We start from the raw sequence: 63,214 nt of genomic DNA on the forward strand, positions 1-63,214 counted from the left end.
AAACAATGCACATGAACACCCAGAAAATAAAATGTCCATTTCATTTTTAATAATTGGTGTGTCAGTGATTCACAGCCCACAGTGAATTGAGATGTATTTATTTAATGGGTTAATAATTTTAATGATTAATTTCACTTTAGATTAGAAATTCAATTCAATGTCTGTGTCACACTTCAGACTTAGAAGAAACTGGTTGCAAGGTTTTGCTCTCACACTTGACAGGTCAGAGCCCCAAAATGTTTCTATAAGTGTCTCTGTTGAGGCAGATGGGACTGCTGAAAATAGGAGAAACAAGGCTTGGTACAATTATTTAAAAGGTACAGAGTTGCTTAATGGATTGATAGGCTATGTCTAAACTGTATAATGGGGAGCTGGAGTCTACTCTGCCTGGACCCCACATTGGGATGAAATCCAGGTGTGCAACTTTCTGTCTCGGTCTGAACAGCACCCTGGAGCCTGTTGGAAGAGAATTTGGAAACTGGGGTGTTTTCTGACAGTTACCCACCATAAAGCACTCAGCATGTGGCAGAAAAATGCACAATCTTGCAGGTTTTGTTGAGATGCAGACTGAGCTTTTGTGTTGAGTCTCAATTCGTGATCATGTGGTAATAATTAAGTGGCTTTCATTTGAAATCTGAATGCGTAAAAGTGATCAGAGTTAAAATTCATCTTCTCTCAGATGGGCTTGTCTCTGTAACACATTCATACACAAACAAGTCACTGCAGCAGTAGTGACTGAGAAGACAAGCAAGAATTTAATTAATTATGAGTATTAGTTTTTCCCATAGATGTGCCCTGTTTGATCTGAAGAAGGCTTGGAGTGCGGGAGGGGAGAAATTAAAGAAAAGTTTGGGCTACTTGTGGGTTGTATGGTTAAAGAAAACATTTTAGTATTCAGAACTCTTGGGCTGCCAGGCTCCTTAAACACTATGTGAAAAAGGAAAGTTTTTTACTTTTTAGGGTTTGTTTTTAAGAAAAATAAAAGCCAGTAAATTTCAGGGCAAGAACTGATCCATAATCAGCAGGATCTTTCAGTTGAACTAAATGTCTATCAGCATAAGTCAAAACAAGGGATCATAGTGATCATAATGTGAAGATTCCCAAACCTGGAGTTCATCCAGCACCTGCAAATGGAGTTCTGAATTTCCAGATTCCCTCTTCCTTTAGTATCCATCCAGTATCCCATCTTACAAAAGAGCTTCTTCTCTAAGCACCCATGTTGAGGCAGAGGAAAATGCAACTGATATTAAACCCTCATATTCAGGGGAATGGACAGCTTATTCCTGTGCAACTAGTCTGGAAGCTTTCATGCTGAACTACTGTTTATGAACTCTAAAGGAACTTATTTCAGCTGGATAATGGTTAATTTACAGCCAGAGCTTAAAAGGGCAGAAAAAGATAGCAGCACAATTGGGTTCAGTGCATGATGGGGAAAAATAAATATCTCACAGAAAGAGATATCTGAAATTCAGATCACATTGAGATGCAAAGAAAGCTGTGAAAAGCAGTAGGAGGGTGATTGTATTCCAATTAGATTTCTTCTGCTCATATAAAACAGGCTTGGACTGAAAGTTAATCATCTGATTTATGGATCTTGGGAGGAGCGAAGCCCTACAAACTCCTGAACAATGAGAGGCAAATGAGATGGAGGGGAAGAAAAATGGAATATTTCTGAGACTGTGCTTCTGGGGAAAAACAAGGACAACAAAGTCTAAACATGCTCTTGGTTTAAAAATTTACCTTAGGGCTCTTCTCTTACACTCATGCTTGTGCTATACAAAAACACTGCCTTTTTGAGCAAAGCAGTGAAAAGCAACTCATAATTTCACATGCCACAATCTTTTGGGCACATGATAAATATATTTCTACAAGGTTCCTGCAGGACCTTCCAGAGTTATGTTGCTGTGGTGGATTAGTTCATTTATATGACGGGTCATAAGCAATCTGACACCTGATCTGACCTTGTGTCTCATGTAAAAGTGTGTCCATTCCTCAGCTGAATCCCTTAAAAGCATTCCATGGGCAAGTTGTATGAAAATTGCTGCCAGCCAAAGGGGAACAGCAGGATTTGTGTAACAGCCATGCTTGGGGACAGGGCTTGGAGCACTCTCAGGTCAGTGACAGGAGGACTGCCTGGCACCAGCTAATATCCACTTCTATGCTCTTGTTTTTCCTTCATTTAATCCATCAGTAACTGGTGCTCAGAAATATAATACCAGGGGCATTTGTGAGATGACCAAGAGATGTGATGATGTGCCACAGATGCCATTTCTTTCTGCCATTCTTGAGTGTAGGGCTCCTGCCCAGACCTGCTGCTGGGTCTGATATGCAGCAAAACTCAGCCCAAGCAGGACAAAGATGGTAATGGTAAACAGAGGGCAGTACTCTCAAAACTTTTCAGCATTTTCCCTTCAGATGAAGACATAGCTGTGACCAGTAAATCACATCCATGGTTAGGTCACTTTTGTAGCATTTTCCACCAAGAAAGGTAAAATACTTTTCTTCATCAGGTTTTACTAATGCTTCTAGTTCAACCCTAAGCCTGTAATCTGGAGTTCCCTTTTCCACTGCAATGCACTCCAAGTCCAGCCTGAACTTTCAATCTTTAGCTTGATTATAATGCAGGGTGAATGTCTGGCCCAGACACCCAGGTAGAACCTCAAAGTTTGCAAGCTGACATCTGGGCATCAGTTATTAGCACCTTTTACACCTTTAGTGAGCATGTTCCAACATGAAGCTCTTTACAGCCTCCAGGTGGTGGGGAATGCTCTCTCTTAACCAATAAAGGACCTTTCCCCTGGTTTCTGTGGTAGTTTGCACAGAGTGCTGACACAAGGTCAAAATTTGGATCCTGATTTTCATTTCCTTGTCTGCATACCAAATACATAAACCTTTTCCAGAGAGCTCTTGATAATCTTCAGTCTTAACCTACAGACCCAGAACAGCTTCCCACCTTTCAGTGGGAAAGGCTCGATATCTCTTTCCCAGCAAGCAACAAACACTGACATAACATTTTTCTGCTGCTGCTCTGCTCCTGTGCAACAGGAAGCAGAGCTTATTCCCTAATTGATTATTTCTATAATCTTAATAAGGACTATTTATAGTCTGAAATTGTCTTTAGCAGCCATCTGTTCCTTATGCTGCTCCATGCATGCCCTCATTCCGGACCTGAAGTAACCATCCTTTCTTCAAGCAAGGGAGATTTAAATATTCATGTTGGCTAGGTCTTGAAGAAACTCTTAATTGGTATCACAATCTCCCACACAGAGGTGGTTTATTCCTCCTTTAGACTCTCAGCATTTGAAATATTTACTGTAGTCAATGAGGACATGTCTTGCCTCACAGGAGATAAAATCTATTTCTTGAAAAAAAATCCATGTGTTCAGGCTTGCATTTCTGAAGAGCACTGAAACTTCCACCACTTGAAATGCAAAATGAGACATACCCAGGACAGCATGTTAGGCTAATTATGTGTTTTTCTGTAACTGTGACCGTGTTGCCACCGGGGTCACATTAGGGAAGGTGCAGAAATCCTGGTGATGGGAAAGCTGCATTCACTCCTGTTTTGAATTCCTGAGGTTTCTCAGTCATCCATTCTTTCTGGTGACTGCGAACTGAGGACTTGAGCCAGCACCTTGTGCACTGGTATCCTGTACTATCTGAGATACCCTAAGGTGGGTGTCCAGCCTGGGATTAAGGTGCCAATCCACAAAACCCCCATTCCTCAGCCAGATCCGCCAGCTTTGCAGGATGCTCCCAAACAACCCACACTGAACTGAGCTGTGAACCCTGAACCCTCTTCCTCCAGCTGCACCACTTCATCTCCTGCTCTTCAAATGGAACAACAGACACAAAGAGCTAAAATGTTGGTGCAATTCATGAGCTTCCTCCTTCAAAAGAAATTGTACACCCCACCACCTAGTCATAGCAATCTGCTGAACAAGCACCTAGTGTAGGCCAATAAATGAAAGGAAACTCAGGGGTCAGTGCAGGTCATTATTTTCACATACCTTTGAATAATGAGGGCATCACATGTCAGCCAGAGGAGAACAAAATGTCACATTCTCTAGCTAGAGGTCATCATCGGTCATAGGTCATGGAAGGGAGGCCAGGAAATAACCTATGGGGTTAGGATGAGTGCACAAAGAAAGGGCAACAAATGTCAATGAAAGCATGCAGCTGTTGTGAGATGAAACAACTGAGGCACCCTTTTGTGCTGACACAGGCTTAAAAAATGTCTTTGCTGACATTTTTTTTTTTTAGCTGGCACTTTTATAGGACATTGACATTAATGTACCCAGCCCTGAATTAGCCTTTTCTGAAAGCAACAGTTTGGAAGTTAAGTGCAGCATTTTCCAAAGAATCATAAGCATGGCATTTTTATTTCATGTGATTGATGTTACAGTGGACTTCCAGCACCAAATTTTAGTTTGATTCTCAATCATTGCATCTGTGCAGTATGATAGCAATCAGAAACAAATGGAGGTGGCAGTCTGCATTGCAGAAAGGTCTTCTGGAAATTCTTTCTGCCTTTACCAACAGTCAGATGTGTCATTTCATGTTTAATCCATTGCATTGCATTTATTTGATTGTTTTAATTAATGGATTTCAAAAAGGTTGATTTCAGGTTTGCCCCTGCAGTGGTGACAAGCACTTGCAGGGTAATCATACAGGAAAATAATAATGAGCAGTTCAGGAATGTGTGGAAATATGTCCAAACTGAGACATAATTTCTGATGAATGAGCTGCACACTTGACTCATCTGTCTTTTGCTTTCTCTTCTGCTGAACAGCAGCACAATACCATTTTCTCTTGTCATTGTGGGTATAAACCTGACAGTCTTCATGAAATAACATGATGGTGCCAGGAATGCATGTCAGTTGAAGGATTTCTGCATCTCCCATGCTATCTTCTTGGAGAGCACATGGAAAGAGACTGTCAGAAAACCCACACCAAATCAGGAATATTTTGCATTGATATCTTCAGTGTGGCTGGGCAACTTTGCAGGATGGAAGCCTTCAAAAATAGTTAAACTCATGATGAGATACCCATGGTGAAATATCGTATATTTACATTAAATTACAAAACAGTAAGAGAGTGTGATCCAGAGAGAGGAGAATGGTAAACTGGAATACACAATTGCTACCTTTTATTTTAAATTCTTCCAGTTGGTTATTTTATGACATAGGACTGAGATAAAGACCCTCTCTCTGCTTCAGTAGTGCTTCCTGATCAAAGAACACTGACATCTGTTTGGAAATTCTCAGGTGACACTAACTTTCAAATTATTCCTGTTGCTGACTTGGCAGTCAAGTTTTTCTTCAGAAGTTCAATAGTTGAGGTGAATAGTTGGTTTCTTGGTTCACTTTATGTATAAGAAATTGTTTAAAAATAAAACAAGAAAGCATCTCAGCTCTAGGGTTCCAATTTTGTGCTTTGCACTCATCATTGGCTGCAGTTTCTGATCTGAATCACACCACTCACACCCCTTTTTTTTTTATGAATTTCCAAACATTTATAAAAATTGTTTTGTTTATTTATTTGTTTGTTTGTAGGTTTGTTGGGGTTTTTTAATGATGTCAAAATTAGTTTTGCAAAGATGCAAACACCTGCTCAGATTTGCACACCACTAATAGTCCCAGGGAAGCCACAAATATAACTCAGTGCAAGCCCTCTAAAATCTGGACACCAATGCTTTGGTTTCTGTCTGTAACAGGAAATTTAAGGGATTTTTCCCTGTAAATTTCAGCAGGAAAGAGCCTCATAAGAATGAGGAATCTATGCAAATTCTAACAGACTGAATAATCATTTCATCAGACTCTATTCTGACTGGGCTTATTTGCAAGTTGTATTTATTTTAATTATGCTTTGTATCTATTCACTCTTCCTTATTTGGGGTGTGTAACTGGCCACCTAAGAAACATACCATTCTTTCAGCTGCCAGGTTGACTATTAGGGAAACACTTTTCAGGCAGGTTTGACTGAAATGTGTTTGCAAGAGTATTTGAGGAGAGAATACACTTTCTCCAACTTCCCTGTAAACAAAAGCCACTCTGATTAATGTTAACAGGGAAGAGGCTGTAACATATTCAAATGTGGCTGAATTGGAGTTTCAGAGTTTGCAAACACTCCCACAAAGCATTTACCCATTCCTCCTTACATCTATGTATAATTCTACTCTCAGTAAGCACAAAGGTTCTAGGGCTTTTTTATTCTGAGCACCTGCAAAGCAGTATCCAAGAAATCTCCTTTCCAATCACAGTTCTGTGCTTTTCCTGCTCTGTTTAAACAGATCAGTTAAATTAGAAACAAAGTGAACTGGCTTTACAGTGTCTGAAGTGAATAGTCCATGCATCAGAGATTTACTTTTCTTTTCATTACCTAAGACCAAAATAAGTTAGCTTTGGTTAGAAATATTTTAGAAAAATACTGTCCAAAGCCCAAAGGATCCTTAAATTTTTTTTTTTTTTGAGAATGATCTTTGCCAAGCCTGAATTCTGATTCAGCAGAATCAATAAATAAATAAGATTGTCTTTAGCTTGCAGAAAACTGCAATCAGTGTGCTGCCATGACCCATCAAACAAGCAAAGGGCACTGGCCAATGCAGTCCATTTCATTGTCATTTCTGGTATTATGGTGACTCTGGGCAACACCCAAGGAAGGTGAGTCAGAACTCTACAATAAATATTGTGGATCGAATGCTGAAGAGACTTTGCCCTTACAAGTACATTATATAATACTAAATATATATATATATATGCTAGTGCTGAGTTAAAAAAGAAGTCAGTGACTTTAGCATGTCATATCTATATGGAGGTCATTGAACTTTCTTTGAAAAGTAATTTTTTTTCCAATGTCATCTGCTTTTCTCATGATTTTTGCCCCACTCAACCCATATAAAATGGATGTGTACTCAATCTTGAACTAAGCATGCTTGCAGTGATTGAGATATGTCTAAGGTCAGAGCTTACAAAAATTCATAAGGGAAGCAGCAGGCAAAAAGAGAGGGTTTTTTTAAAGAGAGTTCAGGAGCCTCTGTATGAATTGGGCATGACATATTCATGTTACTGACTTCATTTATTTAATGTGGCTCCAAATAATTGATACCAGTGCAGTGATAAAAGTACAGAGACTTCACTGCCAGAATTGTGATAATGAAGAGCCTCCCTGCTGATTTCATTCATGGGGCTGCTAGTCTGCTGGGAAGGACCTCTGATGAAAACTGGGCTGCAGCAAATGCCATAAAATAATCAAAGGCACAGAGCCCTTTACCTGAAGGGAGCTCAGTCTGGGAGTGATTCAGGCCAGCAGAGGGAAAAGAGGGAAAATTGCATTAGCTGACAAACCAGGCACCTCTTTTTAAAAAATCTGATCCAAATTGTGAGGACTGTGTTATGTACAGAAATCTTCCACGTCTTTGGAACAGATCAAATTGCATGGCTCCAACAGTTAGTTAGCTGGTGTACCAACAGTGCTGCTTACCCCACTGAATGCAGTCCAAGCTTATTTTATCCTCATCTACCAGCCATTAGTTCTCTCTGCCTCAGACTGTGAGCTCTCAGAAGCTGTCTTTTTGTTATGTGCTTAGCACAATGGGCTCCCTGTTTGGGCTGTAGAAAACAATCCTGTAGGCTCAGGACAGCCATGCAGTGCTGAAACACAGTTAATGTCAAGAATCCTAGAAAGGAACTGAATATTAATATGAATCTAAAATCCTTTCTAAGCAAGGACCTCATTTGTCAACTCTGCTCATTTGTTTCACTTCATGTAAGTGTGTCAATGGTTGATTAAAATTCATAAATGTGCAGCAGAGTTACTAGATAAATGTTGAGTTATTGTTTACATATCAGAGTGCAGTGAAGGCAGGAGCCTGGATGTGGAAAACTGTGTCAGGAGGAAAAGACCATAGGATGAGTCACTGCCAGGACAGACTCACCAAACAATCCTCAATGTCCCTGGGCAAACTCTGCTGGTGGTTAATTATCTGTTACAATATCAAAAAAAAAAAAAAAAAGAAAAAGAAAAAAAAAAAAAAAGAAGCTTATAGCCCATGTTTACTGAGCTCCAGCTTCCAGTGACTGCTTGATGATTTTCTTCTTCCAGTGATGTCTTGATGATTTTCTTTCCTGCTAGATAAAAGCTTCTGCCATCAGAAATGTCCTGCTTGTGTGGGTGATTGAGAATTATCAAGTTACCTAAATTCCCCTTGCTGTGCTTTCTCTTTATTACATCCATGTTACCCAGCTGTCTTTATGTCTCCAGATGAAAAATCTGGGTCACAGCACTCTGTTTTTCCCAGTCTTGAAATTTCTGTGCAGTGTTTAAGGATAACTCCATCCTGTGTCTTTAGCTACTCTTTCAAAACTCCTACATCGGCAAGTCTAGTAAAAATTTGTCACAAATAACCCTTTGCTAATCCTAAAACAAAAGGCATTTCAGGTGAGTTCATAGGCACCTAGAAGTTCTTCTGCAATTGAGTTGTTGGGATTTGCCAACAGAAGCCAAAGTCACAGCTGCTGAGTGCAGTTATGGGTCACACATACTGAAGTGGATGCAGAATTAGAAAAGGCTTTTGTTTCTGGATTTGCAGAATTAGAAAAGGCTTTTGCTTCTGGAGTTTAACTTGATTTTTTAATCATGTACCTTGGTGTGCTGCATTCTTTGGATTGGACAGATGGACAATTTCAGACTAGAGCTGTATCTGTGCTTGCAGCAGAATCTGAAAACTGGTTTTCAGAGTTTTGGTGTGAAGAGAAGTGGCCTCTGGGATGACAAAGACAGAGTTATTGCAAATGTGGCTCATTAATCACATGTGCAACCGTTCTTTGGGCAAAGGATTCAGAGAGAGCTGATTGCAGCTGAATCTCAGTATGGGACAGAACTGCAGCAATGCTGAGACACCTTCCCACAGCTGAGTGAGAACAAAAACATCCACACAAATAGGCAACAGTGAACATTGTGTGCTATCCAAATATTGCCACTAACATTGTGCTGGCTGCACTTCTGTTGACAGAGCTTTCTAATAGAGGAGGGAGAAAATTTGGGCAAGAAGGGCATAATGTGATGTGCATGTAATGATACCACTGCTCTCATGTCTGTTCTTTAAAAGGAAGAAATGTCGACACTTCTTCCCATTAGTTAAGCTGTTGAACTTCTAAGACCTGGGCCTTGCCCAGAGTGCAAGATTTATATTGCTGAGTAAAAAAGGGCCAGGGGGCAGCTAAGCACAGGCTCCAGACTGGGGACACTGCTGAACTGATGGCTCACATCTGTCTCTGTCTGGCACCTCTCCGATGAGCTCTGCCCAGGGACACTTTGGATTCACTTTGGGAGGTTGCTCACCCCATGATCTTGGCTAACAATGACCTCACTGCACTGAGCCTGGTTTCCTCCAGCCCACACAGTGCTCTGCTGCACCTTTGCACCCTCCAGTAGGACAACCCTGAGGCAAAGTGCAAAAGCAGCTCTTGGGCAGTCCTGTGGCCCTGCTGCACGTGCTTGGAACAGTGTCCCTGTCCCAAACAGCATGAGAGGAGCTGGGGACAAAGGAGCAAGCACTGTGTAGTGATGGAACAGCCAGTCTGCTGTGGTGGGCCAGCAGCCCTGATGAGTTTAGCAGCCAGTGCCACTCCTCCCTTTGTGCCAGGTACTGTCCCCTGGCTGTCCTTTGCTTGGCTGTGCAGTATCATCCAAACTGTCCAAAGGCCAAACTCAAAAGTCCAGGGCTATCCAGTGAGAAAGTCTGTGTTAAATGAGTACATCTGGGGTTAGGCGTTCACCTGACAGCAAGAACATTCCCAAACAGAACTTAATCATTACGTTATGATAGCTATGTCTATTCCTAATCCAGCCGGGAGAATTGTAATGGTTAATTTACAGTGATGTTTTCATTAAAGCCATTTCTCCCTGGCAAATCTAATTATGACAAATTGTTTGAATAGATAATGAGAAATAAATTATGTTATTTGAATAAATAACAGTAATATAATGGTAACAATTGCAATTGAAAAGCAAAAGAGCACCACAGCAAAACAATGTCTTGCTTTTGAAATAATATGCACAAAATATTTTGCTTTATTAAAAAACAGCTGGTATTAGAAATAGAAAATAAAAGGATTCAAGGAAGGACCAAATATCAACATATTTGGATTCAAAAATTTTGGGCAAAGTAATTATCTTCAATACTTAATTTTTCCCCATGTTTGAAATATATTTTGGGTTTTTCCCCACTTAATTTAAAGTGGATACTTAATATGATCTTTTATATGTCAGAACTTTTCAATCCTGACATTTTTAATGGAACAGAAAATCCATTTGACAATAGACTTTAATTTGTGCGCTTTTGAATTGTTGTATCAGCTTTTGGCTTCTCGCTCATAATGTCACTTAGCCATGGCACTCCTCGTTCTTGAAAGAACAACTATTGCAAATACACAATACTTTTAAAACACCAAAGGGTGGGTGAGCACTGTCTGTGTTCCTTGCATCAGCTGTCTGCAGAAGCAGGGCACAGGGATAAACAAAAGCACCAGCTAGAAGGCTTCTCCAGGGCAAGCTCCTGTCCATTTGCACTCACTGCTCTCTCTCCTTGAGCAGGAGCAGTCAACACAAGTCAGCTCCAAGGAAATCACTGCCACTATCAGCCTGGCTAGCATCAAACTGGATCCTACAGATTAAGAGCCTGATGCAATTTCATCTTGAAAATGACTAAGTCAGGACTTGGAGTGATTGCTCTGGAAAGCAGAGGTTCAGCTAAAACCAGCTCCAGTTGCCAGTAATGCATTGATTTAGTATGCCAGCTATAGCATCGATTATCTTCTGCCTGATTCAGCCCTCAGATTCCTATCTACTGGAAGAGCAGAAAACCCTCTCTCATGAAAATTATTTCTCCATCTTCCCACCAAATAAACCCCCTCCAAATTGAAAGAATGCTTTGCTGTAGTCAGAGTCAATTCCAATGTCCAGAGCTTCATGTTTCTCAAGTAAGGTTTCCAGCAAGGGTTGCACAAACTAATAGGGTCAATTGAGGGCACACCTGCAAATGCAAGGGTATTGACTACAGGCAAGTTAACCTCTCTGGCCATGATCTAACCCATCCAATCCACTGCCCTTTCCCCCCTTAGTAATAAGGCAGCTGGACTCCTTAAGGAATATGTTTTAATTTATTTTACATTATGGACATTTCCTCCTGATGTTACTATATGTTAGACTTGCTAAACATGAGTATAGCAGTTAGACAATTTTTAAAAGCTAATTGTATTTCTTGTGCTAATGAATAATTCATAGATAATCATATAAATCCACTCTCCACATTGATGTTTTATTTTGCATACTAATCTGAACATTTTGCATTTTCCAGGTTTTGATCTACAGATGATCTTTGATATTGACCTATTCACGAATACAGAGGTTTAGTTGCCCTCAGTGTCTGGGGTTTTTCTAATGGAGCCAAATAGTGAATAGCCAAACAGTGAATTTAATTAATATATGAGATAGGCTTTGTCTCAGGACATCTTGTCCAACAAACCCTCTGGTTGTTACTTACCAAAGGCCTTCAAAAGATTTGTTGAGGACCGCTGTAGATATCTCTGCAGGTGACACACAATACCTGTGTACCAGATTTCACACCCTAACTTTTACTCTGCAGTTTTTTCTACTAATTTAATGCATTCAGAACCCCCAGGAAAGTAATAGAAAGGGAAGGATGTTACCTTGATCTAGAGAACAAAGCACTGGCAGTTGTATAATGCTAGGGGCAGACTGAACATCATCATACAAGTGAGGCAATGCATGCAGTCATTATGTCCAATATCTGGTCCCTCCTGTGCTAGAAATAGTTTATGTTTTCAAGGTTCTCACCAGCTTTAATCAACACAGTGGCTTAAAATTCAAATAGTGAACAATCTGTGTTGTTTAATTACAATTTTTTAGGATTTGGTATTGGATGAGAGTGAGTTAAAGTTGTGTCAAGGGAAGCAATTCTGTGGGAATTTGACTAGTAAGCCAGCTTTTGCAGCAGTTTTGTTATTTGCAAACCTCAGTCATAGCAAGCTTTGCCCATGAGGATTCCAACTGGAACTGCTTAATATTATCAAGCTGGTGGCTAAAAGATATGCTGAAAATTACACCATAGTTTATCCATTTACATCACTGTGTTGAAAGCAGAATATTTTTCGCTGATACAGGGATCAGGTTTTTTTTAATAAGAATAATTAATCTTGAAGAATAATGAAACAAGGCCTTACTGAAGCAAGGAGATTTCCTAAAAGAAATTGGCTGTGAGCCTGAAGAGCAGAGGTGTATGTAGTTCATGAGGTGGAGAAATGGAAAGTGAGCTTTCCCCGAAGCAAGCTGTGAAATCCTGACCTGGTGTGTTCCTGTGTTCCTGACTTCTGGAAATGCAAACCTGACTGTATAGAACAACAGCTTTGCCTGTTATGAAAGCATAATTAGACCAGAGAGACACATTTTTAGGGGAATTTAAAGATTGAATGGTCCTTTAGACTGATCACTTGAAATTTGACCATTGTCATTTTCAGCATTGAAGTCTCCGCCTCTTAGAAAGATCAGGAGAGATTTTGAGAGATGGAAAAACACTGCTACACATCTGGCTAGGTGAACAGTATCTGATGTAACTTCTGCTAACATGCACAGATTTTATGATCATGCCTATAACCAGGAGGCTGAGGGGAAAATGTTAATTAATCTGAAGGAAAAAAAGCATTGCCAGAGGCCAGCTGCTGTCTGAATTGATAGAGTAGCTCCAGCACTGTGATTTGCAACGTGTAGATCCGGCAAGACTCCTCTCTGCAGTTTCATCTCTCAGGCACCCCAGGAGTGCTTTAACTGCTGTCAGGGAAAAGCTCCATCCCAACAAAAACTTTCTTGGTTTAGGGGCTGGCCAGAGTGAGGGTCTGTCTGCAATGTGGCTGCAAACTGGCTGCGGATGTCGGCTTTGTCTCACTATGAACTGAGTGCTATTGTTAGCAGATACCCTATGAACTTGTGCTGGGCTTGGAATCCAGTTCACAGCCCTTCCCCTCATTCAGCAGGCCCAGAATTAACAGGTGGTAAGGGAAAAAAAGGGGATGCAGTAATGATGACAAGGATGCACCTCTGTCATGCAGAGAGATCTGTGTTGCTTAAAGAACTTCCTCTGCAGAATGTGGCGTCTGAGAGAAAAGAGCCTGGCCTGGCTTTCAGGTCCCTCAGGAGCTCTGCTGAAGAGATACATCTTCTCAGTGAAGTTTGGCATCATCCAGACTGCAAATATAGATGTTTGATTGCAGGTTTAAGCGTTTTCTTTTCAGACTTCAGTACTAATTCTTAGACTTTTTATCCCTAATTCTGCCCTTTGAGCAGTTGTGTCAAGCACAGCACTAAACAATTCACTCCCTATTTTAATAATATGGTCTCTCTAATCACTGAAACAAATGAACCAAAGTAACTTTCAATTTAACTTTGATCCTTATCTTTCAGCTTGCTTAAACTTCGTAATCCTGTGCCTTTCCAACATCAAGAGCTCTGTGCCTAAAGGAGCTGCAATTCACAGACATATCTGGATCAGAGAAGCTTATCTCCTTAACACAATACCTGCCATATTGGTAAGCCTAAAGTTACATATCTTTACCTCAGTATACATTCTATAAACAAATTTTAAACCTTTTGAAAATTAACCATTTAAGCATTTGAAAATTTCTCTGGTAATTTATCACCTAATCTTATATGATGAACTGTTGGAAAGAACTAAATATGTAGTAATTAGTCTAATATCTAATCTAATATTGCATCGTTATTTTAATATGCGGCAAGGGTTGCATGTTAAATTTCTGTCATCTCAGAGGGACTTGTTTATAGGATTTCCAGAAGGAGAATGAAGGGCCATGCAATCAATAGCTTTGAAGCTGAGAAAGAGTCACCATGAGGTCACTCTTTGACAGATAAATGATGAATTTTTAAGGGTGATGCTTTATTCTGTGACCTTTTGACTTTCAGAACTGCCCTTGTAGCAGAGCCATGAGCTTCAGCAAATAAGTGAAATGTGAAAAACAGAAAACAAGGCTTATTATTTGACCTGCTTGTTAGGAAAAGCTTTTTGTGTGGGGACTAAGAAAATCCTTGGATTGGGGTTGTTGCTTTCTAACTAGCATCAGAAAATAAAGCTTGCATTATGTCAAGCTCATCCTAATGACTACGACTCTTCATGCTCGTGTAAAAGCTGCACAGTTAGACCAGGACCATGAGGTAATGTACAGTAAATAGAGGATGATGTTAGAGAAGAGATCTTGCTGACAGGAATAATGTGATTCAGCTGCTAATGACTCAGGGCTTTAAGAAGTGTTTTGGAGTCGACTTCAATTTACAATTCTCCTTTGAATTGCACTTGCCTATCATTAAAGCCTCCCAGCTGAAAGCCTCTCTCACACACCTCAGGACAGGATAGCATCCTGCCAGGAGGAGATGTGGGTAGTGTTTCACTCAGAGTGATAAATATTCCCACAGGTACAATAAAGCCCCAGTTGCCATGGATGGTATGGATGGGCCACCCAAGGTGATGGCCAGCCCCTCCTCCAGCAGCCCTGCCACCACTGTGTCCTGGAACCAGGGCACATCTGGATGTTCCTCTTGGCATTTCTCAACTTTGGTCATCTTCAAAGTTCCCTGCAGAAAATCTATTTCCAACCCCTACAAATAATTGAGAATAACTAAAATATGTATTTTTTGATTACCTAGCTAAGTCTTTCCTAACACTTTTTTTAAATTGCATCTTAGCAAGCTGCTCCTACAAGACCAAAAGCCTTTCAAATATAAGCTGAGCCCTTTTGTTCTTCTTGATTTTAGTGAGATTTCTCTCAGGTGCTGGAAAAATGGAGAATAGAAGTGTTGATAAAATTCTGCTGCAGCCTGTGTTTCTGGGCTCTCAGCCATGTTGCAAACCCCTCAAAATTTTGTGGTCTCCTAAGTCTGTGGTAGTCCATATGAAAGGACCATCCTGGAAATCTCAACCCTAGAAATCTGGATTCCTTAGTAGCCTGTAGGCAGGAAGAAAAGCAGCTTCCAGTGGCCACCTTTTCTAGCAGAGCTTCATCTAAATTCATGTATTTCTGAAAAAAAACATTCTGCTATTTAAAATTTTGCACATTTAATAGAAAAGGAAACCAGATCTGATTTTATGGAAATCTCCAGATATCTCTATGCTTTGCCTGGATGGAAAAGAGCTATGAGTGTTTGCAGAATCAGAGACCAACTTATGAAATATACCTCAGGATGATTATCATGAGGCTTCAGTTTGCCTATCTATACATTGTGAACAACTTAGATGAACATTGGACCTCTCACCCTCATTAACATCTGAAGGGTGCTTGAGCGTCACTGGATGTGCAAAGAATGTCTCCTCTCATGCCTGCAGTGGGACATGCCTTGTTTGTGAGGTTGTCTGTGAACCTCCAGACCTCACTTGTCTGATATAAGATTGCAGTTGGGCGGTTTTGATGTCTTAGGGAGATAACTTGAACTCCCCAAAGTAGAAAATCAAGTTGAAACTTATTTCTTTTATGTGGTGCCTTATGAATAGGTGCTGTGGGTGTTACGTTTAAGTACACGAGACTTGTACTTTTGGAAAACACCTTTAGCACAGTCTGTGGTGGGTGAGAAAGATTTCCCTGCAATCTTTGGTTCTCTTATTTTTCTCATCTTCTAAGATGAGGCTGTGTCAATGGGCTTTCCTGCAAGATGGGAAAGTTCATGTTCTGGGCTCAAGAGAGATGTGATTACTTTCCTTCTGTCTGTAAGGGCTAAACAGTTACTCAGATAACACAGGAAAAGTCCTCAATTACAATCAATTTTCTCTCCATCAAAAAGTAAAATTTGTGAATCTGTCATCTGTGTTGACTCAAAGACTGTATGTGATTCACTTCTGAACAGGAGACAAAGAAAGGGGAAAAGCAGCATTCCTGTAGTAGCTACAGTTACCAAATTCCCAGCAACTTATCAAATAGTCTCATTTCTTTAAATGTGTTAGGAACAGGCTCTTCCTCTCTGCCTGTTTGTATCCTCAGGTTGTAAAGGCAAAAGAAGGATTGCACCTCTTTCTTTTCTGCAAACTCAGCTCCCTCTCAGTCCCTTCTGATGGAGGTCTTTGGGCAATACGAGATATAAATATTTATTGCTCTGACATAGGAAAGAGTTTATTTCTCTTCCCAGGGGCAATGGCCCCATGAAACATTATGAGTTCTGAATGTTTTACTGCACAGTTACTCCACTACAAGTTCCACCTCTCTTCATTATACAGCAGCTGAACGTTACATTCCTCCTCAGGGATGCTGAAGTGCTCTCACACTTTTCCAGGGCACGCTTTTCTGGAGTCACACAAAGTTATTTTTTTACTGACTAGAGGATATAAACATCAGTGTGCCAACAGTATTTGAGGCCAAGTGTCTAAATTTGACCAAAGTGAGCAAACCATCTTCAAAACCTATTGCAATGAAGTTTGAAGTTATGTAGAGCTCTGTTTTACGGTACAGTCAGCCTAGTCTTATACAGAGAGATTTTTGCTTTTGAAAACTGAGAGCTGCCTGCTCACTCAGGAAGAACTTCCATGTAGCTGTTGGAGTCTTTGAGACTGCTCTCCTGGGCAGGAGTCAGTGGTGCTACAGTCACCTTCTCCAGTGTGAGACAGTTTTACTGCAAGAAGGACAGAGACTGCTCCAGTCCTTGTTGCAGACTCGCTCAGAGTGGATGGCTTTAAATAAACTCGGCAGGCCAATGTTTTCTGGCACGCCTCATAAATCTGCCTATATAAGTCTCAGTACATTCTGCCATCTATTACTCATGTCCATATTAGAGATAAAGTAATTCTCTTTGAAATTCTGCTGCTGCCAAAAAAACAGCACATCACACTGCAGGATAAATACTTCGTGTTACACCCTCTTTACTTTTGTGTTTGACCCTTGTGTGGGAAAAGGTGGGAAAACGTTGACAACTTCTCATTTTTTTGGGATGAATCCTGCAAACTTTGTGAGCCCAGGTGGAAGGGAAAGAAACTGATTTTGCAACACGTGAAGTGCATAATCTCTTTAGCACAATATTTTGGAATAATTCTTGCTCCTTTGGTGTACACCCCAAAGAAAATGTGTGCCAAATTAAAATCAATTAGCAGCATTTGTGGGTTAATTATAAAAAAATCAGTAGCTTACACAAGCTTTAAATAAGGCTCTGAATCTTTACTTCTCTAGAGACTTTGGGATAACCTTTGTGTGAAAGTTCTCATCTGGAAAATTTCTTACCTAATTTCAGGTTTCTTTCATTCCTCGCAGCTTGAGGACACCTTGCCTTTTCTCTGAGCCCAGTAGCTTGCAAGACGGAGGCTGCAGATGGCCATCAGGAAAGCAGGCAGTGCTGTTCAGGTAGTGAAAAATTAATCTAATCACTTTTGGGATCCATTTTAGACGACTAGGCAAAGCTTCAGCCATTTCCCTTGCTTGGGCCAGTGTGCTTTCTCTAATTAGAGGGGTAGGTTAAGTTATCTTCTCATTGCAGCAATTAACACTTGCAGTGACTGCCAGACAATTTTGTAATGACTCAGGAAGAGCATCCAACTTCAGAGAGTGTTCCTGTACTTCTTTGTCAGAGAGAAAAGTTCACATTTCAGTGAGGAACAAGCCACTCCAGAGTGCCATTAGGCCATCCTTGCTCATAGTGCACAGCGTGCTGTATATTAATGTTCTTGCTATAAATAAAACATTCAGTTTATCCCATACATCTGATTTTCACATCTAAGTGAACAGCCTTGGGTTAGAGTTGGGCATGTAGACAAAAAGCACCACAGCAAAGGTAGACAATGGACTACTCCACTTAATTCAGTGCAAATTAATCTTTCCTGTAGCAGTTTGCTGCAGTGAAATTCACCCATTTGGCTGCTGTATAAACACTGAGACTGCATGTAGCAATGCTAATGAATAGTTTCAGGCACTTATTTACAGAACCTAACTGAAAGAAAAACCAAATAAAATATCTGTACACTTGCAGTTTTTGCTGTATTTGAAAGCCAGAGATCTTCCTGTCTCCTGCCATCTCAGCAGCGATTTTCTGTGTCAAGCAATAGAGGCAGAGGAGCCTTGCTTCATCATCATGGCATGCATATTTGATAACTCACTTGTGCTCCATGTTACTCTTCCTTTCAAGAGATTTTAAGGGGAATAATTTCAGATACATGCAACTGTTGTCCTGCTTCTTCAGGGATTACCTTTTTTAGCTGCTGTCTTTTTACTCACTGTGTGTCAGAGCATACTTCATCTCACATGCTTCTCCTTCTAGGAGAGGTATGAACCATAATTAGGTGTTTGGGGCAATAGTCTGCTGTTAAGATACGTTTACACATTAACTTTTCAAAAATACAAACACATACCATGATTTTATAACAGGAAAATAGGCTGCATCACTTTTTATTTTCATTTGCTTCAGTGTGACTTAACAGTACCTGCCATCAGCATGAATTAAAAGTTGAACACATTTTAAACTTAGATAAGTATTTACATACATACTTGTATAGGTTTATTTGGATTGTTTAAAACTTGCATCATGGTCAAGGCTTCTGTTAATCCTGAACTATCCCAAAGAATTCTGCAGACACAAGCAAGAGAGGAATGTGGCCTGTGACATTGTATTGGCAAAAAGAAAAGGATTGTTGCAAATAAATTCTGAAAAAAAAAAAAAAAATTAAAAACTGAAACCAGTCATCTTTTAGTAGACACTGTTCTGGAAATCTTTACCCCCAAAGTGACAAACAAGCAAAGACAGGATTGTAATGGAATCATAACCAAAGCTTCTGCAATTTGCCAAAGAGATAACATTTAATAACATTAAGTGACAGTAATCTTGAAATTCTAATAATTTTTAAGGCCATCCACATTCAGAAAAAGGTTGAAAAACAACAGCACAAATTTATATGATTTTTTTGAAATTTTCCTGGTCTGTCTGGAAAGAGTATCCTGTTAAATAAAATATCATTAAAAGCCCCCTGCTAAGAAGCAGCCAAGTGATGCCCAGGGTCTAGCCACGTTTTAAAAATACATTGTCTACTTAGAATGGAATTCAATGAACATGGTTAATTCACTGTATATTCCTAAATAGCCAGACTGTGTCCCTAAAGCAAACATTGGAGGGCACATGGAAGAGCTGCAGTAGTCAAGTCAGACAAAAAAAAATGGATTAAAGTTTTAGCAAGTGGGCTAGAAAGAGCATAGGTCTCAGCCCAGCTAGATTCCAAAGACAGTAGTAAGACACTTTAATTACATGATTGATGTGGGCTTCAAAAGCAGGCACCAAATCCACAATGACCCCAAGGTCAGCAGCATTATCTGAAGGATAAAAGAAATAACACAAATGGAAACTACCACAGATGACACCTGAGACCTCTGCGCCAGTGAACTAATCAATAGCAACTCAGTTTTGTCTGTGTTAAGTTTAACAAAATTTGAAGTTACCCGTGATTAAATATCACAGAGGCAATTACACAAAACATCAAACTTCTTTGTAGACTCTGAAGGGACTGAGAGGATATCCGAATATCGTCTGCATACAAATGACACAGCAAACAGGGCAGCTGAATACTGTTAAGTAAGAGAAGGGTATAAACAGAAATCAAAATGGAAATAGAGGAGAATCACAGCTTTCCTAAAGAATGGATTCCCTCCAGCAGAAGTGAATTTTATCAATACATATGAAACAGTGAAAACAAACTAGTTCAAGCTCCCAAGTGGAATAAAAGAAAGGCCTGATAAATAGTCATTGGAAAGTCAACATCTAGTAAAATACATGAGCTGCTAAGTAATTTAAATATTTTATCCACCTTCATTAATATGTCTGGAAGCAAGAACTCCTGGTGAAAGAAGTGGCTGTATTCCATTTAAAAGGAAAAGCTTAATCTATGTAGATGTATCAGTGATGTGCTCAGCTTCTCTCTGTAGACATCTGAAGTATTGTTAAATTGCAATAATGCACTAATATGGAAAGACAATCTCTGATCAATGATTTTGTCTCTTGAAAGGCAGGGCAGCAATGACTTCCAGCATCTCATCTACCTCTGGAATTAGAAAAAGGCCAGGCACTGACAGAAAGTGGAGTTAGGTCACGGTTGAAGGAGTGAGAGTAACTTTGTGCACACATTCAGGCCAGATGGAAGCTCTACTTGACAGGGGGAACATCAGGATAAGAGTAAGAAGAACAAGCAAAGGTCTGCGAGTGGGAAAAGTTCCAGACAAACAGTGGCAACGGCCAAAAAAATCTAGGCCATTTCCAAAATTTAACCTGGGAATTAATAATGATTTATGGCTGTAAAACTGACGTTAATTGAAGCAATTTTAGCAGTATCCTTATCACTTCGATTTGATGCTATTACAGCTGGAAGGGAAGAGCATACAAATTACCCAGAGAAAGACTTTAAGCTCACCTATGGGGTTATTTTCCTATCATGTTCACATTTCTTGACCATGTTAGTGCAGGATCTGTGCCAAAAGCAGTCAGAATGGAATATGGATAGAGGATGAAATCTTACTAAAACGTAGAGGGATTGCAAGAAAGGACTGTAACAGAGTTCAACACAAGGCAATGTCAGGGATGACAGCTTAAAATGATCTCTGAAGTAAAAAGTTCAGAATATCAGGTACCTAAATAGAAACCTGCGTATAAAGGTTTACTGGAGATTTTATGTTGGTAGTTTTTTTGTTTTGGCTTTGTTTTTTTGGGTTTTTTAGAGATATCTAACTGATCCCAAATACAGAGAAAATAAATGCAAAGACAGTTGTTCCTAAAAAATCAATTCTTGATTTCTAATAAATCAGGACAGGGAGGAGGGATCAACCATGGACCATATGTTTCCTCTGCCACCTTGATTTAGTGGCAAAAATTGACCTTTGCTCTTGGGTTCAGAAGTCCAGGCCTTCTGTGAGCTTCCATAATGAGATGTCAGCTGTAAGGCAATAACGTAATGAAACTCAGGTGTGGATTTAGCAGGACAGCCAAGGGGGCTGTGACCTCCTTCTCTCCCTGCCATTCCCCTTCTTGATGCATTCTGCCAGTCCATCCCCATGCAGCACTGGGAATGGGGCTGCCTGCCTCCAGGTCCATGTGTTCCTTCTGTGAGTCCAGCAAGGAGGCAAGAGAGGCTCAGACCCTGCAGGAGAAGATCCAGGGCTCAGTTTTCCTGCATGGATCAGAGCCTTGGAATGGTGCCATCAGCCTCTGCTGTCTGCAGGATTGGGCTGTGAGAGCCTGGTGGGACTCCGAAATGCTTCCCAGCTCCAGGCACACATCGCAGCCATTGTAACAAATACTGAGCGCAGATTGTGAAGTTTTGCTTCCCATCTCTGCCTTCATGGCCTGATACCCACAGGAAGGAAAGTCCAGAAGGAGCATGGAAGGGCTAGGAGAGGGTTCAGCTTGCTCAGGTCAGGTCCCAGGTCTGGACAGTAGGTGCTTGTGGAGATTCAGCCACAGTGGGCGAAAACTTCTGTGCGTGATTCCATATGAGTAACCTAAAAACCAAGAGAAAGAATCAGTAACTTGAAAAAAAATTGTCTACATTTTGCACAGGAAATAGAATGTTTTGGACAGCAAAGACTGAGAGAAACCCAGTCTAAGTCCTTAGGAACTCCTGTACAGAAAAAAATCCTATTTATACCACCTGATTGCAAAACCATCCAAACCTGTATAATATCTAGGCCAGGGAACAGCCTTAATTGCATATGTCCATGATTTGAAATACATCCTTATTTTAACTATTATGAGTAGTTAAAATGATCACCACTATTTCCTCTGGGTTTTTTTAATAGAAATCTTCCTTTGTTTTCGGTTTTGTGTTTGGATGTTTTCTTATTTAATTTGTTTTCTAAGGTTTGGGTTGTTTTTTTCTGTGACATCATCAGAAATACAACTCTAATATTTGCATTTAAGTCCCTTCTTGAAGTTTCCTCCTGGCTATGGGGCATATGAAAACAGCTCTTAGCTCTTTCTAAAAGCTTGGCCAGGTCACTAACCCTTTCATAACATTCTGGCCTTTCTATAAGGCACAAAATAGAAAGCAGACATGAGTGTTTCACATTGTGTCCTCACCACCAGTATCACATGGACAAAATACATGGCCTCAGAATGACCTTCTCATTAGTCTTTCTTGGTGTTCCCATGATTTCTGGCTAAATCCTATTTAGATCAGAAATAAGACATGCAAACACTGGTATTCATAAAACGCTCCTGAATTTTTTACACACTACTTTCACATCTCTAATTTTGGAATTTCGAGACGCTTAGGCTTCAGAAAGTTGAGAATTAAGCTGTCCTGTTTTGTAAGTCTGGGGAAAATAGTCTCTGCTTGTTTTCAGCAATACCTATGTTCTTATGCTGCCATTAATAGTTTACATGTGTGTCTTTTATCCTATGATCAGGACTGGTGAGCTGATTATGCTTCAGTGGGAGCACTTGATTTGGAGTAGTTCTTATTTCTTTTCTTTCCTATGTTGCCATATTTTTGGGAACAAAATGAGCTAAGAGATTCCTTAAAAATCTATATTCTTTGAGCAGGAGTCATACAGGTGACCTCTGCCAGGTGTAGCTACAGTGGTCTGAGACAGCAGCCCAGCTGCAGACAGCTTATTACTTGCAGCAAAGGATGCAACAGTAAATATTCTGGCAGCAGTTCTCAGTCCAACATGCAGGAAGCAAGCAGCATTGACAGCCCAATGACAGCTGGATAGGGTTCCCCCAAGCCAGAAGGTAGGGGGATACAATATAAGAAAATGAAGGTGGTATAGAATGCAATCTTATCACCTAAAGAGTTGCAGCTGAGTCAATTACTAAAGGTTAGGAGCAGGCCTGATGTTAACAGGCCACACCTGTAGCCAATAAGCAGAGTGTTATAAAAGAGTGGAGTGGTGGAGTCAGGTGGCTGCTGTGAGAACAAGGAGCAGTCAGTGCCAGAGGAGCTGCCTGCAAGAAACATCAGGGAGGTAGGAAACTCTAGCAATATGGAACCCTTGCAATACAATGATAATACCAGAAAGTTTGTTTTCTGTTTTCCAGATCAAAAAAGCTGTAAACAAAAGGACTTTTCTAGTTCCTGTCCATCCTGACAGGACTGGTGTGCTACCTTTCTCTATTAGCGTGGCCACAAGGTTGCAAGTTTTTCATCCCTCCATTTTTTTTTGTTTTCACCAGAAATCCTTGCCTACCCTTCAGTGCAGGCTCCAGAGCTCTGTAGCATCTTTCTCTGTGGGCACTGACACCAGGCCTTGGCCGTTATGGCTACATGCAGCAGATTCAGCAGATGCCATTTCAGTCTAGCCAGAACCAAGCTCCAGGCCAAGCCCAGCTGTATGGGGCACCCATACATGTCAGCTCTGCTGGGAGAAGCTTGACATTTCCCTTCCTTGCCTTGGAGCTCTTGCAGAACACACACCTATGTGTGCTGGTCCCCTCTTGCCTTCTCCATGTGGCCCACAGTGGGCAGGGAGCTGGTGCCAAGGCTCAGTGTAGCTGTGGCTTTGTCCTGGCCCTGCCAGGCATGGACACGTGCTGCTGCTGCTATTTCTGTTGCTCAAGAGAGAGGCAAAAATAGCACAGGGTGCTTGTAATGCCAAGATTCCTGGGGCATTTTGGCCTGCCTGTGGCATGGCACTTTTTACAAAGCTATTTCCTGGGTCACCAGTTGACCTTGGAAAAGGAAAGCTGGCCCTGTCTAAGTGAACTGCCCCAAAATATTCCTGCTGTGAGACAGGGCTGGTGTCCTGGTATGCACAGGGCAGACAAGCAGGGAGCTGTCTAGAATACCAGTGACACGTGCTGGCAGAAAATCACCACTGCATGCTTTTGCTAATTTGGCTATGCCTCCTTGTGCTCATTTCTGAGCTGGCTTAGCTCTGCCTGGTGCCTGGTGATGCAGCCAGTGATGGCTCTGATACCTGAATCATGGTAAGGGCTGCTGCAAGAGCTTCCAGGGCTTCTCCTCCCAGCAGAACTTGCACCCTGACTTCTCAAAGCTGTCACTAATTTTTCATCACTGTAATACGTGTACTAGGCTGCTATTATTTATTCTAGTGACACAGGCGTTGCCCAGATTTTTTAAGCTTTTTGATGTTGACATTCTTGTAGTGAACTTTCTCATACACTTTCTGTAATTAACTTAGTGTTTTGCATTCTTTTGTAGAAGAAGAAAAAGTTGATAGACTGTTGGTTTGTCTAGTGTCATTGGAGAGGTGTCACTGTCACCCTCCAATCCATTGTCATTCTTAACCATAAATGTTAAAATAAAAAAAATAAACTTTCCTTTTTTTCTTCACCTTGAGAACAGTGATGTGCACTTGTGTTCTTTCACATCCTATAGTGACACACAGGTAACTTTCACAGAACCAGTACAGAGACATTCTATCCTCCCTGGTAGTGAGGTTAGTTAATACACACCATGGTAAAAGACTCTTCAGATTTTTTCATTACAAATCTCTCACAGCTTCCCTGTTTGTTGTAAGGCTTTGATATCCAGCAAAAAGAAGCATTAAAAGTGTCTTTTTTCTCTAAAAGCCTCTTCTGCTACAGTTGAGCTACAAGTTAAAGAAGCTAACGTATTTCCCTCTATTGAACATGTACATCATATATACAAATTATGATTTTAACCTTGCTTGAAATAGTCCTAAGAAATAGGACATTCAAATGATGCAATTTCACTGTTATGCTGGTTTTGTCTGGAGTAGAATTAATTTTCTTCACTGTGGCTGGTGAGGGGCTGTGTTTTGGATTTGTGTTGAACATGGGGTTGATAACATAGAGATGTTTCTGTTATTACAGAGCAGGGCTTACATAGAGCCAAAACTTTTCTGCTTTTTGTGCTGCCACACTGGAGAGGAGACTGTGGCTAAATGGGAAGTTGGGAGGAGACATGGCTGGGACAGATGGCTCAAACTGACTAAAGGGATATTCCAGACCACATGGCATCACATTCAGTATATAAGTGGGAGAGAAAAAGGAGAAGGAGGGATGTCTGTAGTGGTGGCATTTTATCTTCCCAAGTAACTGTTGCTTTGCTTACATGTGTGCCTTTAGTTTTCCCTATTCAACTGTCATTGTCTCAATCTACAAGTTTTCTGGCTTTTGCTCTTCTGCTTCTCTCTCTGATCCTACTGGTGAGGGAATGACTGAGGACCTGTTAAGGATGCTGGCTGGCATTAAACTACAATAACTATAATTAAAATCAAAGCTGCAAAATGAAGTACTAAAAGGTTGGAAAATGACACAGTCAAGGTTGGCTGTGTAGTCAGAGGTGGTCTCTAGTCAATCTGAACTCTGGTACTATTGGAAAGAATCTGTTTGAAGTTGCTGATCTTTCTGCTGACAGCAGGATCCCCTGCACCACAGAGCTCACAGATCAAAACAGAAATAGTGATTCTCTCATCTTGTGGTCCTCAAGTCTAGTTCTATAGGACTCAGGGGTGGAGGAGGGGTGTCAGATTAAGAGAAGTAGGATTTGAATTTTTGTTTGCGTATTATTAATTACTCTGCTGGGAGATAGAATAATATTGCTTTCAAACATGTCAGTGCTATGGACCAGCAGGCTCCAATCTCAGCCATACTGACTTGTCTGCCCACAGACTGTAAACTCTGTCTTGACAACTGCATATCCACCCTTTAAGGCAGCATTTTAAACAAAAAAAAACTCCCTCAAAGTCTAACCCCCTAGCCCTGTTTTTCACCAATCTTAGAAACTGTGTTAGAAACTTCATTAGAAATTTTCCTCTGATCATTGGCCAAAGCATATCATCTTTATTCCATACTTTTCCACTACTGACCACAAGTATTGGTTATTTTCACTTAAAATATTTGCAGGCACCTCAGATCATGGTGTTTGGATGCTTGACAGTGCTATTCTCAGCTAGAAAAGAATCCAAATAGGACCAAAGAGAATATGATGGAGTAGCCAAGAAAAATCAACATCTTAAATTTGTTACTTTTGTAGATTTTTTTGTTAGGGCAAAGATCTTTTAAATCAAGCTTGCTGGCAAAATGCATGATAGCCATACAAATTGTAAAGCCTGGCAAAAGTGCTTCCAAATTACAGAGCTTGAAATCAAGAGATGATGAATATAGATCGTATTCAGATTCTTAAAACATGTGCAGTTGCAGAAGCTAACCTGGGCATACCATAAAGCATAAGTCTTTAATGTCTCATTAGAGACTAAGGACTATAGGTGATTATTAGAGAATAATGTTGTACTGAATGCATTCTGAATTGCTGGGATGCATTGCACCCACCAAGCCAGAGTGAGAAGCAAATGAAGGCCTTGTCTTATTTTCAGAATACCAAAGCCAGGTACCATTGTGCTGATAGTGTCAGGAGTATGAAAATTACCTCACAAATGACTGTTCTTAAAAAAAAATCCTATAATAAAAATAATAATAACAGCAGTAATAATGAATATCTGTGGTAGCTAACTTGGGACCAAACAGCAACATGTTCATTTTCTCAATGTGAAACATCTGTACTTTCTGCACTAAGCTGGATAGGCTTGTGCCATGAATTTGAGGCACCTGAGGCTCTGATTCCCATGACCTACTAACAGTCATGCAAAGCAAAGAACTTGTGCAGCACAACAAATTCCTGTCTTCTTATTTCCCTCCTGACAGGCAGGGCCGGAGAGTTAGAGCTCCTGTGCTGCTTACAGGGCTTTTCATACAGGAGTTATTCTCAAGAGACTCTTTCCATAATGTTTAAGATCCTTTTAGACAGAAGAGTGGCTAAAAAAAAAAAAAAGTCTTAATGTAATTGATAATCAGGTTTGTTGTGTACCTTGCAAAATACTAAGACATCAAAGTTTTTAAGAATTAAAGGCAGCAAGAGATTTGTGCATTAAATTTTGAGCATGGCTATATTCCAGCAGTAAAACATAAATATTGTCAGAATGACAATAAAATGATGGCCATTGAATAAAAAAAGATCAGGATGTCTCAGGTATTATCGGCCAAATGCAATGTAATAATATCTTCATTTTGAAACATGATATGCAAGAATGGTGAAAAAAACTGCTTGTTGCTCCAAATAAAAAATAGCTAGTTTTTATAATTGATATCAATATTACTTAGAACTTGACCTTCTTCCCTTGATATTCCAATGGATGCCAAGTCAGTTTCATACTAACCACACCAATTGGTTTCAGCTGATGCTTTTTATAACCAAACCCCAGAACTGGTGCTAATGCAACTAAGGTTTCAATTTCTATGAGTATAAAAAAGGATTCTCTCAGGTTTATATGCCAAAAAAGCAGGCCAGGTTTTAATCAGTGATGCAAACAGTTCATGGCAAGCATCTGACAACAGATGATTTATAGAGGCAAGAGAGAAATTATACTAAAGAAAATCATACTAATTAATGGTCATAGCATATTAATAATCTAATTATAATCGATAGCAAGAGAGAGCTTTGATATAAACATAGAGTACACCAGTGGATGCTAAATAGACAAGTATTTTGGAAAGAGTGTGGCTGGATTTAGGCATGTATTGGCTGCAATACTTACAAATTCTTAACAAAGTATCTTATGTTGGCATGAAGCGTGACCATATGGAGACAAATCTGTCAAAAGAAACTTTAAGTGGTACATAGCTATAATCCTAAAGATTCTGAGAGAAGGAGCTGCCAGTTTTTATCAGCTAGATCAACTTGGCCTACTGGTAATGAATTAAAAGTCAGAAGCACAACCCTCAACTTGTGCAATACCACTCTTGAGGTTAAAGAGTTTGGCTTTTGATCCTATACACAGACACATCTGAGGGGCTCTGACATCAGTTCTAATGTCAGAAATGCTTGTCTACAAAATATCAGCAGGGAAACAGGCTTTTGTAGTTGAATATTCTTAGAAAGCAACTCTCTGAGAGAATCTGGGAAAAACAACGTGGGACAAAGGCTTTTTAAGAATGTCTTTCAACAGGATCAAAGGTTTTGATGGTTGCTGATTAGATGCTCATTCAAGGTGTAATTGAGCCCATAGCAAGTTTCAGATTTTGAGTACCATTTGCACACTACTGATTGACCTCTATGTCCTGGGCTGGTTTTTGCTGCCTGTTTTCTGCCTGCACTAGACCAGCAGAGTGGATCTGAGTGCATCTCAGCTTCTCTGAACTTCCACTGAATTTCACTCCGGGCTCCAATGAGCAGGAGTGGGGCAAAGCACCTCAATGATAGGATCATCCATGTGAAGCCTGTGAATGCAGACACCTGAGATCTGCCCAGGAAAAAGGTGAATAAGTGACTCATTTCTTAAGCTGGACAAGGCCAGTTATGGAAAGGCAGAAAGAAATAAGGAAAGTCTATGAGGCCAGATGTCAGTGATTTCGTTATGGGTGTTGGATTGATGCATTCCAAAGCTGTCTTTGATTAGGGTGAAGTCCAGCCCGCTCTTTCCTTGCCTTCCCCAGTGTGCAGCTTCTTGGTATGGGCACCCTATGGAAGTAGAACCTTGTGTAGTAGTTCCAAACCTTGGACTTCCTCTTTCCAAACTTCAGCCACATGAGCAATTTGAGTTGGCTTTAGCCTGTCCATGGCTAGGTAGCACATATACCTTATAACACAAAGGCCTTTCAAAAGAGATTCTGAACTAATGGTTCTTCCTTCTACTACCGTGGCAGACAATAAATCTAGATAAAATAGTGCAGCTCGTCTATGCCTCCCCATGCCTTCATTTCCTCAGTTTCTGGATAATTCTTTAGGCTGAGGCACAAATTTTCCAGGTTCTTTCCTTTCTTCTCTCCCTCTCAAATGTGCCTCTCTGCCAGACTCTGCTCTCTTTTGGGAAACCAACTTCTTATTTCTGCTTCAGCTCTCTTAAATGGCTTCTTAGACTTTGGTGGCTGCCAACCTCTCTTTCATTTTGGTAGGTTGATATCTTGGTGGCAGAATGGATGTGGCTCTGAGCAGCCACTGAAGATGTGATTCAGAGAAATGCTTGTGGAAAAAGGGCAGAGGAGACTCAGAAGGGAGACTGAGCATTAAGCAGTATTTCTGTTTGCACTGAGGGAGATCCAGGCTTGAAAGCCTCTGCACTGCCTTCTTTGAGGCTGCTTATTCCTATTAATTACTAATTACTCATACTAATGAAGAGAAGGAAGATAGGCTTCCAAGTATGATTACAAAATCAGTGCTTGGGAGCCAACTCAATGGACCTGCAATGACTTCTTAGTATGAAATTGGATCTCTCTTGTCACCTTTTTATGGCATGCTTCTGAAGAATTTATGGGAGCTAAAATGAAATAAAAGATTAAGCTTATTAAGAAAAAAATATTAAGCTGAAACAATCATTTTAACTGCAGTGCTTTTATTTGACACATGAATCCTAAATAGCATTTACTTCTTCTTCCTCTAAATGTAAGGAAGTAACAGCAAAGACAGGAAAAATAAGCAGAAAACCCATAATTCCAGGAAAGGTACCTGCAACTTATACCACATTTACTGGTTTTAACAAGTAAATATCCAACTACTACAGTCATCTGGCAGTTAGTTGCTGCCAGAGGAGTGAGGAGATGTGAGAGGTTCTACTGTGCAGACACCCAGCAGACCCATGAGCCTTTCATAACATTTTTCTTCTCCCCTGTGCATTTGACAAGGTGAGCAACAGAATGACTTTAGTCACTGGAACCTGGTGTGCAGCTGGGGACAACCCACCACACTGTCCTAGCTGCATTTCTAAAGCAATGATAATAATAAAAAATACACATTGAGTTCTGCATCTGAATTTCTTTTGTAATGTTTGGAACATTAAGTGAAAGATTTTGGTCTTTGGAAGCGACTGCAGCAGCAGTCATTGGCAGGAAAGGAAAACAAACAACCCCACACTGAAACTGGCTGTTTGGCAGGTACCAAGCACTCTCAGCTTTCAGGCACCTGTGCAGCTGAGTGGAGAGAAGGGCACAGCCTTCCTGTAGTGCCTGGTGTGGTTCTGGCCAGAAACAGGGTGACACCTTGCTCCTCATGTCACTTGCTCTGCTGCCCATGTGGAGAGGACAGCATCAGAAGTGGTGAGATACTTGCTTTTAATGCCTGGCTGTGAATCACACTTGAGTTGTTGAGATGTTTTTGTCACCCATTCCTCCCTTCTGCTGCTTTTTTGTTCTGTTAAGGCTCTTAGATCATAGCTCTGAGACACAAACAATCAGTTATGGTATATCTTTACAATGTCTAATACAACAATAATCTGAATATAGCCTAATATTTCATTTACTACAGTATAAATTATACTACTGTAACAAATTTTGGGACCATAAAGGAACATCGATTATTTCTGTGTTATCTCAGCTAAAATTCTTGTGCTACATAATGCCACATTTCTCATCCCTCTTATTTAAAGTTATTTACAAAAAATGTGATGTGAAACTTCAGAGAAATCCCTAGCAATGCAATTTATGTTGTCTGACAGTAAAAAAAAAAAAAAAAACAAAAAACCCTACATTAATGTGAACATCCAAAGAACATAATCTGCTCCTTGTGCATATAAAGCTCAAATAAATGCTCCTCTTCATGCAGTAAAAAACCCCAAAGTGGCTAGATCTTCTTATTTACCATGAAGGAAAAGGTCAGGCTTTTACTGACCTAAAAGCCTTTGGTCTCAGTGTGTTTTGGTGGCAATTTGCACTTCCTCTGCTCCCTCTGGAAGCTGCTGAGCTGCAAAGGGACAAGCTGTGAGTGTCTCAGCACCCTCTGCACCTGCCCAGCTCCCAGCATGGACAGGAGGTGGGACAAGTGTGAGCAGTCAATGGGAACATCCTCACACCTCAGCCAAGTGTGGGGGCCTGGATGGCCTCTCTGCCCCTCCACTGCATGTGCTGATCGTTTGAACATTGCTTGAGGAGTTCAAGCTCACCCTCTGCCCATTCAGTTATTAAGGGAAATGAGAAAATCTTCTGTGTGGATCCTCTTTTTCATTTTATAGTACTTACAAATAGACGCAGTGGAGCAATCCTGACAAAGCCAGGTATCACCAGCACAGGAAAAACAAATAGTGAGAGCTACAGAAGGGTTAAGAGTGTTTGTTCCTGTGCTTGGATGGAGTAGATGAAGTGTGGGTCTCTCAACAATAGGCTCTGTACTTGGCTTCATTTCATCCTCCACTCACTCCTCTGCAGCCTGCTTACCATGACAAAAGTCACCAGAGACGCAAAGTGCTGTGATAATGAGAGAGCTGCAGGTAACTTCCAATCAGTCCCCCGTGGCACATTTGGAGTTTACTAGCCATGGGATAGAGTGGTTTCTCCATGCAATTGCTGCTGACTCCACATTTCTCCTTCAGTAAATATATGCAAGCGTTGAAAAATAAAATTCAGGTTTACCTTAGAATAGTGCTGAGCACGTCCCTCTTTGTGTGCCTCATGTTTATCCATCCTGCAATCTTGGGAAATCAGTATTGGCTTTTGTTATAGTAGTCTTACTGCTGGAAGCAACCATTGTTGGCTATTGGATATTTTATGTAATTAGTAATTTATGGCTCCTAATTTTCTCAGACACTTTTTGCAAGTGAAGCTGCAAATAACTTCATGCCAAATATTAAACCTCTGGATGCAGCATATGCAGCCTTTCACAGACCAACATTATACCTCTTTAGGAGTTTTACTCCTCTAAAAAACGTTTCTTAAGAATGATTTCTCTGTATGTAAAGTGCTGGCATAAATTATAATATAGGAAATTTAATAATTAATGATAATTTTTAATTATATGGTTTCTTCAATGTTATATTTTTATCAATTAGAGAATGTATTACTGTAATAAGTTTTATGCCTCCTAAGACACACATTTGAAATTACTTCATGGGCTAAACTTTTAAAAGCTATATTACATGTTTCTTTTTTTCAGCTGTTTGCAAGTTGTATAGCTTACCTCTGGTAACACTGTATGCAATATAGAGAGATGAGAAACCTGCTCAAGCATCTTGTGACATTACCCTTAAATTATCGTTCCCATTTTCAAGAGAAAGAGGAATGTGTTTAACATTTCCTTTCATTTTGTTCTGCTTTTAAGTATCCTTAACACTGTGCCAGAATTAAAGTCAAAAGTTAACACCATACTAATGGGGTTAATGTGTGGTCAAAGTCTGCATTTTTTTCCTGCCAGAAAAGCATTTGACATTATTCTTGTTGAATAAAGACAGTCGGCAGCGATAGGTTACAAGCCTGCAGCTCTGAAGAGGAAAGCCAGGCTGTTTGCACGCACTGATTGCTGGATGTCTTTGTTCCAGGCAGGGCAGGCTGTGCCAAGAGGGGGTTTTATTCCCACTTCCAAGTGCCATGCTGCTGCTTTGCAGTGCAAGGAGCACTTTGGAGGCACAAGGGCCTCAGGTATAAATATAATGATGTGACTGTGTATTCTCTGTGCTGACCCACTGCAGCTCTACTGCAGCCTCATCCCAGCTGATTTCCACGGTGTCGTATTGCCCTCGGCCTGGCAGCAGCGTGGTGATGGATCAGGAATCCTTTCCCCCAGTTTGCAGTGCACAACAGTGAATTTTCTGCTCAGAGACCTCTGCATTCCCTTATGCTGTAAGACAGATGAGGATGAACAGGAGCCAAAAGGAAAGGCAAAACCTAGAGAGAAGCCATCTGCCCTCTTTCACCTTCGCACGGAAGTCTCCTGGTAGTGATACTGTGAGCTCCGGCCCTGGCTAGAAAGGGTCAACTGAGTTTGAGAAGGAAATATTTTGCAATGCATGGTTCCCCATTAGAAACTCAGTAGAAAAGGGAGACAACAGTGATGATGTTCCTTTGGTTTGCTTTCTACCCTGGCTTGTGCCCAGAGGAAGAACTGGGAGAGATGAAGGTGCAGCCATGGCACTGGGAAACAAGGCTGATGTCTGTGGCCTCAAGGACATGAGGATGGCAAGTCAGGATATCCACACAGCTGCCAGGAAGTTCCCATGGCTCCAGGAGGTCCTACAGACAAATGATTTAAATTATTTTTGCCTTTCAAGGACTTGCAATTCTCACCTACAGTACTGACACCTGCTCTCTTTTCAGCATGAGATTCATAGGTCTGGGAGTCAGACTCTTTCAGCTCTGTGCCCATTTTTAGACACAACATCATCCAGAGGCCATATTACTTGTACATATTTTTTTGAGAAGCAAATGTGTGTGATTCTCAGATTTTCTCAGCTTGGCCTTAAAGTAAAATTGATTAGGTAATTAAATCAGATGCACAGGTAGGAGGGCTTTGCTGTGGGAGTGTGGATTTGGACCAGGAGGCACCTCCCTGACCAGGCCTGTCCTGCAGATCCCAGCAAGGTGGGCCAGGCTGGTCTGGGGATGGTGATCCAGGGTCAGCCAGGTCCCAGTCATCCATAGGCACCCTGGGGCTCAGCCAGGAAAGGATTGCATGGGATGGGATGGGACAGGATGGGATGGGATTAGGGCAGTGCTGGCTCAGCAGGGCCCAGGGCCAGGCAGAGCCAGGGCTGCAGCACCCAGCCTCCATATCAAAGAAGTTCTCATTACTAAACAAACAGAATGTTTCTGTTAATCCATTAGAGAAGGGGTACTTAATTAATTTCTACCGAGGTCTGCTGGGAAATTCTTCTAAGGTCTGTTAATTCTTACTGAGATTTGATCAGCAGGAATCACTGCACCGGTTCTGCTCTGCCTTCACAATTCACAGCCACCTTCTGAGGGAGCAGGGTAATGGGAGGAACTCCTGGGCTGCCTGCAGATAACGTGAGGTTTGGGTAAAGTGTGCTCATGAGCTGGATGAGAAGCTGCTATATAAGTACCAGCACAGCACTATGTCTTGAGAGATGTAAATGAAAGTTACAGGTGAGAGCACAAATAGAAATGAATGGTTTGTTCCACATTATAATTTTTTTCCAGCAGAAAATCCTGCTGAGCAGGTTCCTGATCTCTCCCTTGTCTTACCTCCATCAAGGCAATGACCACCACAATTTCCCAGCCCTTCAGTCAAGCTGCTGCAGCTCTTTGTGGAGACACTCCTTGAACCCACTCAGTGAAATCATCCATTTTTTAAAACAAATTAGGAAAATAAAAAGGAACTATTTCAAGTGTAGCCACATATGGACCACACTGAGCACTTACAGAACTGTGGTGCAGTGGAACAGGGCAAACAGCTGTAAAATCCTTCTATGAGCCTCACTCTTAGAGCAGTCTGGCACATAAATGACCACAGCTCCCAGCAGAAATTCCTCCAGATCATTGTATCACCACGAGTCCCATATGTTTTCCATTATAAAACCCAGTATCATATTGTTTTTCAAGATCATTCTGCTTCCTCCAAGCAGACCAGAACTGCAGACACTGGAAGGATGAATTTGCAGAAAATTATTCATCTACAATAAGTCAGGTGTTTCCAAACATAAGGGTATAAGGGATGCTTTGTTTCAACCCTGTGAAATTGTTCTTGCAGCCCTTTATTTAGTGAAGGTGTCAAATTCAAAATTCCCCTGTCTTACAGAACCCTGATTCACACCCCATGCAGGTATGAGGTGCCAAGGAATTGAAGCACATATAGAGACAGCCCTATTAAGGTTACACAGGCAGCATTAATTTTGGAATTTCCTAGTTTTTCCATGTTTGCCTGAACAAGCATGATCTGCTGTCCTGTGGGTTGGTGGAGGGGAACAGATCTCAGTCACTTTTTGTCTTCACACACCTTCATTAGCTCTGCATGTCTGTTATAGAAATGTCTAAATCAAAGTTGTTCATGTGAAGAGAAAGCAACTGCTTTAACTGAAAGCAAACTTTCTCTGGTTACGTACAATGTTACCTACATGTAAGTTAAGCAAAAGAACTGCAGTTACCAATATATCTAGTGACAACTCACTGCACTGTCCAATTGGTTTGGTTGCTTTGTTTCAAGAGCCAGCCAGGAGCTAAATTAATCCAGCTAACGTTGCTTGTACTTTTAATCTAATGGAAAAACTGAATTTCAGACTTTTAAAAGTGAAAGGCAAGCATCTATCCATCAGTGGTACTACCTAACTGCTCATACTGGGTAACTGTGGAAATAATAGCAGACAATACATTTAATTTCTAAGGCTGAACAATCAGGAACCATTACAGGAATGTGGAAGACACGAGTAAAGCAATTAAGATAAGTGGAATGTCTTTCATTACTTGTACCAAACAAGTGAACTATTCAGAAAGACGGGCCAAGTTGGCGAACTTGCTCAAAATAAATGACCGATGCAACTTTCCATGTGTTCTTATTGAAACTCAGACACTGCTAGCTGGGCTGGCTCCTTGTCAGCCTGCTCCTGTGGCACTCAGCTCCTGTTTAAATAAGAGCATTACTTGTTTTGAGTGAAATGAGAGTTAAACTGGCAGTCAGAAATGTGAAGTAAATGACTACATTTTGTTTGTAGAGAAAGCTGAGCACTTATTTGCAAACACATAAGGAAGAAGTGGCTTCTGTTCAGTGGGACTGCTCCAATGTGGGTTGTTACTCATTTGCTGAAGTGTTCACAAGATCAGCTCACAACATCCAGAAACTCAGCTGCTACACCCAAACATTTTTCCCACAGCACCCAGTTCTTAGTCACCGCTCTCCAGGGAGAGCAGACGGTGTAGAGCAGAAGTCATTGTGGTCAGTGTGTGGCTTATTTAGTAAAATAACTTATCTTGCTCATTTTCCATGATTCATATTTCAAGAATGCATTATTAATTTCTGTCAGACTAGATTTATACTAAATCAAGAGCGGCAGAAAGGCTTGTCATTTGTTCTAAAGCCTAGTGTGAGAATACCAACCTCTCATATATACAAGGTAACACTTAATTTGGGATCAATAGTATTAAGTCTATCAGTGATCAGTATTTTCAAAAGATAGAAATTATTTGGTATAGCTCCTTTCCTTTAGAAAGAGTGTGGAGAGACTTCAAAAAGAAAGTCCTCCACCCTTCTGAAAACCCAGTGGCTCCCCGAGACGTGTCAGAAGGGTCTCCTGAAACCCCCTGACACTTTGGAATATCTTTGCCAGTTATTTTAGTTACCCTGCAGAGAAAATTCCCTGTCTAACCTGCTGCTGTTTGCTCCCACCCCTATGGAGCCTGCAGTGCTTTTGGACGTGGGTAAATAATGACATTATTTCCTGTCATAATGTTTATTTAGCCAGTAGTTAACCGACTGGTAGTGGACAATCTTCAGACCAACGTTCATTCAATTCATGAGCCTAAGGAGAAGTAAAAGGTAGCTCTCAGACACCTACACACCCACTCCCAGCAGATTCCAGCAGAGAAATCAACCTTTCTGCCTGCTCACTGCTGACCAGGGAGCCTCCCTGAGCCCCGGGCATCCTGGTAAGAGCTGAGGGGAGAAGCAGTTCCAGCTTCCAGCAGCTTGCAGGAGCCACTGGCTCTGCAGAAAGCAGTGAAATGCCTTCATTAAACAATGCAAAATTTACACTACAAACCACACCAGGAGAGCCGTGGAAAAAAAATGCAGTAACATTTTTTAAATACCTCGGTCAATTCATTCAAAAAATATACATTGGCAGAAGGAGGGGAAGTAGTTTAATAATTTTAATGGCTGATACTTAAGGAAAGATTAAAGGTCTAATACATTAAAAAGGAAACTCTGCTGATGGTAATCAGTTCTGCTGCTTTTATGCATCATTTTGCTCTGTGTTTGTGTATGAAATGAGGTGGGGAGGCGGGGTGGGGGAAATTTGAAGATTTAGGGAGATTACTGCTTTCATGAGAGTGTTTTATTGCACTTTGACAGTTCTGGATTTAACCAGAAAATCCAATTGTGGAAAAAGGATGAAACAATCTGTTTTTCCTCTAATCAATCACAAGGTTGCAGGACACATTAAAATAAATTTGTGACCGCCATTCTTCTTCCTTCCCACTGCTGTCGTAGCAAATGATGATCCAAAAGCTGACTGACACTTCCCATATCAGCCCTGATGCCTGCTGCCCTCCTTCTTTTACCAATTCTTATTATTACAAACAAGTAACTTCAGAGCTGTTGCAAGAACATGGAGAAAAGCCTTCTGGCAGATGAAGCATTTTAATAGTACTAAAAATTTAACCCAAAAATATCAGCAAAATTACAATCAGTCATGAAGCAGTAGGAGCAGAGTAACAAATACAAAGTTTTCCTCCTAGCTTTTACCTACAGCTGCCTGATATTCCTAAGCTAGTTGATACCTCAGATAAAGCAAGTAGCAATGAAAACCAAAAGCCATGTGCTCAGATCAATATGGATTGCAGAATCAATCCCCGCCATTGCCACCAACAGGAGCAGTGCAAGCCACCAAGCTCCTGTGCAAAGTCTCAAATCCAAGGTAAGCAAAATTTAATGTCCCAATTGAGCACATCAGGAATGTGCACCACATGTAGACCACTGGCAGGCTGCTTGTGGTACCTGACCAAGTTGGTGACTGCCGTGGAAATACGCACCAACACTGAGGTACAACTTGTTGTCCTGTGTTTAGGAATCTAGACTGGAATCATCTCAGCTATTGGGGAGTGTTAAAGGCACTACAGCAAATCCTTGCTGAGGAAGCTTTCTCTTCTGCTGAGACCAGGTATAAAATAGATAATCAGTATTTAGGAAGTTAAATTCAAATTAATTCCATCCAACATTGACTTTTAGGAGAAGCAGTTATTTAGTTACTACTGTGCCAGTGATCCAAAATGAGACCTTTGCAAGTATGGAAGATTGCAGACTCAATTTTAGTTGATTGAGGTAATTAACACTGTCTTTGGACAGCAATTTACAGCATCTCCCTAATTACTAGGAACAGTTTTCCCCAGTCCACCACAGTTAGGTCTCTGAACCCATTCACAAGAGAAAGGCCCTCCCATGTAGGGGGATAGAACATAGGTAAATAAAGGTAGTACAGAAAGTAATCTTACCCCCAAAAGAGTTGCAGCTGAGCCAATTACTAAAGATTAGGAGCAGGCCTGATGTTAACAGGCCACACCTGTGGCCAATAGGCAGAGTGTTATAAAAGAGTGGAGTGGTTGGTTGAGGAGAACTGGAGTCAGTTGGCTGCTGTGAGTACGAGGAGGAGTCAATGCCTAGAGGAGCTGCCTACAGAAAACATCAAGCAGGTATGAAACTCTAGCAATATGGAACCCTTATAAATAATGACAACACTCCCACTTTTTTTTCCCCCTGGGAACTATTCCCTGATTCTGTCAAAATTTGTGGACTTGAACTACTGCAGAGTCAGAGCCCAACTGCAACATCTGCACCTGGGTTGGACAGTTGTGATGTGAATGAAACAAAATCCCATGGAGAATTCCAATAACAAAGAAACCCATCTAGGAATATAAACATCACCCATAGTCAAAGCCTCTGTGACCTGACAAGAAATCCTTAGGATTTGTTAGGGCTCACATCCTAACATCAATGCTCACGTATGTGAACATTGGTATTAGGTGATACTGAGCAATTATCTTTTTGCTAATGTCCAGATAACAATTAATTGGGAAAATGAAGCCATTGGTAGGCATGGAAAAAAGTGCTGTGTTATATTCTTATGTGATATTTGTTCTCTGCCATGTTTTCTAGAGCCTTCTCATTTATCTTTTCTCTAGTGCCTTCCATGAGCTAAATATAAAAGTGGTGTGCAAAGGTTAAAAATATAGAGTCTCTCATGCTTCAATGAAAATGTTCAGGTGTAACACTGAAAAACATGGCTTAAAATAAATCTTTGCCTTCCAGCATGGAAATAAATGCTGCATAAGAAAATATTTGAGCAGAATACAATGGCCTGTTGCTCCTCAAAACAAAAGCAGCAGTGGTGAGGAGGGTTTTGCTGAGTAATATTTTAGTGAAGGAAAGCTCGAAAGGAAGCAGCAGACCATACATAGACAGCTTAAAGAAGCATTGGAAATGCTGCCCTTGAGAGAAGCCTTCAGATGAATTTCTGGGCTGAGAGTTGAGTAGCAGAGGTCTGAAAATATAAGGAAAAAACCCACTTGTTAGAATTCTCCCATGTGCAAATGAATGGCTGTGGTACATGTTTTGTGTAAAATACACACACAAAAAAAAGATCAGCAAAGATAACAACTCTGCAGATCATTTCTATTTCTAATTAAGTCACATCTTTGAAAATGAAGCAAACTTCCACACAAGGGGTAGTACCAAACTGTTATCATAAATATGGCTTTATATAGGACACAATTTTTCTACTGTTCATTCACTACAATCTTATGCTTGATTGTATCCTTAATAAAAATAATAAAGATACCCCAAGATTGGATAATACAGATATATGGTGAATATATGTTACTTCTCAAGTGCTCACCACATAAATATTTATCATACACATTTTTTTTTCTGTGCAAGAACTGCATTTAACTTCATCAATTCAATTTCATTTAAAAAAGACGAAGCCAGCATATTGAACTGATTTCTGGCACAATGGTAAGTTTTTTTTTTTTCTTTACTGTCATTTTAATTCATTATATTACTGTGCTATTTTTAAAAGGTCCCATTTATATTGTACATTGCAGTTCCAGAGATTAACAGTTGGAAAGTAAAGATTAATTTACAGGAAATGCAAGCAAGGTAGCAAAGTGTAGTGATATGAGTTTTCTTTGGAGTTATTTTGGATATTATACCACAAGGTCTTTACCATGGCAGATTCTGTGCAGTTTTGATTTTAAACTTTTAAACTTGGGCTATCTATTCTTGACACTTCTGTGAAATAGCATAAGTATACCATGTCTTATGTTAAATTACAGATGCATTCTATTTTATCAAATACATTGCATGGTAAATTCTGATTACAATTTAAAAGAGGGAAATGAATTGCTCTCAAGTACCAATAGTAAAGCTCAGAGTAGAACATTACAATATTTCAGTTACAATTACAAAAGCAAACCCAGTGCAGGTGAACAGCAGCTGAAATTTATCACCACCTGATGGCTGTTCAGTGGACCATGTGAAGGGAATTAACTTGTCTGTCCAGTTTGGAGCTGCAAACTCTCTGTATTCCAGAACCTGCCACCAAACCTGGCACATTCATTGGCAGAGATCAAGGGTTAGGTGGGTATTGGTGACACAAGTACTGCTGTGCTTTTAACTGCTGACAGACAGTGCAGAACTTGATTTGTCAGAGAAGATGGCAAAAACATTCAAAAGTTTTTGTTTATTTGTTTTCTGGGCTTTAAAAAAGAACAGGAGACAGAGCATTTGCACAAATTTTCTCAATTCTCTTTTACTTGGAGTCATGGGCCTGGGTACTGAAAAGAAAATCTGTCTCTACAAGAATTATGTTCACACAAACACGGGTTGTGGTCTTGGGGCAGAAATTAATGGGTGGGAGTCTCTGGCCTGTGTGATACAAGAGGTTAGACAGAGCGATACAAGAGGTTAGATGATGGTCCCTCTGGCCTTTTAAATCTAGAAATCTCTGATCAGTGCATGGAAATCAAACTGTTTGCAAAATCAGGCAATGTCTCTTTTTGTTTGGTCTTCACAGTGGCATCTGCATTTGACATTTTATGATGTAAAATAATACAGAGGTGAAGAGGCTATTCTGCATGTGTGTGGGCATTATCCATTCTCACAGAAAGCTTTCTGCATCCCAGGCTCTATCACAAGACCTGTTTTAGGTCCTCTTCTGCTGTCAGTATGGCAGACAGCACTTTATCACTTGAGTAATGAAACTGCGAGAGGAAGCAAAATAGATCCGTCAGTGCTCTGTGGATTTTAGGCTTGCACTTGAGGAGTACATGGGCAAAGGCAAGGTTATTCTCTCTCTCTCCCTCTTCTTATTCTCTCTTCTCTCACTCTGATGTATGATCAGGCTCCTTGCATCCCCAAAATAAATGAGAAGCAATTTCCCCACCGATATCAGGGAAGGCTGGATGGGGCTCTGAGCACCCTGCTCTGGTGGAAATTGTCCCAGCCCACAGCACAGAGGTGGGGACAAGATGACCTTTAAGGTCCCTTCTAACCCAGGCTGTTCTATGATTATACATGTGTACAGAACTACCAATTTTCCAACCATTGTCAACAAAATTAAGTTTACCAGTTCCTCCTGACTGTTCTGTTGGCCATGATGGAGTGGCAGCAAAAACTGACAGAATTTGTTTGGAGAGGCTGGATTTTCATTTATTAAGGCTTTGATTTCTTTCAAATGAGAAAAATTCATAAAAAACAGAAGCCATAATACTGTCAGTTGGATAGACAATAGCACTGCAAACATAAATTGATAGACTGCCTTTCCAAGTGAAGCATACAATTAGTTCTGAATACCTTTCTTTCAAAATTGTACTGATAATTGGCAATCTTATTCACCTGAGTTTGCATTTGGCTAAATGACAGAGAATTCTATTAACTGATGCATTTTTTAAAGTTCATTTTCAAATAGCAGGATTTACTATTTGTGAGAGGCCAGTTTTCTTTCTATTAAAAATAGAGAAAATTATCAAAACTCTTCTTAAGGTACGATTCCCATTCTTAGTGCACAGCATTTATCACAGGATTTAGGATTTTAGAACATGTTTAGCAGTCACAACTTGAGCTATGTGAACAGCAATATCTCCCTGTATTTTCTTAACCACCTTTTTTTGGTCTTAGTTCCTGCTTGTTTATTTTCCTCCTCCCTGTATGCTGGCACCACTCTGCATCTGTTCATGTTGGGAAACACCTTAAGAACTGAGAGGGCTTAAAAAGCCAACCTAAACTGAACCCAAAAAAAAAAAAAAAAAAACCCACAGTAAAAGAGAGGGGAAAAAAAGAGCTTATTTCAAAACTTATTTTCCAGCATCTGGATGCTCGTGGGGCAATGGATAGAGCCATTCTGGCAGAGCAGAGGAAGGTTACACATGGGACAGGACTCCTTTGATCTGCTCCAATCATCACCTCTGCTTGGAAAGAAGGTGTCTGGACTGTCTTCAGGCTTTGTGAGTGACTTATGTAAGGAGATAATTTCAGCCTCTCTAGTTTTGCATTACAAGTATTCACCCTCTTTGCACTTCAGTAACTGGGTCATTTTCTCTTTGCCCTCACTATCCCATCACAATTTGCCCCAAGTAGGTTCAGAATTTGATGGTCAAGTTATTCTTTGTAATGTACTTTATTGCCACTGATGAAAACCTCAAAAAGTAGGAAAGATCAGCACTGTGTACTAGATGCTACCTGCAGTGAAGGAGAGAATAAACCTCCAGTAGAGGATAGAACTGGTCATTATCACTCCAAGCTGTTTTCAATGTCTTCTGTTAGTCTGGAAAGGAACAGGATAATGAAAAGTTGTGGATTTAGCAAAATAACATCTGAGGAGCAGCTTTTCAGATCAGAAGCCTGGCTTCTGTTTCCCTTCTTAGAACACATGGCCATATGATGACCTAGGCCAGGTACTTCTTGGGAAGGTGTGTGGAAGGGGGGATTTTAGAGCCTATTTTAATCCTTCCCCTTGGTGACACCTCATTGTTTTAGACTTGTAGCGATAAATGTGATAATGAGTAATGACATCTATTCATGGAATGTGTGAAAGCAGGTCTGAAATGTCAGGATTTAGCGTGAGGAAAATGTGTCTCCAGCAAGGTCAGCTGCATTGACTTTCTTCAGCCCATCCCTCATTAAAACACAGCCGGGATTTCTCGTAAGTCTGGGCAGAGCACATTCTCCGTCTCTGTCTCCTTCCCCATGTGCCTGCCGTTTTTTTAGATGGTGCTCAAAGGGCAAATTATGGGAATTTTCAAACTCATTGTTCCCCATTAAAATGCTAATTCTGCCTGTGATTCCTATTGTTTAATCCCTTGAGTGCTCTGGACACACAAGACAGAGTGCACATTCTGTGAAAGAGCGCTCACCCCGTGTGCTTCCCCGTCCCACTGCCAACAGCCAGCCAGGACAAATGGTGTGGCTTGGCCAGGGGACAAGAGGCTTCAGCGAGGTGCAGCAAACGAGCTGAGCCCACTTGTCACTCTGACTGTGCTCCTGGCACACCATGGATGCACCTCCTCTCCTCCACACTCATCACCAGAGAGCCCGAGAGCTTTCTGATACTGCAGCAGCCACAGCACCCAACTTCTGGCACATCCTTCTCCTCTCCTCCTGCCCCCAGGGAGAGAACCTGTGCAGAGAAAAACCTTTGCTAAAGGGAGTTTTTTCCCTTCAAGAAAGGGAAGGAGGATGGCTTTTAAAGTCTTTATTAGTGTATATGTTGTTGTAAATTTATATGGAGCAGGGGCAGTGGTCAAAAAATGTACTTGGAGCAGAATGTTATGAAAGGATATGATGGTTCATATCTTGAAAGGGTATGAAGGTTCAGTCTCTGGGGTATTTGACTCTACAGGGTTGGTGGATTCTTGTGGAAAGCCTTGATCTGAACACCCCTGTGCCACAGACCCAAAAGTGCCAACTACAGTCCTGGTATATTGGCGTAAGACCAAGATTTTGAATCTGACGCCCAAAATATCACCAGTGGTCAACACCAACAGCAGCAAGCTGAGCCTGTGTGGGTAACTACTGTTAGATGACATAATTGTGCTTCTCCCCTGGTTTTGGTTTAACTTTTGTACACCTTAAGGCAGGTGAGACTAGACACTGACCTTTGCTTCCAGAGGAAAATGAGGATGTGACATTTTCACCTAGAAAACAGGATCTTTCCACTTATGATCAGCAAAGGACTTCATCTGCCACCTATGCATGAGCCTGGCAGAAATAAAGATGCCTTTTTTGCAAGAAGAGGAAAGGAATCACAGATAATGAATTGAAGTCTCCATGACTGAACTATTTTCTGCAAGACTGTGTAGTCTCATTTTCATTCTGATACCTATCACTGTAGAAGACATCTTTGTTCTACTGTATAACATTTGCCATTTTGGTTAAAACCATGATCTAAGGATACAAGTGAGGAAAGGGAGAGGATGCAACATTAACTAAGTCAGATAATATTCTGGGAATTATGCTTTTGGATTTGACCTTAAAAGATGACAAGTCTAAAAGCATCTCCATTTTATTCGACTTTATCAGTTTGTCTAGGAAAATATGTACTTTATTCCAAAATACTGGCATTAAACTCTCCTTATATTTTTTGTGACTATATCTAGTTTTTTAGGTCCTTCTTAAACCACTGATAGTTCTTCCTGCTCTTCTGACTTCAGTAATTTCTTTGTACTTCCTGAACCATTTGGTTTTTATTCCATAATAAAATTATCATCCATGCTTGGCAGACAGTGCCTGAGAAGACTCTGTAATACTACATACATGCTCACTAGCTAGTATAAAACTGTATTTTGACAACACTGAATGGCTTATTGTGTCTGTTTTCTTTGTTTTATATTAATTTCTTCTGAATATTTCTGCCTTAAATTAACTCTTAGGAACTTTGGCTATATCCAGCTAAAATTATATTTGATCATATGCAAGTAGGCAGATAACAGAGTTTAGTTCTTAGGTTTGAATCAAACTCAAGGAGCCTTGCAACTGGACTGTGCTGCTCTCTGGAAATGTGCACTCTTTTATTCTGTGACTTCCTGGAATTTATACATAGGAGAATCCCTTTCCATGTCATCCAGCATCAAGTAAGTAACACTAAGGTGATCTGCCTTGCCTTTTAACAATGAAAGATACTTTCTTCTTAAGTTCATGAAGAAGAAAGGCGAGTTACTTAATTACTATTGTAAGGTCTGGGTAATAGTTTGTTTTCTCTAAGCTTAAGTCTGCCTTTTGAAGATCTCTTTGCTTTTTATCAGTATTTTTCAAAAGCAATTACAAGGAAAAAAGCCAGAAAATCATATTTAGCAGTAAATAATTTACATATTTTTATGCCACTGAAAGAACAAACATCTGTAAAATTGTTGTGTACAAATATAAAATATCACCCTTGAAAGACAAAAAATATACTGAATGTTAAATCATCATTTTGCTGTTTCTATTTCATATGTTTTATTGCAATAATTAACATTCTTTTCTCAATAATTACAGTTAGGACATGGTAAAAAAATCTGTTAGACACAGGCAAAACAACAGGCAACACACATCGCACTGTGTTTGTGACTCTAATCCATGTTATTGTGACAGGATGTGGTTTTAACATAAATCTACCAGAGATGTAAGAATATGTTATAACTCGAATATATACAGTAGATGTAGCTCAATTGAGTCTGTGCTATTTAGAAAGTGTTTGCACAAACTGATGGATTCACAATATATTGTCTCCATAATTTTCAGTGACCGCACCCCTTGAGTACAATTGTTTTTAGTGTCATAGGGAGCAGCCATGTGACTATAATGTCCATGAGGAGGAATAAAAAAAAAAAAAAATGCAAACCTAAGTTTGCTAACACATCTTTTATTGGTCTAATTCTCTCAGGCCACCTGTTCTGTAGCTGCATAAAACCAAACAGCTGTGAACCCAGTGAACTCCAGGAAAGTGCATGAATCCAACACTGCAGATCAGGAGTCTGGATGTGACCTAACTCCAGTTTCAGGAACAAAACAAATAAAAAACCAAAGTGCTGTTTGCGTGACATTTTTAGTGGCCTGAAAACCTGCCATATCATGTTGCACCTAATCTGCAGCTGACAGCATGTCCTGATCCTGCCTGCCCTCCCAGCCAGCCCCATGGTCCCCCCAGCTCCCTGGCAGAGAACACAGCACCAGCTGCACAGGGTTTTGTTCGCGGCGAGCCAGGTGATTGATTCAGCTCACCTTGCAGCCACACAGTCATTACACCTGCTGGAGGAAAGGAAGAGGGGACACGCAGCCAGGAACAGGCAGATTGAGGGGGACATTAGCCCTTTCATTAGCATTTCCCCATTAAATGGGGCAGGTTAACATGAAAATGTACGCTGAGAAAAAGCAAGACTTCATTTCCCTGGTGTTTCAATAAACTATATAAAGCACTAACAAATTCCCACATGCATTGAAGTCAAAATAAAACAATGTGGTCACAGGTGAGAATCATGTTTGGTAAACTTTTAAGTGTGAATGTGTCAAAACCAGGGCAGAATGATAGAAAAGGGTGAAGATATGTGGTAGAGTGCAACAGTATGTATAAAATATTACACATGCATCAAAACAGAGTGAGATTTTCCATGCACTTCAGTTCAATCTCACAGCTTGGTTAATTGATTTGGATGCTGCTTCAAAAATCTGCTTCCTATTTAAAGCTAAAGACAGAACATTTGAGACTTCACACGAGTCCCTCAGCATTGACCTCATTCGCACATTTTATAAAGTAACCACTCTGACAGCAAGGACCAAAGGACAGGGTCCCAAAGTCTTCATGTGAGAGCTGAGCATCATTTCCAAGAAAAGAGAGTCCTCTAGCGGTGAATTCTGAGTTTTACTCTGCAACGTAGCATTTGAAGGATTTAACTTTTAACTGGGTTTCTAATGCAAAAAATACTCTGGCTTGCAAGTCCTTACTGAAAGTACAGTCAACATTTTAATACCTAAAAGTTCATGCTCATTGTCAGCTTCTTTGGCAAAGCTTCTTTTTCATTTTACTGGGGCCTTTTCTTTTGTTCTTTACTTGTTTATTTGATTTGGTTTGGTTTTAAGGAGATTACAGCTGTACTAAGAAATAACAAACACATGCATGCTTTAATAATCTTATTTTTTCTGCTATTAAAAAGAAATGCCATCTGATAAAGAAGGGGAAGGAACCACTTGTTTTATGTGACTCTCCCAACAACATGAACCATCAAATGAAGCGTTGGCAAATTGCTCAAACACTCTCACAAATAGCAAATATGCTTCCAGGAACAAGAATTGGTTCACAAGTAATGTACCAGTAGCAGAAAGTTAAATTAGCAGTGAATATCAATCACAATGAAGCACTCAAGCAGCTCTGGATGTGACACAACTTGAAGGGACACAATGTACTTTGAAAGGGCACTGATGTAATAGGATGAGACACGGTGACCTTTGTATGCTTGCCTTATTTGCTACACAGGCAGCAATCAAGCAACTATAAACAGCCCTGAGATTTTGTTCCTGACCTCTCCTGAACATTTTTCATTTAATAACGTGTCAGTGGCTCTTACATTGTCCCTTCCTGTTTGGACTGCACAGAGGTGGGGAAAAGAGAGACCAAGACAGATGGCAAAAGCCTGATCTGGTGGAGAAAGGCTCTCCCCTGTGAAAGACCTCTGTGAGTTACAGGGTTTAGGAGACAGAACCTTGTGTCAAGAACAGGAGCCAAAGCAGTTCACTTCACATTCTCTTATTTTTCTCTGATATATTTCACCTTAGCCTGCTATTCCTCTTACCAGTCTTTTATCTATCTTACACCAGATAGGGAATTTCCTGTGCAGGGTGCAGCCTTTATTGTACCAAATGTATTGACAACTCTACTCTTGCAAATTTATCCCAAGACCTGCAATTTCTGGAAATATTTGCAGAGACCAGTTGCCAGACCATAAAGTTTCAAAAGAAATGTCAGCTTTTATTTAGGGGGGAAAAAGGGGAAGGTAAAAAAAAATAAAAAAGAAAAAACAAAGGATAAAAAAGAGGAAGAAAAAAATGAAGTTGAAGTCTCCATATCTAGAGTGTAAATGGAAAAATACAGAATATATTCGTCTGTTTCATACTTTTAAAAGCCCCGTGGCACTGCTCTGAGGCTTGAGCTGTGATTTCCGACTGTCTGGAGCTGCCAGTCCTGTGCCTGTGATAATTTCTCATGTGGAGACTTCATTCTGCACCACACAACTCTGGCCACTTCTGAGTTGCAGGGCACAAAGTGAATTTGGCAGACAGCAAGATCTGTCTGTGTGCGTCAATCACGCTTACTAAAATGTCTCTCCTTATTCATTACATCCAAATGCTCTGTGAGTAAACTAAGAGTGAATTGCAGAACAGAGGATGTTCTCATGGTTGGAGGGCACAGTTTGGCTAGAAAAATGGAGTAGGAACACCTAATTCTCACAGTATTTTTTTCCTCCTTGCCTCAAATGCTGAAGTACTGGGAAACATAATCTTCAGCAGTATTCCTGCCTATTTGCTTTTTAGTATTGTACCTGTGCTATCTCCCCTTTAATTTCCTTCCATGGCAGCTATATGCAATTGCTCACCTGGGCAATAGGAAAATCTGAAAATGCAAAATAAGTATAAAACAGAATTTTTCTTCTAAGTTCAATGATGATTAAATAACAAAATAAAAAAATCAAAATAAAACGTTATAACATCAAAAAAATTTATAAACACAATCTTTACATTATTTTACTTCAATTGTATTCCTAATATTTTGCACCCTTTTCCTCTTTTTCATATTCTAGCAGATGGCATCTCTGGATGTATGTGCAGACACACAGGACTCTGGCAGTAACCTGTGTTCAGTCTCATTGGTTGTCATGAAAATTCTCATTAGGGCTAATTTCACCCAATAAGAAAATTGAAACCTACCTTAAATTACATGAGATTTCTCAAGTAAATTTTAGCTGGCAACAAAGTACACTGCCATTCCCATGGCTTCTCACTCAGTTTTCAGCTCATGAGTTTTCTGGGTCTCAGGAATTTCCAAAAATACCAACTTTACTCTAGCAGGCCTCATCTCCCCACTCAAAGCAGGAATAATACCAGCAATTCTTCATTGCCCCATCATTACCTTAATATGCTAAGCTTATGCCCAGCTCAATACTTCATTAGGAATGGAAAGCACACCTAACCTATGGGGGCAGAGAAGAAAAAAAAAGGATCTAAAATGCTTTGAATAAATTTGTAGAAAATGTACTTTGAGTTTTTTGAAGCCTAATTGCACTGTGCTTCTAAGAGAGTTTGAGGGCTTTTCCCACGGATCCTCTGAAGGCTTGCTCACTAAAAAGAAGATAAATTAGATTACAGCATAAAGTCAAGTCTGCATTTGGTGCCTTGGGACTGCATGTTATACAGTGCCAGAGGTTTCCACAAGAGTGAGCAAGCTGTGAATGCAGCATTATCACAGAAAGCAATACAAGCAGAGCAGACAGAGTCACTGAGAGACAGCAAAGCTGATTTCAGGTCTTTTTCTCAATTTCTTAATATGGTTTTCTCCAATGAAAGATAACCACTACCCCAGCTTTGACTGCTGGTGCCCTAGAAGCACCAGAAACCACTCCCAACCACTCCCTTGCACTCTGTTTTAATCCATTGGTAACCCTCACCACCACCTCCTGGAATGACAGCTACAAGCACTCCTAGACTGAGGCACAGAAAGGGGGAAAATCAATTTTCAGAATGAAGGAGGGATGTAGGCCTAAGTTTCAGTGCTGGACTGGTGTTGGGAGGCTAGGCTTTTTTTTCCTTTTCTCAGAGAATTTTCTTCCCATTTGTTGTCAGGCAGATGGTGAATGGACAGTGATCTAGAGATTGATGTGGCTGAGTGCCTTACTTTTGGAATGGTGCTGGGGGAGGGAGGAAAGCAGGGGGTTTTTGGCAGTTTCTTGGCAGGGTGGGGAGCAGTTTTTGCATGGGTGGGACCGTGGTGCTTCTTCACCTTGGACCTCTCCTGCACAGCAGTTTTCAACACTGCCATGGGCTCTGCCTACCGCTGGCTTGTGAGCTCATTGCAGGAGTGGAAGAGAGTCCCAGCTGCTCCATTACTGAGATTTTGTCAGCTGCCCCTGCTGGGGAACCATCCCAGCCCGTGGGGGTGCCTGGGAAGTTGTCCCAGCTCCACTGGAGCTGCATTGTGGAAAGCTGCCTGGAGCCAGAGCTGTATCACCCACCAGATCTCTTCTCTGAGATGAGGGAGAGGATCCATCAAGGACTATCCCAGTGGAGAAGGAAGATGATGATGATGATGACAGTGAGAATGTGTGAGGAACCAATTTAATCTTTACTTATGCCTCAACATTGTCTGGGTTTTATGTTATAAATCCATTTTCTGACATGGGGTGAAAATTACTATTACTGTACACTGTACACTTAACACATTCCACATGCAGGAGGCAGCTTGGCCATGTGAGGAGGCAGAGACCACTTGTCACCATCATATTTTCTGAAAAATCCTTTCACTAGGATCTTTTCTTCTGAGAAGCTGGGAAGCTTCAGCTTCTCCATGTTTTGCTACTTTGGAATGTGATTTGGAGAATTGTTTACCCAGCATGTGAATTGTTTTTACTTGATGACCAATGACAGCCAGCTGTGTTGAGGCTGTGAGCAGTCACAAGATTTTATTATTCATTCCTTTCTTTTCTAGCCTTCTGATGTCTCCTTTCTCTTTCTTTAGTGTAGTTTTAGTATATAATTTTCATAATATAATATAATATAATATAATATAATATAATATAATATAATATAATATAATATAATATAATATAATATAATATAATATAATATAATATAATATAATATAATATAATATAATATAATATAATATAATATCAGCCTTCTGAAACATGGAGTCAAGATTCTCATCTCTTCCCTTGTTGGGGTTGCCTGCAAATTCCACAGACCACTTGTCACCATCATATTTTCTGAAAAATCTCTTTGCCCAGGATTCTTCTCCTAGGAAGCTTAGAAACCTAAGAGGAAAAGGAAAACAATATTATCTCATTTGCTTATGCTGTGTTTTGCTGCTTTGGAATGTATTTGGAGACTGTTTATCCAACAGGTGATTGTTTCATTGGTTTCTGGTGTGTTTTGACTCATTGGCCAATCAGTGCCAAGCTGCATTGGGACTCTGGAAGGAGTCATGAGTTTTCATTATTATCTTTTTAGCTTTTTGTAAGTATCCTTTCTGTATTCTTTAGTATAGTTTAATATTAATTCTTTAATATATTCTAGTATCAAAAAATAATAAATTAGCCTTCTAAGAATATGGGGTCAGATTCATCATTCCTTCCTGCCACGGGGAACCCCGCTATTACAAGAACCACTGACATTAGGATTTCTAAGAGGACAGCCCATTTAGAAAATGGAGGGAAGCTTTGTCTCTGGGGTGACTGCATTGCAGCCCATCAGGGGAGAGAAAACTTCCACCACTGGGCTGCAAGCAACTCCCCTTAGAGGCAAGGAAACTCCTGTTGCCTGGGAAAAGTTTCCCATAAAGCAGTTAATTGTGCCACAACTGGGTTCCTGTCATTTGGCTAACACACCTTGCAAAGCAGGTGTTATGGATGCACTGCAGTACTGTCCTGCTGGTGTTTCTGTTGGAGGTGTAGGGTTCCTGACAAGGAACTTTAAGGCAGGTAAAAAGCTGCTTCTGATAGTTGTGAATTTCAGTGGGCGAATTTCAGTGAGTTCTATGAACAGAAGGTGGCAATTTGCATCTGTGCTATATGCAGTGCTGCAATACTTTCAGAACTAATGTGGTTACTACTATCACTTAATATGCTTTTTTAACCTTTTTTAATAAAGAGAAAGCACAAGTGTGGGGAAAACCCTATTAGATATTTTCATCTGTTAATTCAACTGACTTCTAATCCATTTAAGAGTACCTGAAGTCACGAATGTGAGTTAAGGCCTTGATTCTACAAGCAGTGTGCAAAGGCACTACTGGTATCAAAGAAACTAATTACAAATAGATATTTTAAGTCTTTGCATAGATATTTTCAGAATGGTGGCTCATATGTATTGCTTCAGTTTCAAACTCAATAAAAAACAATCTCTGTAAGATACAGTTAGTTAAGACATTCATATTTTACCAGTACCAGCGTAGCTATCAAAATTAGCCTGGTTAGAAATGTAAAAGCTTCATTTCCTAATGAATAAATGCACAGCATGAAGTATTGCTCAGCTCTGAGCCACAGTTCCTTTTTGCAAGTTATTGGAGTTAGACTGAAGAGTTTTTCAACAATTTTTATACAGTATTTAATTTTCTTTTTGGCTATGTAGCATGTGTGAGACCAGCTGCTAATGGAGTATTTTTCCACTTCTGAGACTTACTAGTTTCAAATATGGAATCTTTGCTTTATATCCTTTATGAAATCTTTTTGGTTTATATACTTTATGGACCTCAGTTTGCCATCAAAATGCTGCTGCTGAATTAGTTCTTGTGTTTTTTCAGCAATCAAACTTAATCCAGTAATTCAGCTCTTAAAGAAAGATGTTTTTTAGGGACTTGACAGGGTCATAAACATGTAAACTTTGGTAATAATAAAATTGAAACGCCTTCTCTGTATGGAAGTGTGACATTGCAATAAAGGCCTTTTTTGTTGTTGTTGTTTGTCTTGTTATATATATATATATATATATATATATATATATATATATATATGTAACATACATACATATATATATATCTATAGTCTAGTAAAGAAGTGTTATTCCTTTTCCATATCTTTGCCTGGAAGCCCTGTCATTTCAAAGTTATAACCATTGGAGGGAGGGGGTCATCTTTCCATCCAGGAAGGTTCCCACCTTCCTTTGCAGACATCTATGCTTTAAACCAGGACAACTAACAAATGGGGACACCTTGTGCCTCATCATTGCTATTGCAGTCCACTTTTTCATCAAAAACAGGAAGGCTGTTGCCATGACCTTCTTCACTTTAACTCTTGCAGATTCTTTAGGAATCTGATCTAGTATGCAAGAGTGAAAAAAATCTTTTTTTATCCCAATAAACCCATAAACTCAGAAAAAATACATGAGGAAAAAATACACAAAACTTCACATGTACTAATGCGTTTCTTGAAACTACATAGCGCTTTACATCACTCCATTTGCAAAAATTGTACAGTGGTACAGGTTAGTTTATTAGCAGTGAAGAACCCTTAAGTAATATGTATCACCTTTTTATTTGAATTGCCCCTTTGACCACACTAAACTTTTTTTCCTTAATACTAGCAGCCTATACACAAGTCATTTTTGGTCAGTCATGTGTTGGTCTTTCTTGGTTAAGACAGTTCTAGGTCAGTTACTCAAGTGAAGTGCAGAAAATATTGAATGGTTTGAACATGTGTTTCTATACTTTCTGCTGGGAGGACTTGCTTTCTGGGGTACCCCATTTGTATTTCATGTACTTCTAAAGCAGAGCTGGATTATTCTCAACTATTATAGGTAGAATTGGGAGCAATATGGAAGATTCTCCCATGCTAGCTCTTACACTTTTGATTTGAATTCCCTGCTGAGAAGACCTATAAAGGTTATGGTTACAGGAAAATTTCCTCTGGTTTTTAACAGGTAGAACAATGAGCTTTGTGCATTGTAGACAGTCAAATCTCTTTGGGCTGAATCATCAGATCCCTGGCAATCATGCTGACCTGCTTCAAGCTCACTCCTTCCTCTTGCTAGTCTGACAGTTCATAAACATTTATCCTTTTTTTAATACTAAGGGAAAAGAAATGCTTTTTTACTTTTGGTTTTTTTTTTTCATTGAATTGCATTCTGGTCTTCATATACAACAGGGTCCTGACATAGTACAGTAGTATTATTAACAAATAATGCAGTTTGACCAAGATAAAGTACATGAAATGAGAAAAAAAAATCATGTATCAGGCAATTCTGACAGATTATTAGCTCATAATGTACATCAACTGCTTGCAATATGTAAAGAAAATGAGTGCCTTATGAATGTTTTTCTGAAGACACATCATCTATCATCCAATTCCTCAAATGTATTATAAAGAAACCAGAATCACAATGTTTTAAGATCACTTGCTGGTAAAGGAAGGGACTCCAAAGTTTAGTCTCTGGCAACAAAGAAGGAAATGTGTCCTGTTCCATCCATCCATCCATCCATCCATCCATCCATCCATCCATCCATCCATCCATCCCTCCATCCATCCCCATGCTTCCTCCTCCCTGTCCCCACCAGCTGATGAAAACCAAACTTCTGTAGCAGGCAAAATGAATTTAATTAACTTATTTTCTGTCCTCTTCTTTTTCCCCTTAGTTACACGGATGCAGAAAACTTCTACAGTATGAGCGCTCTGGGCAAAATATAAATCCTTTCTAATAAAAAAAGAAATGCATAGGTAAGGAATCTGGGCTGGAAAAGTGTCACTGCAAAATGTTATGAGTCTTAAAGCTCATGAGATACAAAGTAGAGGAGGTGAGGGATTTACAAAAGAGGTAATCTCAGACAATCCTTAATGCAGGCAGTGTACAGGGGGGAATTTAATCAGTTCAGAGGTGGCTCATTATTTTTATATAAACAAGTCATTTCCATTTCCAGCTAGCTGAGTGCTCCTGCTGCTGGGCACTGAAGGAAGCTCAGCAAGGGCACAGATGTTGAGAACTGTGGTAAGGTAACTTCAAATGATTTAATGTCTCTACTGTAAGAGAAGTTAATTTATCATGTGAGAATGAATTCAGAAAAGAACTTCTTATTTCTGCTAATAAAATATCTTCTTGCTAGAAACCTAGTTTCAGTTTTTCATGCAGGCAGCAATTTTTATTAATCTCTACCATTTGACTGACACATATTTCAATTTTCAGATGATTTTTCTGCAGTGCTGGAACAGTATATTAGCTGAAAAATACACTCTGGAATGTGAGTGTAAAGTATGCATCCATTATGCAGCAGCATCAAGGCAGAATTAGACTGCACTTTGAGACAAGATATAGTATCTTTCGCTCCTGTGAATGAGCCTTGATTAAATTAAATTCCCTACAGGGACAAAGGTTCAAAAGTTCCTGGTTTAATAAAACATACAGCAGAAAATGTGGGAAATAGTCAAGGATGTGAAGTGTTAGCGCTGTCAATGGTTCTGTTTCCCAAGTACGTGCATTTTCTCTGTACACAGCTACAAACACTCTGTTCTTAAATAACTCAGTGTTTGCTTTACTCACAGAATGTGTGTGAAATATCCCTCAGTGGGCATAGGTACAGCTTTGTGTACATTTGGAATGAGGAACAGAAATTTCAAGATACTGGAAACTGGAAATTCTGGGGCCTTTTATTTAATTGAAATATATTTAAAAATATAAAAGCTATATATTATTTATTTTGCTATTCAGTTCAACATAACTCTAGCCACATTTTCAGCCATTAGAGGGCCCTTTTATCTTCTCTGAAATCTTCCATAGATAATGCCTCAAAGAAAAGCTGAACTACTTGTAGCTTGGGAAGATGATGGGAGGCAATTATCAGAGTTCAGGGTATGGTTTTCACATAAGCATTTGATAGTGTTGAGCAAACATAAAACCATTACATAAACAAAATTTTATAAATTATATTATTATGTAAACCAAAATACAAAATCATTCCAGGTCATGGAATGGAGGATGACCTGCTCAGAGACAGTACTGATGACCCTCGTGCTACAATAGTTGGATGCATAAATGGAAGGAGACGACAGAGGTTTGGGGGTTTAACCTTCTTAACTGAAACTGTGGCCAACTGCAGTGCATGTTGTTGAACTCTTCCTGGTTTTCCCATATTAAGGATTCAAATTGTTTGGCAATGTCTTCTGGGAAAAAAACCTAAATGTTTTATAAAATAAACAGCTCTTCAAACTATTAATAATTTTCATGGACTGCTTTTCAAACTTGTTCATGTATCTGAATTTTGAGTCAAGTGGTTCAAGGGAAAAAAAAAAGTTTATTTCTCATTCCTGCCAAGAGACAAAAATCCTATCCAGAACAACAACCACCACATAGAAACAAAATCCTTCCACAGGCTTGTATTGAGATGCAACACCATCAAACACAAGAACCAAGAGGATAATTTTATACACCTTTTTAATGCGCATTTCCACAACCTTTTTTCCTTTCAATGAGTATAGGAGTGCACCTTCAGAGGGATAGATAAAACCAGCAGATTCATCTTTCACAGAAGAGCATACAGAAGATCACCACACCCACTGTGAATTCTGTCAGGACACTGTCAGCACTAACAGGTTTTAATTGTTGTGACCACTTCCCTGGAACCACCCTCCCTGTCCCTCAGACCTTCTCTGTCCTTGTTCTCCAACAGGGCTTCCCAGGTGGATCCTAGGGTCATGTCATCACCTTGTCTCCAATCCTGTCTCATTCCTGCTGTCCCTGGATGGCCCTGCCCCTGGTTCCTGCCCTCTCCTGTGTCTGGGCTCCTGGCAGATGCTGTCACAAGCCCCTGGCTCTGCTCACCCCAGCTGCTGAGGGCACTGCCTGTCCTGGAGTTACCCTTGGCCCCTGGCTCATCCTCCCTTGGGAGCAGCCCCACTGTCACTGTTCCCTGACAAACAGGACAAAAGTTTACTGAACTTACAGCAAGGTAAGTTCTGGATAACCATTAAGAAAATTTCCCAATTATGACTTTTTTTTAAAGTCCCTTCCAATCCTAATTTCCCAGAACCTGTGAGGTGCTTGCAACAGCCACAACTGAACTTAAATTAACTGGTTATAAAGCTAAGGGATTTCAGGTTTTGTTGTTTGGTTGTTTTTTGGGGTTTTTTTCCCTTCCTGAGTGATTTGCATGGCTCTTCACAATTACAGCTGACACCTCCTCTTCAAAACTCCGTGGAATTGCTGCTCTGCAGCAGACCTGTAACTGATATTATAACAAAATTTCAGTTAGCTGACAGCTTTGGCTGACAGTGGTGGTCTCACTAACCCAGCAGCTCCTCTGAATACATGTGGATCTGCAGACAATCTGCTCTTGATGCCAGTAAGTGCATCTTGAGACTTCTATCTGCCACTAAGGCATATTCTGGTCATCTTTAGGAAAAAAAAGTAGACTAGATAAGCCCATATGGGATTCTTATAATATCTGTAGCATTCCAGAGTAGCAGATTTTGCTGTTTTGCAAAATACCACCTCAAGCTTTTCTGCACAATGCATTTTGTATGAGGCATGAATAAATTTCCTTGGTACTGAGGTCCCCAGCTGGGGTGTCTTAGGCCACAGCCTGTGTGACACAGCACCATGGCATCAACATGACGGCTGCCTCCGGAAAAACATGTTAAATTAAAATAATCATGAGCACAAACTGGAAAATAAATGAGTAAGCTTTGTATTTGCAATGGAAATCAATCAGGGCACACGAGAGCTTTCACTTTGATGCTCTCCCAGATTTGTATAATAGCTGTTTTGATGTTTGCCTGAGACGTGCCTCCATATTTTTCCAGCCCTGGATCAGGAAGGTGAATACAAATGTAGGAGCTGACTCTCTCTTCTCCTTCACTTAAGTCTTCCACTGTGTATCAACACAAGGAAAGCAGCCCAAAAGATATATTACTTCAATTAAAGAAGCCACGTACAGGCAATATGATGAAGTAGGAGATAAGCACTGTGTGTACGGTCAGAGGAACTATTCTGGTTACAGCTGAGCTGAATCAATATTTTACTGCCACCACCCACACACAAACACCCCCTCACCTCCCCAGAGCTGCTTGTTTTCACCTTTAGCTGCTGCCTCAGCCAGAGATCCCTGCCTTTGGGTTTGGGTTTCATTTGCTTGTTCCACTTTGAGCAGGCTGAGATATGCAGGCCCTAAATCAGTTCTGAGAAATGAACCAACTGAAAAAGAAGAAGAAGAAAAAAGCTCTTTATAAGAAAAGAGTTGTTTCAAGCCAGCTCAATCTGCTGGCAAGAGATCAACCAGGCAAATACTTAAATTAATAGTACTGAGAGATGAAATCTCTATTGGCCTTGAGGTGTGGAAGGAGGAAGGGGTCAGGGAGATAAAAGATTTCCCTGAATCTGCCACCTGCAGCACAGCTGGTACCCCCATTCTGTAAAGCAAAAAGCATTACCTAAAAGACAGGAATGAGGAGGAGATTCCCTTTATGGTACCCTCATTAGCTGTCTTATTCTCAAATGACTGAAAGGATTGATTAAATCAGTTTTAAGACACCATAAAATAAGTCAGCTCTACTAGTGGCTCAGCTCTATCAGTGTGGGGTTTTACTGCAACCAAGAAGCTGAATCCAAGTGCTGCTAAATTAAGATTTTAATGAAGTTGCTTTAGATTATGTTTAATATCAGGAATTTGGTGTCAGCTGGTTTAGCCTCTCCTTTGTGAAATGACATGCTTTTAAACTTGACAAGAAAAATATTTGTCATTTTAAAAAGATCTCTAAGAACTAACCCATCTGTAATTATTAGAGTTCCATGCTCTTCATCTTACTGCCTGCCTTCTGTGTCTTCTTTGATGAAGTTTTCTCTAGCATTCATAAATAATTGACACTGTTGATGATTTTTCTTAAAGTATGACATCTATCAAAGACCTTAACAGAATGGCAAAGATAAAATAGCATAGTATACTTTCTTACCCGGAGGAGAAATAAAAAATTCCAATTCCTGAAGATGCATGCCAGCCAGGACAGATTTTTCATTACTATTATTATTACTACCTTCCCCCTTTGTCTGTCTTCCTGTCTGTTTTTGTTTGGTTGGTTTTGGGTTGTTGGGGTTTTTTTAACAGTACTAAGGTTTGATCATTCCTGTTAACAAGCAAGGAAACACTTGAATTCTCCTGTACATTTGGGGTTCTGGCTCTTGTAGAAATATAAAGTAAATTCTTCTCAGAAAGAATTCTTCCCAGTAAAAATTTCTATGTGGAAAAAGTTGTCAAACATTGGAACAGACTGCCCAAAAGTGGAGTCACCATCCCTGGAGGTGTTCAAGAAATGACTGGGTGTAGCACTCAGTGCCATGATCTAGTTTTCAGGCTGGAGATCCATCAAAGGCTGGACTAAATAATCTTGGAAGTCTTTTCCAACATAAATGATTCTGTGATCCTGCCTGAAGGGGCTTCCTGCAAAATTTTTTGCCACTAAACTGAAAGGAAGAAGGGGCTGATTTTCCTGTCAGAGAAGAAAACTCACTCTTGTAATTTATGACTTTGGCCTTCCAAAAATTGAGCCTTTTTTCCTAAGGTCAATGCTTCCTTATCAGTGGTCTGAGACCCACAAACCCACAGGGTCACTTTCCAGTGCATCATGTGAATACCCAAATACTGCCTACTAGTATGAGTGGGTTTTTTTTTTTCAGAACAAAGTAGAAATATTTCTAGCTTGACCTCTGAAGGCAGTCTAGGTATTACATAGTATTGCTTTTCTTCTCTATTGTTTATACTGAGCCAGATCCTTTTCAAGACTAACCCTGTGTCTGAAAGTGAAGGGCTGACCTGTGCTAGTCCCAGCAAGAGTTACACTGGCTGCCAAGTTTAATCACACAGGTCCAGGCAGTGCACACTAAAAAAGGAGAAAAAAAATTACAAGATTCATACACTCCACAAGCTCACTGTAATCTTAGATTAGCTATGAAAATTTAACCTAGTCATCAAAACAATGTGCAACTTCTTGAGAACATCACTGGCTTGGTTGGTAAAAGAAATGTCAGAAATTATCTTCTGCAAGGTGTTCATCTCAGATTTACACTGTGGTTTAACTTGTGAAAATGAAAAAAAATTAGCACTGTCAGACTGAAGGTAGTCTCTGGTAGTTGCTAACACCTCAGGGGAGAACAGAATTAAGAAGCTATTCAAGAAGACTGGGCATACCTGCAAGATACCTGTAATACTGTGAGTCAGGAATTAAAACCTGAAATTAGGTGGAGGGGAGTATTTGCAGGTCTGTGTTTAAAAAAAGGACACAGACTTTGTATGCTAAGACTGTAAGTAAGGTTTTAGCACTAAGGGCCCTCTTCTGGAATTAAACAGGCCTAGCATTATGAAGGCAATATTTTCTTCTGACTAGAAAGTGCTATATTGACAGACAGTATAATTGTCCTAAGACAAGGCAGCCCCACTCCACTGTATTAAGAAAGAGATATTACTCAGGAGGTGATGGGAGAGCTTTATTTGGTGGCTTGTTTTGTTTTCTCAGCATCAGTGGTGAGATCACTGTTGAATGCTGCGTCCGATTCCAAATTAGCACCTCTGAAAAATACTGAAAAATTTGAGATGGCCTCAGAGAAGAGCTCTGAGAATGACTGAATATGGAAAGGTCCAAGAAGGAAAGAAAGAAAGAAAAACTGTATGTATCAGTAAGTATATAGTAGATTGCTGAAGCTGCATACAGATAAATGAAAACAAAGGTTTGTTTTGTTTGCCTTAAAAACAAAAAAATCAAAACAACAAAACCAGGATTACTCAGGATTTCCCAAACCAAGCAAAAGTTCAGTTGCTTTCAGTCCCTGATGTTACCTCCAATGGGAACCGTGGTTTTGTGAAGGAAGAGCTGGGGTGAGACCCAGGGGATCAAAGGCCAGGGCTGCCCAGCAGGGCAGGTGACAGAGCCAGGGCAGGTCCTGGGGTCACTGCCTGGGCACAGCAGGACACACAGAGCCTGCCTGGCCATCCTGGACACAGCACAGCTCCTCCCAACACGTGTGGCCCACACCTGGGCACGGGGGTAGTACATGGCTCCAGCCATAAGGGTTCAGCTCTGTCTTTGTTGCCTTTTCCTCAGCCCTCCTTCAGTGAAAAATGCATATTTTATGATTGGCTTTTCGCAAATATTAAAATGAATATTATGCGTGTTGTGTTAGAAAGTAATGCTGTATTAATTTGTATTAATTCCCTTAAGTAGTGTGTTAAATATAGTTTTAAGTTATAACAAAATGTTAAAATAAGAAACTATGCTATGTAGGCTACTTTTTTTAAAGAACGGACTTGCACTGAGATAGCAGCCACAGGATACCTCAATCTTTCAGAGAAAAAGAATTTATTGTTCCATTATCAGAAGAAATGAACTTCTTCCCACCTCGCTCAGGCAGGACAACGCCCTTAGGATTAAGAGGAAGAAGCTGACACTGACTAGACAGAATCCTGTATTTGAATGGAATTTATGCATCACGTATAAAGTGTAGAATATGCAGCAGGCTATTGTTTTTAAGGATTAATCCTCTGTTAATGTGTGTCCTTTTCTGGGCTCGTGCTGCACAGAAAAAAGTACCTGGACCATCCATAGCTCTGTGTTTCTATTGTCTCATATTGTCCTAATTCAAACTGTCCAAATTATTGTTACTTTAATTGTATTACTATTTTTATAATAATTTTATTACTATTAAACTTTTAAAGTTCTAAAAACAAGTGATTGGCGTTTTTCACACTTGCCCAGGTACTTGCACAGGGCTTGTGCGCAGGCGCTGAGCTGGGATGAAGCAGCGGCATGGCAGGGCTTTGCCATGGCAGCCGTGACAGGGCACAGGGGCACGGGTGAACCGGGGCTCTCGTGTTCAGGGCACTGTCACCCCAGACAAGCTGATAAGTGATCGTGCTCACCCTTACAGCCTGCAAGGCTGGCTATAAATTAGCGAGCCTGGCCTGACTTATGAAAGCCTTAAACCCGTAGTAGGCAAATATTTCCTTCATCTCTGGAGGTGGATTGACTTAACGGCATTAACTACAAACACAGCTGCCTCCCAGGCGTGTCGGTAATCCCCTGGAAAACACTGCAGCGGGTGAGGCAGGTGTGTAATCCTCGGAAATCACCAACCACGCCTTCGGCGGAATCAGCAGCGAACCCCAAATTGTGCTGGCCCGACCGGGAGCGGGAGGGTACCACCGCACCCGGTTCAGGGCTCGCCCAAAATCGGTGGGACGCGGCTGGCCTGGATTTCCTCCGGGTGGGACTTCCCAAACGCGGCTCCTCCTCACGGCCGGCAGCTACTCCGCCACAAGGTGGCGGCGCGGGCCGGGGCTGTGGGATCGGGACCGCCCTTCTCCTGTGGGGACCGCCCTGCTCCGGCCGCCCTTTTCCTGCCGGTACCGCCTCTCTCCCGCAGAAACTGCCCTTCTCCGGCCGCCCTTTTCCTGCTGGGACCGCCCTTCTCTTCCTGGCAGGAAAATGCTTTTTTTATGGTGGCGGTTGTTCCGTGCCCGCGCTCGCCCTCAGCACGCAGCCGCCCGCGGGAGGGGGAGCTGGGCCCGGCTCTTTGCGAGCCCCGTGCGGAGCTCGGAGCGGGAGCGCCGTGTGGGCTCGGTGGCTGAGAGGGCTGGGTTTTTCGGAAAACAGAATCACAGAGTAGTTCGGGTTGGAAAGGGCCTCTGAGATTACCCGCTCCAAACCTCCTGCCAGGGTAGGAGCTGGAGCGGGTGACACAGGAACGACTTCAGGTGGGTTTGGAGTGTCTCCAGGAAGGGAGGCTCTGTGCCCTCCCTGGGCAGCTGCTCCAGTGCTTCGCGATCTTTAGTGCAAAGTTCTTCCTGATGTTGAGGTGGATCTTCTTGTGTTTTAGTTTATAGCCACTGCTCCTTGTCCTCTTGCTGGGTACCACTGCAAAAAGCCTGCCTCCAGCCTCTTGGCCCCTCTTGGATATATTTGTATGCACTGATGGGCTCCCTTCTCAGCCTGCTCCTGACTGAGCAGGCCCAGCTCCTGCAGTCTCTCCTCATAAGAGAGATGCTCCAGACTCATCATCAGCTTTAGTCAGATGGTTATTGACCTATAATTATTTTTTTAAAACTATTTAGAGCATTGAAGATGTCAGATTTGTGAGGCAGTAACAGTCTTTTACTATGGTGCCATTAGAATGCTGCCTCGAGGAGATGCAAATAGAGAGATCTAGCTTCTGTAAATTCCTCATGGTAGTGTATTTAGCTGGATTAGTTGCTTTAAACAAATCTCAGGCTTAAGTTTTAAATTAAGATAATGAGCAGTCCTGCTGAAGTTGGACAAATAGAGATTTTGGTATGGAAATTCAATGAATCAGGACTAGCCTCTATTCAGCTTCTTTAAAACATTTTCTCTTTGAAATGTGGGTGGAAAACCTGTTTTACCTTCTTTTGCTTTTTTCCAGTGTGCCTGTATCCATAGCACAACTGGTCAGCCTGCCAAAATATGTGAGAAAAATAGTAAAAATGCTGCCACAAGAAACGGTTCTGCCTCAGCCTGACCTTAGGTATTTGTTGGCTTTAGCAAAGTTGTGCTCAGTACAAATGAAGGTCTGAAAGGGATAGAGGTATTAATAATTTATTGTAAATCTGTTATTGATGGCAAGAAAAGCAAGCTCTCTAAAAATGATCGCAGGCCGTGGTGTCTGTCTCAAGGATTCTATTACTCAAGCTGAGATAGCAACAAAGCGCTTTGAAGGTTAATTATGGACCACATGATGGCAGCAACAGGTGAGATGTGGTAATCATGTCATCACCAGAGCTGCTTTAGAGACTTACATTGCCAAAGGTCTATATTTAAAAGATGAAGGGAGATACTGCAAAAGCTAGGAAGTGGTGAGAAAGAAAGCATGAGGAAAAACTCACCTAGTGAGCAGTTAGAGGTGACTCTTGAGTCAGTGAAATACCATTCTGCTTGTCTAGCATGGGGCATTTCATTTTAGCATATAAAGGAATTCAGGTGTCAGAATGAGTTTACAGAAAGAGATTAGGCAACTAAACTTCAGTCATACTTTTGGTTGTTAAGGAGACTATATGGCTGATTTACTTATTTTTATTTTAATTTATTAAAAATTATCATATTATTTTGATGGTTT

General features: G+C 40.6%; 2 long non-coding RNA genes across 3 annotated transcripts in view; both read left to right on the forward strand.

Moving 5' to 3' along the window:
- The first annotated feature begins 38,007 nt into the window (after positions 1 to 38,007).
- On the forward strand, positions 38,008 to 44,505 carry LOC131554745 (uncharacterized). 2 transcript variants are annotated; one of them, XR_009274417.1, is made up of 3 exons: positions 38,008 to 38,076; positions 41,748 to 41,899; positions 43,281 to 44,505. It is a non-coding gene; the product is annotated as an uncharacterized LOC131554745 (long non-coding RNA). The 2 variants fall into 2 exon arrangements; XR_009274418.1 differs by having other exon boundaries at positions 38,028 to 38,076; positions 41,748 to 41,886.
- Positions 44,506 to 61,619: 17,114 nt separating this feature from the next.
- Positions 61,620 to 63,214, forward strand: part of LOC131554856 (uncharacterized) — a 9,591-nt gene continuing 7,996 nt past the window's right edge. The window contains exon 1 of the long non-coding RNA XR_009274454.1: positions 61,620 to 61,841. This is a non-coding gene — a long non-coding RNA (uncharacterized LOC131554856). The remainder of the gene's footprint in view (positions 61,842 to 63,214) is intronic.

This window comes from Ammospiza caudacuta, chromosome 2 (genome assembly GCF_027887145.1).
Source record: "Ammospiza caudacuta isolate bAmmCau1 chromosome 2, bAmmCau1.pri, whole genome shotgun sequence".
In the NCBI taxonomy this organism is placed as follows: Eukaryota; Metazoa; Chordata; class Aves; order Passeriformes; family Passerellidae; genus Ammospiza; species Ammospiza caudacuta.